The sequence below is a fragment of the Alosa sapidissima genome, chromosome 19 (assembly GCF_018492685.1).
Source record: "Alosa sapidissima isolate fAloSap1 chromosome 19, fAloSap1.pri, whole genome shotgun sequence".
NCBI lineage: Eukaryota > Metazoa > Chordata > Actinopteri > Clupeiformes > Clupeidae > Alosa > Alosa sapidissima.
This window is the reverse complement of record NC_055975.1, coordinates 5,868,738-5,921,112: the sequence shown is the minus strand read 5'-3', so window position 1 is coordinate 5,921,112 and position 52,375 is coordinate 5,868,738. Positions and strand designations below refer to the sequence as shown.

General features: G+C 41.2%; 3 protein-coding genes and 1 pseudogene across 3 annotated transcripts; all 4 read left to right on the top strand.

Moving 5' to 3' along the window:
- Positions 1–444: 444 nt before the first annotated feature.
- On the top strand, positions 445–23,404 carry LOC121693591 (perforin-1-like). Its single transcript, XM_042073134.1, has 4 exons — positions 445–477; positions 20,942–20,990; positions 21,688–22,252; positions 22,396–23,404. Exons 1-4 carry the CDS (start codon positions 460–462, stop codon positions 23,402–23,404), a joined length of 1,641 nt encoding a protein of 546 aa, XP_041929068.1. The 5' UTR covers positions 445–459.
- LOC121693027 (cytosolic 5'-nucleotidase 1A-like) lies at positions 3,627–6,522 on the top strand. The gene is made up of 5 exons (XM_042072168.1): positions 3,627–3,772; positions 4,175–4,304; positions 4,484–4,606; positions 4,692–4,873; positions 5,783–6,522. The coding sequence occupies exons 1-5, from the start codon at positions 3,650–3,652 to the stop codon at positions 6,101–6,103; spliced, it is 879 nt and encodes a 292-aa protein (XP_041928102.1). The 5' UTR covers positions 3,627–3,649; the 3' UTR covers positions 6,104–6,522.
- Positions 23,405–26,653: 3,249 nt separating the features above from the next.
- On the top strand, positions 26,654–31,914 carry LOC121693029 (annotated as a pseudogene).
- A 9,272-nt stretch (positions 31,915–41,186) lies between these two features.
- rdh14a (retinol dehydrogenase 14a) lies at positions 41,187–45,710 on the top strand. The gene is made up of 2 exons (XM_042072169.1): positions 41,187–41,538; positions 42,198–45,710. Exons 1-2 carry the CDS (start codon positions 41,293–41,295, stop codon positions 42,813–42,815), a joined length of 864 nt encoding a protein of 287 aa, XP_041928103.1. The 5' UTR covers positions 41,187–41,292; the 3' UTR covers positions 42,816–45,710.
- The last annotated feature ends 6,665 nt before the right edge of the window (positions 45,711–52,375 follow it).

The window sequence follows — 52,375 nt, the reverse complement described above, 5'->3', positions numbered from 1 at the left end:
AACTCTCTGTGCAATTGAAAACACTAGACAAAGGATAGACTTAAGCAATATAGCACGAGTGAGAGTGGGGTTGGTCATGGATATTCCCACGGGTGTTGTTCGGCCGTAGCCACGAGGCCGGAGGCCGAGAGAGTTCCTGTTCTTGTTTAAGTTTCTATTTGTAGGAAACCCTGTTGGCCAGTGCTCAGCTTCAGGTAAAATGAAACTGAAAGAAAATGTATAGAACGCCGGTCATTATTGGGAAAATAAGTCGTGGCTTTTGCTGAGAAACAAATAGTTCGCAATACACGCTGAACTTGAATCAAACATTCTTTAGAACACAGCTGATCAACCTTCTGCTTTCACTTTTGTATGAAGTTCCAATGCATGAAGTGGAATGGAATGGTACATATCCTGATATGGGTGGGACCTACTTCAATAACATTTACTCTATGTGTCAGAGTATGCTCTATATAAGTCATGCTGAACTCTGCATTAATTGCACACAAGTCAGGTACTGTATCATCACAGTTCTGAGGTAAGTGGCTGTCTTGGCTTACTGCTCTGATGTGTTAGTGGTCTCTTTTTAAATTACTTAATGTACTAATTCTAAAATACTTGAAAATATTTCACATTTCTTCACTGACTGACTTGAATGTATTTTGTAAATAAAAACAAATATAGAAATGTAAGGCCTACAACACTCTCAAAAAGTTTTAACAGAAGCAAGTTTACTATTGCTACTTAAGCTTTCCTTTCAATTATATTTTGTAATCATTTGGGAACTGGGGATATTAATTGTTGCAGTTTTACAAATGGCATTTGCACAATTCTGTCTTACATTGAATGTTGACAAGACTGTAACAATGCACTAACAGGCGCAAACTTAGATAGAGAGTGTCCTGACATCTTAGTAAATGGGCAAAAAACAAACATGTGGATCAATTAAAATACATGTGTCAGCCTTGATCCAACTCTTAGCTTTAAAAAACATTAAAGGTCTCATCTCATCGTTTTTTCATTAATTTTGCCATGGTCTCTAGTATTAATGAATGCCCTGTGAGCCGGTTTTGGTGAAAAAAATGCTCTCCTGCGTCTATTTCATGCTGTTCTAGTTTGGTGGGGAAGCTGGGAGGGGAGGAACAACAGGATTTGCCTCTTGCTCATGAATATTCATGACATGTTAATGACCTCGCCTCTGATTAGCTAACAGTACTGTGACGCTCCCTCCAGTGCGTCCTCATCCGATTCTGCCTGTGCTATGCTCCATATTCAACTCTACAGTGCTAAAACCTGGCTAAAACTCGAGTCAAAACTGTTACACAAAATGTCTTCGGAGATACAACTTCATGTGTTTGATCCTAGTATCCGAGTAGGAAGAAGAACCGCTTCCTGATCGTTTGTCGGTGAACGTTGGTTTAATAGAATGGTAACAATTGCATGTCAGCTTAAAATTTCTCCTAAAAGAGGTAAACGTTTGTGGCAATCGTCATCTTGCATTCAAGTAATAAACAGTTGGAAACGTTTTAAAATAAAGACCTATTTCTTTACACAGTCAAAAGTCTTTGCAATCTTCCTATAGATATTTTACTTCACAACACTGGTTATAAGCACCCTAAATGCAGTTCAGCCACTGACCTAGCCTGCTAAATGTATGCTATCGGAATAGATAGTTATGGTTTGAATTCCATGATACTATCATTGAAAGACCACTTGGTTATACTGTAGCTCAATATATATATAGATCTAAATGCAAACACACTTACCTACTCCTAGCTATATTTCGCTGGAATTGCACCAGAATTCCCACAGAAGCAGAGAATGTGTGCTGCAAGACTTCTCCTAAAGTAAATAAATGTGTATTACTGTCAAGTTACAAGATACTAATAGTACACAGGACATTCACTATCTCACACAAAACTGTACTGGCACAATGGAAACAAAAATATTTTAGTGACTGGTAAGGTGTATGATTTACTAAGTAGCACACCCACAAGAAGACATTCAGTAATATTAATTATATCTGTTATGCAATTCATGGGTTTCATCAGGTCCATTTACACAGGTGTATTAATCAAGCACCATGCAGTCTGCATTCATAATCGAGGTACTGATTTTATACACCTGTGGAAAGTGACCTGATGAAACCCATGAATTGACTTTCCCAAACATTGATGAGCACATAAGAACCTGTATTAGCCTACTAGAAAAAGTATTCTAGAAACTAACTAGCACAACAATAAAAGTTAGATCACAAACCTTTGCTTCTAACGTGATGACCTAATGTAGGCAAGAAAGCTGTGTAGCCCAACATGAGGATGTGCTCTGGAAGACATATAAAACACTAAGTAAACAGCAAGTAATCAAACAAAACATCATTGTATGTCAATGTAATAATGGCAAGAAGACATAAATTAGACTGAAGTGTAAATACCTGGGCTCTAGTGATAGCAACTTAGCCTAATAGTGCACGGGTATTGATGATTTTCCCTGTTTAGACTAGAACAATACCAGTCCTTAGTTGAGCATAAGATATTGTTGCCAATATTATTATTTGTGGTTTAACGCTTAGGTTAGAAGATTATAGGTTCAACAAGCTAAATCTCTGGGTAGTGTGGTCATACAGTTTCTTATGAGTGTAGCTACACCAGGCACGTAACTGAAGCATTCCGTTCGCGTTGCGTCTTCTGCAACAATTAGCTTCCAATAGGTCTAATCAATGGAAGTAGCTACACCTGGCGCGTGGCCAGTAGGCTGCGTTCAAAAAAATAGACCATTGCTCTAATGGATTTTACCAGAGCCCTTCCTATTAGACATTCTCTGATTTTACACGTCGCGAACATAACACTTCAGTTACGTGCCTGGTGTAGCTTCCTGTAATATAGGCTAGCCTAAGCCTAGCTTGTGCCCTTTTCATGCATGCTAACGAAGAATATGAACATGCTATTTTGTAACAGTCGTTAGGTGAAAAAGTTTGTTTGTACTTACAGCCTGTGAGCTGGTGGTCGATAGTCGTGACGTACAGGTCCAGGTTTTCAGAACATCGATGCAAAACCACTTTCTAACTGTAGGCAGGCACAGTGAGTGTGGTCAAAATTATTGGAACACAGAACTAATGTTGCACTATACTTCGGTGGTGGTGTTCCAACGATAAATTCCAACCATTTCTTCCTCAACTCTTCTTTCTAAGGCAAGACATGCAACATTGATGTGTTATTGCCACAAATAACACAGGCACGAATTTGCTCCGCCATGTTAACAACTTGCTGTTAGCTCCTACTAGCTGCAGAGAGACAATCTCCTAGCCAAAATCTTCCTGTCTTCCTGTGGGCGGTCACAAGCCAAGGTGGGCTAGGCCATGAATAATTGTTTTCCCTGCGGCGTCACAGGGAAGGGCTTTTTCTGATTCGCTTGTTTTTCCGTGTATTTTCTTTCATTGGCTAATGCGGGCAATGGAGGTAGAAGATCATTTTCACGTGCAGCATGCATATGCAACTTGGAGTGAGCTATAGTATTTCGAAAGGAACAAGTATTAAACGGTTTCTCGGTGAATGAGACCTTTAAAAAGCTGGGCAACACACTGAAATGTAACCTCTCAAAACATTTCAAAACATTGTGTTATACTGTTCTCTTTACAGAAGACGTCAAAGCAAAAACATCAAATAAGAAAATGGCAACACAAGAAAAGAGTTTGAATGATGCCATCACAATCGCTGTGTCTTCACAAACACTATTCAATATGAAAAAAAAGAGCCAACCTCTTTTACCCGGGGTGGCATTTCCCTTTGTGAAGGTAAAACATTATCTTCTCATTCCTCACATCATTCATGTCTTCTTTTTTATTTTTATAGTAACACCATTAACAACACCATTCTCTATCAATGACCTGTGGGGAGATGGCTTTGTGAGTCACCCCAGTCATTGGACTCGTGTACACTCCAACTCTGAGAGCTTAAGTTTAAGAGAACCCAGCATAGACAACATGCAGCCTATTTCCTGAGAAGTACAAACTTGCAGAAGTAGCCAACATTATTCTGATGTAACTTAACATCAAAGGAAAGACAAAGGAAAATAAAGATGAACTGCTGTAAAGTGATGACATGATTATGCTGATACTTGTAATCTATGCTAATTCCTTAAAATATGCAAAATATGAATAAGTGTTTGTACTACCAACGGTGTCTCTTTGGAATAGGCTCTCATAAATGTGAACATACGTTTACGAAAACTCTATCCAGACAGCAAAGAACTGTTTGACATTGTCCTAATGACAAACAACCAAGATTCCCAGGATGAACATCTCATCAACAGCATCCGTCATTATGGTAAGACCAAGATCTCAGAATCAGAGGGAGTATAACCTCATGATATGTTGTATGATATGGATGTCAGGTCATTGCCTGTAAGTTTATTCATTGCCTCTGACAAACACAGAGACAACAAGACAAACACACACTCATAAAACCCAATTGGATATTAATACAACCTCATTTATGTTGTGCAGGTTTAACTATTGAGAAGCTTTGCATGATTGGTTCAGATAGCATTGTGGGCCACCTGAAATTCTACAAGACTGACCTCTACCTGTCCGAGGATTCAGAGAAGGTTAAAGAGGCCATAGAGGAAGGTACTGAGATATTTGTTTTTGAACCTTAAACACTGTTGAAGCTATAATACATTTCAGAGGTATATTGATGTCTCTGTGATTCAAGGGATTGCTGCCGCTACTATGTCAGCCTGTGAAAATGAGTCGGAGCTGGACAATGAGCTACGTGTCGCCTTTGATGGAGATGGCGTTCTGTTCTCAGATGAATCCGAAATCATATTCCAGACAAAAGGGAAGGAGGCATTCATTGAAAATGAGAGGGCACTTGTAAATAGGCCCCTAGAACAGGTCTGTGACACTTATATATGTAGAAATGCTTTGGTCGTTTTATGTCTGACATAATATCTGGAGTAGAACAAGTTACACTGAGGAACTAACCTAACACTAGCTAAAGCCAGGCAACCTAGGCCTTGCAGTAACTAACATAACCAGTGTGCTTCTAGTTAGCCAAGGCCGATGTTGCTTGCACAGAAATCATGTCAGGGAAAAGAAACACATTTTAATGTGACATACTGACTATAACGTTTTTGCTCCCACTTGAAGCGTATTTTCTCTGCAACGTGCACGTACAAACACGCCGTGGTACAGTATGTACAAACAGGCCACACTTGGGTAAAACCGCAGACTGCCTGTGGTGGGAGCTGAGAATGGCAATTTGCACTTTTGTAAGCACATGTAAGCAAGGGGTGGGGCTGTTTTGTCCTAACTGTGACATCAGCGTTTTCAAAAAGTAGCATTGTAACTGTATACACGGCGATAGAGGTGGCGTTTCGAAACGTTTTCACTTTGGAACGTTGAAACGGTGTCATGTACAAAAACAATGGCCAAAACAGGCCAAAACAATAAGAACATTTTTTTTTTTTTTTGTGTGGACTTAATTACAAATACAATTTTTTTTTTTTTTAAAAACTCATACAAATTATTTATTTATTTATTTATTTATTTTTTACTTTTATGCCTTTAATTGACATGATAGTAGAGAATGACAGGAAGTGAGTGGGAGAGAGAGTCGGGGTGGGATCTGGAAAGGATCACAGGGCAGGAATCAAACCCGGGTCACTGACGTACGGTGCAGGTGCCCCAGCCAGTTGCGCCACGGCTGGGGCCAAATTAATATTTACAGCTTAGTTACAGCCTTAGTTACAGCCAAAGTTCATGTCTATGAAGGAGTGAAAAACAAAATGTCTGTATTCACAGGGGCCTCTGAAAGGATTTCTGCAGGCACTGGTGAAACTTCAGCAAAAATTCCATGCCAGGAAGGAGAAGTGTCCCATCCGCACATACCTTGTGACCTCTCGGGATAATGAAAGTGGAAAGGCTCGTGTCCTGACGACCTTCAGAAGCTGGAATCTGAAGGTGGATGAAGAAGTCTACTTGACAGGAACTCCAAAAGGACCCCCGCTGCAAAAAATCAGGCCTCATATCTTCTTTGATGATAAAATGTCCTACATTATAGAAGCCCAAAAATGGGGAACAATCGCTGCTCATGTACCCTATGGAATTGGACAGAAATCCTGAAAAAAATAACAAAAAGCTCTAGAGTCCATAACTCTATACCTTTTAGGCACCACTATACAGTAGGTAAGATTATGTTTTACAGTAAAGTAAAAATATGGAGCTTTGGTCTAAAACTAGCAAGCCAACAACCTATAAAGCATGCAGAAATCTTGAAAACACTTCCATGAGCCCAGTTGCCATTGACAAAAGCTTCCTAACATGCTAACTGGTGTCTTCTGGCAATATCCTACTGTTAAGGCTTTTCCTACATTTCCTGAGTGGTCCAGACCATACATACTCTATAGTTAGACGGTTACTGGGAATGACCCGTGTGTTTATCTGTCCTTCACATCATCATATATACCATAAAAATGAAATTGAAAAATGAAATTGATACCTATAGAAGTTGCTAATAAAAACATACCTGAAAAAGTCACAAACTGTTGTGTTGCTTACAGTAATTATACCCACTAAAATTTAACCTTATCATAATAAATATACTTATTACCACAATAGTGTGGGGGTTCCTTCAGAAGTGACATGAACCAATTCATAAAGGCAATTACTGGAATCCAATAACAATAAAAGCAGTTGTTTGTCACACGCTAGCTGGTCACTTCTGCAAATAAGTGTAAGATAATGAAACCACATTTTATTGATCCAGTCCTAGCGTGTAAATATTGGCAGTGCCGCTGCTCCCACTGCGCATTATGCACTGTGTAGGGCACCAAAGGACAGAGGGGGCACCCAAATTTAGCCAATAAATAGTAGCTTTACTGCAAACTGCGTTTCACTCTTCCTTGAGAACGTTTATGTCAAAATGGTATTACATGCAAGGATGATACTTTTTGGGTCCTCTCAATCTCCACCACGTAGCAGATCTAACTTTATTTACTCCACTTAATTCGCCTTATTCACCCGGCGGCCAGAACGAGGCTAAAGGGTACACTTGCCATTATACCGAAGTCCAGCAGATGGTGGTGGTGATGCACTCAGTTTGCAAACTGATAAAAAAACTCACTGAAGAAGAAGAACAGGCCAGTGAACCCTTCTTCTTTTTCGGTGAGCTTTTTTTTGGCCGCCGGGTGAATAAGGCGAATTGGGAACACATCTTGCACGTGCACAAGAAAGACAAAAAGAGTGGCAGATTCCAGCTGGCTTATAAGACATTTTGAAAAGGAAATCATGAAGGCAACAAAGACAAGGCTACAGGTGGTTGCGACTTGCAAGGTTATCTGGTTAAAAATGGTTGACCATTTTTATACTCAGATTGGTGAAAGGGCTCTTTTACATAGGCTGCAATTAATGTGATTTGGAACATGGACCAGAATATAAAGACTAGTCTACTACTTTGACTAGTCTACTACTTTGCCTTTGTAGAATGAATTGGTGACTCGTCAATAATTCGGTTTCCAAGCACATGATATGCCAAGCCGACTGAAACACATTCCATTCAGATAGCTAGGTGGCTACCAGACTCATAATTCACATTTAATTGCAAACAGAAATGTGAAGCAACATGCCATTACATACTTCCATTTCCAAAGCAATAAAGGCTGCTTATAACAACTTCATATTGTGCATATTATTGTTAAATGTCCCATATTATACTTCTTTTTCAACAAGTCAAAATAGACCCATGGGTTGCACAAAATATGTCTGAAGCTGTTCCACTCAGATTACACATTATCAGCAGCTCCATTCTTGCCAGTTTTAGTCCCTTTCAGAATAGGCTGTTTCTGGGGCCTGTTGCCTTAAATGCAAATGAGCTGTTGTTGGCCACGCCCCACTCCGGAACTGATTCCATGTTTATGCCAAAGGGCAGCAACGCCAACGTTACTGTCTATCACTGTGTCTCAAATGACGTACTTCTGAGTACACTTTCACGCAGAGCCCTGTGTGCACTGTGTGCTTACTGGCAGAGTGCGTGAATTTGAACAGAATGTCGTCCCATATCAAACACCAACTCCTTGCACTTAACGGAAATAACGATTGCAACATTTAAATATAACTTTATTGGTTTCCTCTATTAGACAGTGACATGGTCGTACTGTGTCAATACATGAACAGTTTATGTTATAACTTGATTGTACCTCTGTAAAGTGTGTTTTCCACTGCTGCTGCTTCAGCTTTCTCAACCACGATTACCACGAGTTTGAAAATGCCCGCTCCCCTTCCGCTATGTAGCCAAGATGGCGTCTGTTGAGGGTGAAAAGTGTCCAGCGTTCCACACTCAGCTTTTTGACCATCCGGGGACTAGCAGTGCACTTTGTGTCGTTGGAACTGTCAGTGTGAACACCCTCACGTACTCAAATTAGGTATTGTAAGTGCAGAACACACAGTGCATGACTATGGGGAATAGGAGTCGGTGTTGGTGACACGGTGATGGAGGATTCTCCACCAGAAAGCCTCCGACTGCTAGTGATAAAATGCAATTTGGTATGCAGGAATAATAAAGAATGTGTGACTAATGTCACTGACGGTTCTGTTTTTTTCATAGTAAAGTAGCCTAATATTAATATAAAGTTATTGGAGTTTAGCCGAAACGTCATTCAGACACTTACGGTGGCGCATTGCATTCACATCACAAAAAAAAATAATCAGGTTATCTCATAATTATGAGATAAGGATAGGATTCGTGCTGAGGATCTAAACAGCCTTTCAATAAAAGCAAGCACATATTTGGGGGCCAAGCAGCGAAGCTGCGAGGACCTCATTGTGTTTCTACGTTTTCCTATTATTATTGGGGGCCAAGCAGCGAAGCTGCGAGGACCTCATTGTGTTTCTACGTTTTCCTATTATTATTATTATATGCAATGGGAGTCTATGGCAGCCCATAGAACCGTATGGTAAAAAGTTGGGAAATTTGGCACACTGATTGGGGACGGTCCCATGATTCATGTCACCAAGTTTCATGTCGGCAACTCAAACCCTCTAGCGCCACCAACAGGCCAAAGTTGGACGTGCGTTCATGCACGTAACTTTTGACCTGTTGGTCCGATTTTCAAAAGTCAGTATTGTTGGAATCCTTGGACCAAGCCGAGTTCAACTATGACGTCATTTTCCGCCATTTTGGATTTCATCAAAAACACTTAAAATGTATCAGGGGTCACATACTTTCTCTGATTCCCACCAAATTTAACACAGATCATCTTCAGCCCAAGCCTCACAAAAGTTATAAAAGTCGGAAGTATTACCGTTCGCCCATAAAAGCCAATCAAAATTTGCGGCGAAGCCGCCAAACAGGAAGTGAGCTCATATCTCAGCAACCCTTGCATGTATCAAAACCAAACTTGGTACATTGACTCATGACCCCATCAGGAGGACCCTCAAGAAATTTGGTGACCTTTGACCTCTAGGGGGCGCTGTAATTCACAAACATGCCTTTTGGCCTGTAGCTGCTGCTGTGCTTAGAATTAAATTGTACTAGTGGTGTCTGGTAATACTGTGAAAGGTCCTTAGGTCAACTGAGGGCAACTTGTCACATCAATATAATTTATTCGGCCGCCATATTTGATTTGATCAAAAACACCAACAATTTCGCACAGGTCACAAATTTCATCTGATCTTCACCAAAATTGGCACAGACCATCTTCAGACCATGCCTTGTCACTTCATTTATTTCTGTAACAATTGATAGAAGCATTCGCCACTGCTTGGCCCCCTCATTGCTGCTTGCAGCTATATTTCCTACTGATTTCCTGCTTTGAATGACTTTCGTACTTTGAGAGATTAACATGTCTTTAAGTGGCATGAAAAATAAACCTGTCAAATCGCCAACAACCCCAAAGCAAAGAGTAAGCTTCTATAGGCTACTCTTTGCCCAAAGGCAATACAATGTTGCACGTTACAGTCCTAACCAGTAGGTGGAGGTACAACTACGCATAGAGCTACCTCCATCCACGTTGTCACACGCACACCTATTGTTTATTTTGTGCAGCTAGGCTACTTGTTCAAGTGGCATTGATGAATTAAACAGTCACATTTTTCCTACACGTATTACTGTATATTGAGAGAAAATAGTCAGTTGAGAGAAAATAGTCAGTTGTAAACAGGGGTGAAAGTAAGCCGGTACTGGCCGGTACGGAGTTCCACTAAAATATTTGGAGAGGGTACGCCGTACCGGAAAGAAAACTATACTGTCTCTGAAAAATATAGCACTTTCAGCATGACAACACAATTGCTAACGTCAAATCACTGACTACAAGCCTGCGCCACGGAGCTGTGAGAACAACACCTCTCTGCTAAATGACCTGAACAGTTTTTTCGCCCGTTTTGAAGCACAAAATGACACTCACCCACAGAAAACCCCACCTCCCCCCCACGACCAACCCCTGTACCTGTCCTCTGCCAGCGTGAAGAGGACACTAGCCACCATTAACCCACGCAAAGCAGCAGGCCCAGACAACATACCAGGACGAGTGTTGAAGGACTGTGCAGAAGAGCTGAAGGATGTTTTTACAGACATTTTCAACACCTCTCTGGAGCAAGCAGTCATCCCATCACTTTTCAAAACTGCCACCATCATACCCGTGCCAAAGAAATCATCACCATCATGCTTCAATGACTACCGTCCTGTAGCACTCACGCCCATAATCATGAAGTGCTTCGAACGGCTAGTCATGTCACACATCAAAGCCACCCTACCCCCCACCCTGGACCCCTTCCAGTTTGCATACCGAGCCAAACGATCCACGGAGGATGCAATCTGCTCTGCCCTCCATCCAGCCCTCACCCACTTAGACAATAAAGACTCATATGTGAGAATGCTGTTCATAGACTTCAGTTCAGCATTCAATACCATAATACCACAACAACTCATCAGCAAACTGGACAAGCTAGGATTCAGTACCTCCCTCTGCAACTGGCTGCTGGATTTCCTGTTGCAGAGACCACAAGCAGTACGTGTCGGGGACAACACCTCAAGCACTCTGACCCTGAGCACGGGGGCCCCTCAAGGGTGTGTGCTCAGCCCCCTGCTCTTCACACTGCTAACACATGACTGTACAACCACTCACAGCTCCAACCATCTGGTGAAGTTTGCGGACGACACAACACTGGCGGGCCTCATCACTAAGGGCGATGAGGCTCACTACAGAGAAGAAGTAGACCTGCTGGCTAAATGGTGCAAAGACAACAACCTCCTGCTAAATGTCAGCAAGACCAAGGAGATTGTTGTCAACTTTCAGAGAGGCCACAAACAACTGCCACCACTGTCCATCGACGGAGATGCTGTGGAGAGAGTGAGCAGCACAAAATTTCTGGGGGTGCACATCAGCGACGACCTCTCCTGGACCACCAACACAGCATCACTGGCGAAGAAAGCCCAGCAGCGCCTCTACTTCTTGCGCAAATTGAAGAAGGCAAGTGCCACGCCTCCTGTCATGACTACATTCTACAGAGGGACCATCGAGAGCATCGTCTCCAGCAGCATCACAGTGTGGGGCGGAAGCTGCACAGATCAGAACAGGAAGACCCTCCAGCGCACTGTTAACACAGCTAAGAGGATCATTGGAGCACCACTCCCCTCCCTGCAGGACATTTACACCACCCGCCTCACCCGCAAAGCACTAATGATTGTCAAGGATACAACCCACCCTGCACACGAACTGTTCAGCCTCCTGCCCTCTGGAAAGCGGTACAGGAGCCTCCGCTCCCGCACCACCAGACTGGCAAGTAGCTTCATCCACCAAGCAATCAGGATGCTGAACACTCTACCCACTCTCCCATCACTGACAGCCCCCCCCACCCACCAGCCAACCAGGAACCTAGGAAACTAGGATCCTGTCTACCAAACCCCCCCCCCCCCCCCCCCCCCCAACACCGCCATGTGGAACTGCACTGTGACTGCGCAGCCAAACGTGTTGCTGCTTCACATCAAGCCTGATATACTTGAATTACTGCATACTGCATATCAATGTAAATATACAGGTCACACAAGCACAAGTTTAAACTTCATGTAACTGTTAAGACTATAGAAATATACAACACAACTACCTCTATTTTTTTTTTATATATATGTCCTATATTTCTATTTTGATACATACATGTTCTATATTTCAGTCTTGCACTTTAATTTAATGTTTATTGTCTATGGCTATGTCCATAGTATGTCTATGTCTGTATTTAAAGCATGTCTATGTCTGCATGGGAAAGTAAGAAACGAAATTCCAATTCTTTGTATGACCAGTGCATGTAAAGAAATTGACAATAAAAGCCGACTTGACTTGGAAAAAAAAAAAAAAAAAAAAAAAGCAACACGTTTCCCCCAAAATATATTTCATATACATCGTTCTGAACTGTATCTGAATTGTGTCTAAAAATCCCGTGCAGCTGGACAGACAACGAGCAAGCTATAGCGCGCGTACAGTAGCCTACAGTAATTGCGCCAACGTGCACTGGTATCCAAAGTGTTTTAGCAGACGGACGTTTCTTGGAAAGTCTCCCAAATAAAAAAAACATACAGGCTAAAGAAAAATATGTTGATGTTTCAATAGCCTATTCTGGTTTTATGTGTGCAGTGTTTCGCTTGGAGAGACAGGAGACAGACAGTGCGTGTACGGCTTAACCAGATCTTGCGCAGCAATAATGAAAGTGTTTTAGCGGACAGAAGTATGTTGCAGTCTCCCAAATAAAAAGGCATGACTCAAAGAAACGTGTTTCATGATATACAGTAGCCTATATAAAAAAAAATTGATTGGAAGTGGGAGCGAGCAGAGTAACTAGATTAAATAAATAAATAAATAAATAAATAAATGTTGAAATTAAGTGTTTGCAATTTATTCATAATCAAAAACAGATGCAGGTGGGTTAAAGAGTGATACTAGAGTGATAAGAAGTCCTAGTGAATGCTTGATAAGTAGACTATAATACAGTAAATAAACAAATAAATAAATAATAAATAATTAGGCTAAGTGAAATTTTCGGCGCGCGCTCTGGGCGCGCATTATAACTCTATATCATAGTACCACCAAGAAATAAAAACTACTTTCACCCCTGGTTGTAAACAAAGAACTCTTCTTATGTAACCCTTTCGTAAATGGACTGAAGTTTGATCTACATATCTACTTTTATTGATTATGCTAACCGTTAGCATCTCTATGGGATTTCTCATATACATTAGCCATAAGCTAACGCATTAGTTTCTATTCTGTAACTTGAAATGCTAGTCTACATGATTGCTCTTAAACAAAACATCGAAGGAGATAGGCTAACTGAGATGTACTCTGTTGGTCTGCATAGTTTTACAGTGAATCCTAAGTAAAGGTTTGAAAGGAACTTCAGCTTCAGACTTTCTCTTGGGAAGCTGTTAGGTCTTCTCTAATAGACCATGTCATTGCCTCACACAAGTGCGGGCAGAATTGGAAATGTGTCATAGGCTAAATCATGATTATCTCGTAATTATCTCATGTTTTTTTTTGTGATGTGAATGCAATGCGCCACCGTAGACACTTGCATGTATGATGTAACATGTTAAATGACAATGGGTAAAACTTTATTTGGGTCGGTATATAAGCCCAGCTGTGTTTATTTTACCTAACTACATAGAAAACATTATGAATTGCATCCACACATATCAGTAGCCTTTTAATAATGTAGGCTAAAGATCTAGCTATGTGCTGAATGTCATTCCAATTTCACAATGATCATGGAGGATAGCCTGGTTAACACCAGACCACTTCTCAAATCTCAATTGCTAACAGGTTCGTCTGGGTTCTCCCCGACTACATTGAGGATGTTCTGTTGTCACCATCATTACCACAGCCAATTCAGCCAAGTTCAAATTGAACTATTGAAAAAACTTCAAGATGGTTTATCACATTATTGCATTTAAAGAATCAAATGTGGTTAAAAGTAACAAGTAGGCTACTTGGGTCCGTGTATCATTCGTTCATTTACAAGGATACAAGGAAGTTTATTGTCACATGCATATAGTTACTTATGTCTGGTGTCAGCCTATTTGTGCATTTATGGGGGGGGGGGGGTAAAAAGTGCAGTATAAGAGGGGTTTAGTAGATTAAGTGGCAAGGGCTGCATAAGAAAGGTGGGGGAGGATTGGGATGGGGGGGGGGGGGGGGCACCAACAAGGAGCACCCAAGAGCAACAGGGGCAAGGAAAAACTCCCTTACCAAGGAAGAAACCTTGGGCAGATCCACGGCTCAAGGGGCTAACCCAACTGCCAGGGGTCTTGGTGTGTGTGTTGGGGGGATGACAGGGGAGATGGGATAGTGTGCTGTGTATGAGGGGAGAGGGCAGTGTGCTATATGTGTGTTGGAGAAGCTTCCTCATGAGACAATATGCTGTGTATTGGCGGGGGGGGGGGGGTAATCAAAAACGAAAAAAACAGAAAATATTGTCTAACATCTATAGCGAGAAATTGGGCAACTTGCGCAACGATGGCAAACTCGGTTTCGTTGAATCAACAGAAAATCATCTCCCTTCTCATGCCTGTTTCGTTTATGAACATCGCGTTCGCCCAAAACGTTGCCCCATGATTATAGAAGTAATGACTGGCCTAGGCTATGTAGTATCAGCTCATGTTAGGGAAGTAGGCCTAGATGTTAGATCTATCAGCTCAGATCGTCATTTGTCGCCAACGTCATTGGAAGGCAGCCAGCTGCCGTAGCCTTCTGGTGAGATTACACCAAAGACAGTAACTATGACAGGGAAACTAGGGACACACATCGTTCAACAAGCACATTGATCAAAGGAAAGAGGGGCTAGAACTTCATTCACAAACAGAGCAAATAATTCAAATCGAGCCATAAGCGGGCCTAGGCCCGTCTACTTGTCAGTCTTGCCCGTCCAACTAGGCCTACGTTCACCATCTAAAAAAGACGCGCAAGTCAACACTGCTCTGAGAGCTCAAGAAACAGTCAAATTGCGAACAGGCGGCAGCTCCATTTAATTGTCAGGTGTGAAATGCGTTCATATTCCACTTTTTATGTCATAGACGTTGCATGCCTATGGAAGAAAAGGCTTTGCAGTAGGATTGTCCAAGCTGTTGCTTCAGTTTGTGTTTTAAGTTATGCGATGCACCGTTGCTGGGTTCATGCCGTTTTGCGCAAGTTTAAAATGTTTAGCCGACTGCGTAATTTGCCATTTTTGTTCAATAAGTTCTACTTTTCATGTCATGAATGTAACATGCATATGATAAGGCTTTGCAGTTGTAGGCCTACAATATGGTCAATCTATTGTCTGGTAGGCCTAGTCCGATTTAACACTGCAAAACAGAAGCAGCAGCTGGCAATGGAAGTCAATAAATAATTTCCGGGTCAGAGCAATCGGAAAAAATAAATATCAAAATCAGTTTTGGGCCTGAGGCCGTTTTTTAAACGTTCTACTTTTGATCTGATCATGAAATCAAAAGTCTGAAAAACAAAGCATTATTTGTTGGTTTGTATCACATTCATAAACAGATAATGAAAAAACAAGTCCTTTTTTCGTTTTTTCATTTTGGATTCTCAATTGAATATCAAATGAACGAATGATACACGGACCGGCCCTGATGCAGTTTTGTTCTCCTTTTGATCTGACCATGAAATCAAAAGTCTGAAAAACAAAGCGTTATTTGTTTGTTTGTATCACATTCGTAAACAAATAATGAAATAAGTCATTTTTTCATTTTTTGATTTTGGATTCTCTATTGAATATCAAATTAACGAATCATACACAGACTGTACTTCATGCTCATATTTTAAATGTAGTGGAGTCAATGGTACATTATTAGTCTTTCAAATGTAGTGAAGTAAAAGTCACAAGTTTCCAAAATTATTAATACTGAAGTAAAGTACAGATACTCAAAAATCATACTTGAGTACAGTAATCAAGTAAATGTACTTAGTTACTGTCCACCTCTGGCTACAATTATTTGTCAATCATTGTGTTACTTAGTTCACAATGACTGTCATTTTTGTTTGGGTTGCATTCTTGCATTTTGCATTCTTTACAACAAAAACAATTCTTGTCATTTTGGAAAATGAAATTTGCATCATTCCAGAGTCAAACAAATATTTTTTTACAATAAGCTTTATGCCAATATTCAGTGCCACTTCTGGCCATTTTAGTGCCCTAAGTGAGTAGCTTTGTGGTTAAGAGCATCGAGTATTTACGTATTCATAATGCCCTTTTGCCAGCTCTTGTTTACAAGCCTGGTTTGTTTGAGCCACATTGATAGCACGATATTAAAGGGGCCATATAATGCAAAATGCTTTTTCTGTGCTTTTGTACTTTTATTTGGGTCTCTGATGCTTCTACAAACACTCCAGGTTTTTATGGGTTAGTTGAGAGAGGTTGATGTCAGAAACTATGCGCTTCTGTGAGCTAGTCAGAAATCTCCCTTATTGAGACGTCACAATAAGGGAAATTTGAATGTTATTACTCCCAGAGCCATATAGGACGCTGACTACCCACCCCCATCTGAAAATTCCCACCCACTATTGGAACGTCCTGTCGAAGATCCTCCATTTTGGTCATAGCCTATTGTTTCCAAAAGTAGGCTAGGCTACACAAAATATCCAAACATCTTTTAGGCACCTGATATCATCCATATTTCAGTGTTTCCCACAGAATTGGATTCAATTTGTGGTGGTAGCTGGGGGGGTGGGGGTGGTGGTACACATTATGAAAATAGGTCAAATGTTTTAGCTGGGTGTAAGGAACTAAAAGTCTCTTCAAGTCCTATGACCGACCAAAGTATGTATACCCTATTAATGACCAAACAAACATTATTTCAATACATCAAAAAGATAAAAAACAACTTGTACTTCTGAATACTTAAGTATTTTTTAAAAGCAAGTACTTCTGTATTTTAACTTAAGTAAAAATCTGACTTAGCAACTTTCACTTAGTATAGGAGTAATATTTGACAAGGTGTATCTATACTTTCTCTTAAGTAAAGGAATTGTGTACTTCGTCCACCTCTGGTGGCACTCACTCAATGCACTCTCAGGCAATGCACACAGGTTGGTACAGAGACAAATACACATACAGTACACTGGCACACACACGCACACGCACACACACACACACACACACACACAGTTATACTATACACCACACACTCAAATTAGGTATTGTAATGGTGCATTCATGATACGTCGGATATTTGGGAATCCCGCTCTCCGACTCAAGAAAAATGGTTTGAACGCATCACATTTTATGCTCAGTGACTCGTTTAAAAAACTTGTACCTCGAGCTCCCCGACGTAACGCCAAAATCACACACACACACAAACACACACACATAATTGATCTTAGACTTAAGTAGGCTGATCTAGATCTTCAGTGAGGGAACCTTTTAAAAAGTTGTTTCCATAAAACATTGTGGATAGGCAGTTCAGCTGTTTCTGTAGATTAGAAATATGTCTGTCCTCAAGACACACACACACACACACACACACTGAGCATACAAAACAATAGATTTCCAATAGCACATTAAGTGGAAGGCATTTTGACATCTGGCAGGTGACTGAAGTACACACCCTTATACTTTTGTCTAAAAAGGAAAATGATGATTTCATGACACTCACACAGATTCAGGTAAAGCGAAAGGACATATCATTTAATTTCACCTGAAGCTGAGCACTGGCCAACAGTGTTTCCTACAAATAGAAACTTAAACAGTTACAGGAATTCTCTGTGCCACTGAGAACACTAGACAAAGGATAGACTATGCCAGTGGTCGCCAACACGGTGCTATGAGGCGCCCCCAGCGCACCTTCTAAAAAAAGCCAACAGGTCGCCTGCAGATCACGCTCTAAAAACATGCTCCATTGTGAAGTTTTCAATAGATATTTAAGTCTAGACCAGAACCATTTTAAGAATGTACTGTATGTAGCCATACATCTATAACATTAAATTGATATTGGGGATACCTTACAAATTGTAGCTGCATTAAATTTTAACCTTTGGCTCCAAATCCGTTTCCCATTCAATCTTTAAACAGAAGCGGAGCACATACTCTCTGCTTGCACGCATAGACAGTAAAGGGGAAAAGTTCTGTGGCCATTCCATGTTTGTCAAATAAGGTTCTTGCATGATTGTTCAAGGAACAAAAACAATTGCTTTAGCTCACAGGCCTTTTGTCCTCCGTAGGCTACTGCTAGCCTGGGTTTTCCCATGCTGCCTTATGCGCACTATTTTATTCACGCTGCTAGGCAGCCTGGATTCCATGGAGCAAATTTTCGCCTCAGTTACGGTTCCCACACACAGCTGCGTTCCGTCAACACATGCCAGTGGGTGTTCCCGACGGTAGCTATGCAAATGACTTGAAGTAAAATCGTAATGTGATTGGTTGGTGCCGTCCGTAGATTGGCTTGATTGGCCGGTGCCGTCTGTCGGTGCAGCAACAGCTGAACTCCTTCAGTTCGGCAATGGATCACGTGAGCCCAGCTATGTGTGGGAGCCATTAGGGGACCAATCACAGAACGGAGGGAGGGCAGCAAGACGATGACGACACATCGAAGCCGTTATGAGCTACATACAGACGCATCTGATAGACATTCGTAGCGCCCAATAAACGGCTCTGGGCATTCATAAACCACGTTTCAAATACGAGAAAATGAATGCCTAGTTCCCAGATCCCATCTCAATGAGATGAGGTCTGACATTAGCCAGTCTAGGCTACTGCCGTATAATAGCACTGAAAATTTTGTGGCCTGAGCAGGACTGTGCATTACCTTTTTTGTCAGATCATGGAGAGATTTCAGGTGTGCAATAACTTTAAAAGGCGTCTTCATATGTCAGGGTGGTGTGGGGGCGATTACTATTAAAATGTAAAACCGAATTGTCCACTGAAATCAGAACTTAAACAACCCCTGAATCCATAATGGTGGGTATACATGTAAATTGGGTACAAATTGTAACCCAAATTATTAATTGCACAAAAAGATTGTTTTTTTTTTTTGTTCAAAAAAATTTGATTAGATTCCCCATGCAAACTTTGAAATGAGCAAACTGAACAAAAATATGTTGTTGCATATTGATATTAAAGTATTGAAGAATCAGATGAAAATACAGTTATAAAGACTTATAGGCCTACAAAATATTGATAATTTAAAAGTAAAAATCACATACTGTAGGCCTATTATTTAGGAGGACTACCCTCGCAATAAAGGGGTGAGGGTCTGTTCGTTTCAAATGAGTAGCCCCATGATTTCGGGTCTTCAGGTAGCCCTAATTCCCAAAAAGGTTGGAGACCCCTGGACTATGCTATTCACATTATAATACTAAAAGATTTGAGGGCTCTGCTGATTAACCATAAAAAAAATAAAAAAAATAATACCATGATAATACTATAGATGCTTTAGCATATGCCATAGCATTGCCGCTGAAATCGTTTAGCTTAGGTGATTGAGTTTTCATTCTTAACATTTTTTCTGACGTTCAAAGTCTCTGTGTTAATTTTTTTGACGTGCCAACACCTAAAGCTTTTATTAGTACTAATCAATGACACATCATTTGATGAACTCAAATCTGAGGATGTCACCCAGCAGTCAGCTATGTGGGAGAGCAGGATGAACAACTACAGTATCACACTCAGAAACATTCAAAAAAGGCACAGAAATTAAAATGAAAGCATACAATTTTCACAATGGAAAAATGTAAACCTGCAGCCTAGTATGTGTTTGGATTTCATCCAAACTGTGCAGAAATTAGGGGTTTTGGCACCTAAAAGTCAAAGATGTCTTAATCCAAAGGTCAACTTAATTACAGCCTCTATAGGTAGAGAAGACTATCCACTGCAGACATTACCACTAAAATAAAATTACTTTATATCTAGTCTCTCTTTAATGACTACAAATAGCTGCTAGAAATAAATATCTCACTGTCGCCTATAGGATAACCATTGAATCAGCACCATCTTATCTGAGCACTATTCAGCTCAATTGCCCATCTCGACTACACTGGTGTGATGAAGAGCATCTGTTGTCTCTACCTTCCCTCAGGATGACGAGATCACAGAATAATCTTTTCCTTCATGATTCCTCGGTGCTGGAATTGCCTACCTAGTGCTGTTCTTGTGATATCCTTGGTATATTTCAGAAACATTTAACATATCATCTATCAAATCAGTTCGTTTAATTGAGCCTTACTGTAGTAAATTCTTATGTGATTTATGATGATTGATGATGATGATGATGATGACGGCGACAATGCTGATTGATGTTAATGATTAGCCAATTTCTAAACTTAAATGTTCTTGTTATAATTGATGTTCTTACAATATCTGTGTATTGTTTAGGCTTACTGGCTTACTACTAACTTATTGTGATGTAAGTCGCTAAATGGATAAACGTGTCTACTAAGTATTAGGCGGGTCTATATATGGGGAAAAAACCACCTAACCGCAACAACTTCCCGACCATGCTGCCAATTCAGTCTACTCAAAGCATAGAGAGTGATGGACATAATTTCATTCTGCTAGTTTTTAACCTATATTTTTTCCCCCACAACTTTTGTCTTGTACTGTCCAGGGAAAACAGATTAAACACCCTAAACTATATATTTTCTAAAAGCATTTAACCTATAGATGACTTATAATACCATTTAAGACATGTATTATCTTCTTCTGAGGTTGAACCCTATGTTGACCCGTCTATATCCATAACCATAGAAAAGAAAAGGAAAAGAAAGCTTCAAAATTCATCCATGCAAATTAATCTACAGTATCAGGGAAACACTTGCCAAGACATTATAAAAGAAATGCTTTGGTGAATGTATTCAAAACATGGAATGTTACATGTCCTGTTGCACAGTTTTGCAAAGAACATGGGTGGGACCTACTTCAATAACATTCACTTTGAAAAGATAATCGACCTTGACCTACGTGTCAGAGTATATAAGCGATGCTGAACTCACCTGCACACAAGTCAGATATCATACAGTGCTGCATAGAGCAAAGAAAGGTAAGTGATTGGGTAGTCACGGCTTACTGGTCTGATGTATTAGTGATCTCTTTTTGAAATGACTTGATATACTAATTCTAAAGTACTTAAAAACGAGTAACTGTGATGTCTTCATTCTCTTGAACCTTAATTTAACTGACTGGAAAATATTTCTACTTTTTTCACAGACTGACTTGAATGAAAAAAATGTTTACCAGAGGCAAGTTTACCATTGTTTGCATTTGCACTATCCAGTGATAAATCTGGATGGTCCATTTTCTCTGTTTTTCTCAAAAACAATCTGGGATATGGTCTTTTCTGCTAAATTTCTACTGGTTTGGTTTGGTTGGGGGGGGAAATACGGGCTGAGCTTGGAGACAAAGTACTCTGGTGGTGTTTCTGTATAGAATTAATATCTCCTTGCATAATTTCAGATTGCATTTATTTACGAATTGGCGAACTGTGTTAAGTTTCCAAAGCAATTAGTTAAATAATTATTCTTATATAATAATTCAAACTTTTCTTGAAATGGGGTTTGCACACTGAATTATAGTAGCGATAAACTTTTAGATCTGAGAACAAGACTGAGAGAAGCATAACTGAGAAGATCTTCTGAAAGAGGATTTTCTATTTTGCTAAATAAACTGTTACACATTATGTTTATTATGTTTGATTTGATGCAGAGTTTGATTTTGGATTTTGCCTCTCGAAACTTTAGGCTTTAAAATGGCTCCATATCGTCCGCTGTCTTCCCGTCCATACCTGATGCCCCTGGGCGCTCTTCTGGTACTGGCATACCTGAGCCCAGCCCTCTGCACCTGTAGGAAGGGCAGCCCCGATGAGTGCATGGATGCTCCTTTCATTCCAGGCCATGACCTGGTGGGTGAAGGCTTTGACATCGTGAAGATGCAGCGCAAGAGGGCCTACATCATCGACGTGAAGACATACCTGAATGCTGATAACACTTGCCAAGTGTGTGAGAACGACGAGATGGACCATGAGCTCCAGAAGCTTCCGTTGTCTGTTGTAGATTGGCGCTCAAACTCCAAGTGCAGTCTCTCCCTCAACAGTGCTATGTATGAGTCAGCCACAGAGCTTGTGCACAGCACTGCCTCACAGATCAAAAACGATTGGAAATTGGGGCTCGATTTGGAAAAATTTGGTGTGGGAGCAGGAGTGGAGGTGGGAATGGGAAGGTCCCATGTAGCCAGATTTGCCTTTTCAAAGGCCAAGATGGACCGCTTCACATTCTTCATCCATGAGTTCAACTGCACATATTACAGGTGAGTTCTTAACACATCTGCACACACATTTGTATATACATTACAATAGTGGCTGGATGAAATATGGTGATGGCAAAGTAGCATGGCATACCCTATTATGAAAATGACGTATTTTCCGTCCCATTCCTTCATTGCTCCCACAGCTTCCGAGTCTCTAACACTGCAAGTCTAAGCAGAGAGTTTTCTCAAGATATTAGCCGCCTGCCCAGGGACTACAATAGCAAAAAACAACAGTACAAACAGCTCCTTAACACCTACGGTACTCATTATCTATCACAGGTAGACCTGGGAGGGAGAGTGAGGACAGTAAGTGCTATTCGCACCTGCCTTACCATACTCAATGGCCAAACCACCGGGGAAATAAAAGACTGTTTGTCTGCTCAATTGTCTCTGACCTTTGGTCTGTCCATTATTGACCCTAAAGTAACCCCAAAAGCAGAGGTATGCTCCTCGATGTTGAACAGCAAAGACATGACAGTCACCAGCACCTACAGATACATTAACCAAATCACAGAAATAGTTCCTGGGGATGTGTGGATCGGGACCCTCAACAATGACACCACAGGGTTTGAATTCTGGTTTGACCAGCTGAAGGAAGATCCAGGTGTGGTGAGCTATTCCCTGAACCCGCTGTCCATGCTGATAACTGATGAGGTCATCAAAGACAATGTGAAGACTGCCATTAAGGAATACCTGAAGGACAATGCCAACCCCCCCAACTCTGACAGCCTTAGCTGCAAGTCAGGCAACTGCTGCCCGAAAGAGACCTATAGAGCCAAAAAACTGCAGATTAACCTGAGAGCCACAGGTCTGAGAGGTGACTGGTATGGTGTCACTGAGGCATTTGCCACTGTTCAGTATGGATCAGACATAAGGACAACCAATCAAGTCAACTCTGATGATCCTGACTGGGACGAGCTGGATTTTGGAAATGTGCAAACATTCAGTCCGTCTCTGATAATTAATGTGTATGATAAAGACTGGTGGGGAAATGAAAGGCTAGGATACTATAACTTCAATCTTAAAAAAGGATCAAACACAGAAATACGCTACTTTGGGTCCAGCACTGTCATACTCTCCTACACTCTAACTTGTGATGATCATCTGACTGGAGACCAGTGTGACCAGTACACACCTGATATCACACTATAGCATGGTCACCCTCAACCAACAGGTGACTAAACCAATCTGAAGAGTGTGCTCTGAATCAGTAAAAGGGCTTTTGATTTGATTTTTTTGATCATATTCTTCTCTTCCCCTGGAAACGTACAATTAGTGGTGACAGTTCTAGGAGACTTTCAGGAATCGCATTCATATACATAAATGCATACAACCCTAACTTGGCATACTGTAATACAAAGGCTATTTGAACTATATTTCTTTCTTGTCCTGTTTTCCTGATTCCTTTACTCTAGATTAAAATGATAATCACATACTTATATTGTAGTCTAATGCTAAGCAATGTGAAGGTGTCTTTGATTGCATTGTTAAATGTATTTACGCACACCAATAAAGACATGCAACTTTAAAACTGCTGGTTGTTATTATTCAATATGCACTACTTTATTAAGAGCACTAAGGGGAATAAGATTAACGTATACAGAGGTACAGATGCTGCTAAGAATTCATAATTAAATTAATCAGAAAATGACAGAAATGTTCACTACTCCTTACTGAGAAGTTGAGAGGATAAATTATGAAAACGTTTCATCAGGCCTACCTCATAGGTGGGTTCATTAATTTACGTAAGTCATCTCACTAACTCAAATACTGTCTGTGTATGTATATTATATCAATTGTTATTTAAATAGAAGCAAACAAGGCAATTCCTTCAAAATGGCTATTGTAGTGACAGTTCATTATCTTTACTGGCATACCTACTTCAACACTATTTTCAACAAAGACATGTTTAAATGATTCAGGTCTTTCTGAGTAACAATAGTATGATTATCTTTTTTGGAAATGGCAATGTACTTTTTATTTATTCTATGTATTTACTTTAATTCCTCAAGGTAAATACAGACTGTATGTATCATGATGTCTAACATGTCAAAGCAAACATTAATAATAGCAAATAAATTACAGCTGAAACTAAAACAATACAAAATAGATCCTAAATAGCCTACATGACTAGAGAGAATTTAAGGGAAATAAAACTTCTCACTCAACTCACGGTAAACTGCAATAGCCTAATCTTCTTTGAATTTCAAAACATCTTATTCTATTGTCCTCTTCACAGAGGCATCAAAGCAAAATATCAAATAAGGAAATGACAACACAAGAAAAGAGTTCCTTCTCAGTGACGTAGCCTAATCTACCATCATTGCAGAATTGTTGACATAAATAGCTTGATTCTCATACTGTCACAAAGTCTTTGCTGTAGCCTAGTTGGAGAGTGCAGGTATGAGCTAGCCTGGGTGTTCCCATGCTGCCTTGCGCACGATTTGATTCACGCTGCTAAGGCAGCCTGGAGACCATGGAGCAAATTTTCGCTTGAGATAGGGAACCAATCACAGAACAGGGGGGGAAAGCAAGACGATGATGAGCTATGCACAGACGCATTTGATAGACATCCGTGGCACCCAATAAACGGATCTGGGCATTTTTTTTCAAATACGAGAAAATGAACGTTTGGTTCCCAGACCACGTCTCATTGAGAAGTGGTGGCGCTAGCCAGGCTAGGTATGAGCAAGAACATAAGAGACATTCCGTCAAATGGCGAAAGTGCAAGGAGAATGATTGGATAGCACCAAAAGAACATTTTGATAACTTGTCTATAAACAAGAAACCTCGTCTAGTAAGTATGCAGCAAGTAATTTGATATCACTTGCATCATGTAAACATGTAGACAATGATGGTTAGAATATAAATGGAGACAACAGGGGTGAGGTCAATAGTAACATTTTGTGTTGAACTGACAGCCAAAACCAAATGATGCCATCACAATCGCTGTGTCTTCGCGAACATTATTCAATATGAAAAAAGAGAGACAAGTAAATGAAGACGAAGGGCTGGAGAAATATGTTCAGTATCAACTGGAGCATGAAGACCAACCTCTTTTACCCGGGGTGGCATTTCCATTTGTGAAGGTAAAACATTATTTTGTGAATGATTCTCATTCCTCATTAATGTCTTCTTTAACTGTATCACTAATTTGTATTTTTATGGCCAACAACACCGTGAACAACACCATTCTCTATAACTGACCTGTGGAGAGATGGCTTTGTGAGTCATCATTGGACTCGTATACATTCCAACTTTCTGAGCTTTATCTTAAGTTTAAGAACCCAGCATACTACACAACATGTAGCCTATTTCCTGAGAAGTTCAAACTTGCAGAAGTAGCCAACATGGTTTTGACTCTTGGGATGTAACTTAACTTCAAAGGAAAGACAAACAAGGAAAAGAAAGATGAACTTCTGTAGTGACAACATGATGGTGGTGTTTTTGAGGGGGATTTGAAACACAGTTTGTTTACTTCAGAACTTGCACTGGATAGAGAAAGTAATTTTATGAAGTTATCTAACAGAGAGAATGTACCCTTTACATTATCTATAGACTACCACATCCACTTGTCTTCATAAGTGAGGGCTGATAGAAATTATTAAACAAGACAGAACAGGAAAATATGCCATCACTCTATAGATTAATTTTAAATCAAACCGATGTACAATGCTATACATTTCCTCTCAGTTCTAAATCTTATGTGCAGGTCAGAAAAGATGGTGTCATAGTTACAGTACCTCTATGTGTTCACCACAAACAAAAGGAGCTGTAGTCTAGCTCTAATAGGGGCCGAAAAACATGCACGCTATGCTTCTGTTAACAAGTGTAATAATGACCAGCTCACCTTTTCATCAGAAAATATTTACCACACCTCTACAAACTTACTGACAAAGTCAGTAGATCAAAAGCTACTTTATACACTACACCAGATCCAGATCTACATGTTGATATTACTACACCAACTACAGAAAGCTTCTTGTTTACTGTTTACTGAACACATGACTCATTCTGCTCTTCCGCGTGTTACGGTCAAAGTCAGAAAGCAACCCTTTTCACTTCCTTAGGCACAAAGCAGATAAAGATCAAAGATCAAAAGATAAAGTCAAAATGGCCTAAAGAACACTGTATTATACAGTATTCAATAACATACATAATTTGTACTTGTGTTCTATGCTAGAATTCTTTGTGAGAAATACAAATGTGTGGACTAGCAACGGTGTCTCTTTGGAATAGGCTCTCATGAATGTGAACTCACGTTTACGAGAACTCTATCCAGACAGCGAGGAACTGTTTGACATTGTCCTAATGACAAACAACCAGGCCCAGGTTGGAGTACGTCTCATCAACAGCATCAATCATTATGGTAAGACCAAGCTCTTAGAACCAGAGGGAGTATCACCTCATGATATGTTGTATGATATGGATGTCAGCTCATTGCCTGTGAGTTTATTCATTGCCTCTGACTCATTGTAATGGAAAGACAAACACACATTGACTCTCTACTTGACCTCTACTTGTCCAAGGACTCAGAGAAGGTCAGAGAGGCCATAGAGGAAGGTATGTAAACACAGTAGTGGTGTTTCCTTTCAACTTTTTAATGCAGTTTGACCATTTGAATAAGATTTAATCCTGACTGGAAACACTTGAAATGTACAATCTTCTAAAGCACATAAAAATTTGATTCACTAGAGGGGGATGGATTAACTCTCAATTTGCTAATATAATGTGATTAAAGTTGATGGAAACAGCTTCCCAACATGTTTCTGTAAACATTGCCCTAACGACCTTACGTTTTGACCCCACATCTGTTCAGAACTCTTTTCACACATTCATAACACAGAGGATGAAAACGCATGCTGATGTGCATCTCTTTAAATGTTGTTGCAAACGGAAGTTCAAGAGGCACGTGACGAAAATTGCCACGCCTCCATTTCCCCCTAACCAGGTGACTTAGTCAAGGCTCACCTGCCGACGCACTGCTTCAGTTTGTTCTGCTCGCAAGTCGATCAAACAGCTCGCAATGGAACTAGACATCTACGCCTCAGCCAGCGATCTGGAGGATGATTCAGCCATTATTCCTCCCTCAGAGCCTTCGGTATCTCACCGTCGTGGTCACCCTAGCCAAGCCGCAGTCCCTTCGGAAGCGCATACTCCGGTCGCGCCGGAATTGTTCCCCAGCTCCTTCTCGGGGATCCGTACGATCAACAACCCCCAGCTGCCGCCGGTTTTCCACCAGGGGAGATAATCCATGGACAATTTCCCGCATCAGGAGTGAACTGAGTAAGCGTCACATTCGCTTCCCCCGCAACGCAAGAAAGGACGAGCTACTACGGCTGCTCCAGGCTTCCAGCAGCCAACCTCAAACTCCCACACCCGATTAAAGCGCTCATGCGCCCCCAAACCAAGGCCAGTACTCTCTGGAGCTTTTTCCCCTCCTTTTCCCCGACCCTTTCGAAGGGCAGAGCAACGAAGGGTTACGTCCTTCACCCCCCGGTTCTGGTCCTCCCCTTCCCACTCAACCAAGCACCAGTGACGCAGCGCAGCGCAGGGCTTGGCTTTCCCGCCGTTAACCGATACGGCACCAGCTAGGCGAATGGTAGTCCGCAGACTTCGAACCGCGTTCGAGCCAGTGCCCTTTCCCCCACCAATGGCTGCGCCATCGGTGTTCCCTTATTCCTCTTTCCCCGGAGCTGCGCCACCACGTAATCCTCTCTCCGCACCTCACACCCTCCCCCCCGCCTCGTATAGCTCACTCCCTAACGGTCCTTACCAACCACCTCCTACGGCTCACGTTTCAGCGTCAGGATCCGGTCTTCTGCACCACCTCGCTCCCCCCGACGGCCAAACTGGCGCAAGGTCTGCTGCTTGGTGCTTGCCCTCCTACACTCTAGCGTCAGCTGTTCAGCTACCCCCTCCGCCGCATGCTCCGATTAACGAGCCTCCACCTGACCTTCCCTCAGGAACCAAATCCTATCAGGTGCGGACTTTGACTTATCATCTCTCGTCCCCCTTTTCCGAACAATCCCAGCATCGTGACATCGATTGTGACTCCGTGGTTTTGTCCCTGAAATCATCCGGCCCGCTACTCGCATTCTGTCTTCTGTCTTTCCCTGAGTTCGTGCTAGCTTTCTCACGCTACCTGGAGGTAATTTGCTCCGTCTTCCCTAACAGGCGTAGAGAATTAAACAAATATTTTAACATCATAGCAGGGCTAGCCGTAACGTATGGGGGCACTCACTTCAATGCTTACCACCACCTCTTTTCGTCTAAATGTGCTGCCCGAGTAGGTCTTTGGAACCAATGCCCTTACTGGGGAGCTCTCGACGTAGAAATACATAACCGTATTTTCTTGGGCTGCCGCTCTATATCCTGTGCCTTATGCTGCAGTTCTGACCATGAGTCAACCAACTGCTTTTTCATTGAAGGGAATTCCAACCAGCGAAAAACTGCGGTGCCAAAATCCACCTCCTCCGTCCCTAATCTACCTCAATCGACCGGCACCGTTCCAGCCCAAGCTGCCTTTCCTACGCAGCAGGTTTGCTTCCGCTTCAACGCCTCCAAGTGCCGAATGTCTTCCTGCAAGTACCTCCATGCAGTTACTGTGCCAGGCTCATGCACGCATTGTTTGTCCTGTCCACCCTACAATAGAAAAGAATAACAAGTACTTGTCTACTCCAATCAATGTGTCAAGGCCAGAAGCAGAATTAGTTTCTCATACAGACAGAGCTTTCTCAGAGTATCTGATCTCAGGTCTCCAAAACGGTTTCCATCCTGGCATCACTGCTATCCCAACCACGTCCTTTATCTGTAAAAATCTGCTATCCGTAATGAGAGAACCAGTGGCCGTAGACCAGCTTTTGGCTAACGAAGTACAGTCTGGCTTCATGATAGGCCCTTTCAGTCTGGCTTCATGATCGGCCCTTTCTCCTCCCTATCCAAATTTTAGGATCAATCCTATCGGCGTCGCGACTCGGAAATATTCCGGCAAAAAGAGACTAATAGTCGATCTCTCCGCTCCCCATAACGGGTTAGTCCCCAGCATCAACAGCCTCGTGCCTCTCGAAGACTATTATATGTGCTACCAAAACGGTGGATAACGCTATCCAGCTGATTAAGATAGCGGGCGCCAATTGCTGGTTATTTAAAGCGGACATTACTGCAGCATTTAAAGTAATGCCCATAAACCCAGATTTTTGGCATTTGTTCGGTGTTCAGTGGCAAGGGAAATTCTACTTTGCCGTCAGATTAACGTTTGGCTGCCGCAGTAGCCCTAAAATTTTCGACACCCTGTCAGAAGCTTTGTGTTGGATTCTGCAAAACAACTACAAAGTACCGCTCTTAGTCCACTTGTTGGATGATTTTCTAACTGTCACACCTCAATCAGATCCCCCCGCGGCCGGGCGTGAATCTGTCTTGAGAGTTTTCAAGTCCCTGGGCGTGCCCATTTCAGAGGAGAAAACAAGCGGCCACGCTACTACTCTAGAATTTCGCGGCATCACCCTTGATACAGTTAACTCATCCTCGTCGCTCCCGAAAGAGAAAATCGACCGCATTTTAATAATCATAGATTGCTTCAATGCGGCCCCCAAAACTAAGCAAGAAGTCCTGTCACTTCTGGGCCATCTCAATTTTGCAATGAGGGTAATTCCCCAAGGCAGACCCTTCATATCCAACCTCCTCTCAGCCGCAAATTCAGTACCAGCTCTTCACGACTTAGTCGTTATAGACGAGCAATGCTTATTAGATCTAGACTTATGGCGATTATTTCTCACGCAATGGAACGGTCTGTCCATGTTCTACATGACCGCTGTTCTTCCCCCACGGATCTCCAGTTTTTCACTGATGCAGAGGCTTCTATCGGGTTCAGAGGTTACCTCAACAGTCGTTGGTTTGCCAGCTCCTGGCCTGCAAAGCTGGCAAACTTGCCTCCAGGAGAAGCCTCCTCAGCTGTATACGAGACGTACCCGGTCGTAATCGGCGCACACCTATGGGAAGTGTGGAGCTACTTTGAGCCTCGTAAATGGTGTAAAACAGTGATTTATTTGCATGGCTAGGCCGATGCCCGTGGTACCCCCATCGAAAACCTGTTGGTAGCATCGGCTAACTAGCACCAGATTTCAGAGTGCAGGGGACAAGCCGAGATGAGACAAAGGTTCACACTCGGTATCATGTTTCAACACACTTTAGGTCAATATCACACTGAACTTCTCCTTTTATTGGAAACCAAGCTAGTGACAATCTACCAAATATGTATCTGATTCTTTGGACTCCTCTATTAAGTAATGCTAAAAAGGTTGCTTTTTGAACCTGAACACTGTTGAAGCTATAATGCATTTCAGAGGTATATTGATGTCTTTGTGATTAAAGGGATTGCTGCCGCTACTATGTTTGCCTGTGACAATGAGAACGAGCTGAGTGACACACAGCCAAGGGTCGCCTTTGATGGAGATGCCGTTCTGTTCTCAGACGAATCAGGGATCATAGCGAAGACGCAAGGACTGGACACATTCTTTGAGCACGAGAAGACATTTGAAAACAAGCCCCTAGCACAGGTGGGACTGTGAAATGAATACAATATATTAATATGTAAAATATATTACATATATCACATATATGTAATATATTTTACATATTATATATTACATATATCATTACATATATTTTACAGCTTTACAAATTCTGTATAAGAAATAGTGAAAAACAAAATGTCTATATTCACAGGGGCCTCTGAAAGGATTTCTGGGGGCACTGGGGAAATTTCAGCAAAATTCTATGCCAAGGGGAAACGTTTGAGCTGTCCCATCCGCACATACCTTGTTACCGCTCGGAGTGCAGCCAGTGCAGGGGCTCGAGTCCTGAAGACCTTCAGAAGCTGGGGCCTGGAGGTGGACGAAGCACTGTTCTTGGCAGTAGCTCCAAAAGGACCCCTGCTGCGAAAGATCAGGCCTCATATCTTCTTTGATGATCAAATGTTCCACATTGAAGGAGCCCAAGAACTGGGAACAATTGCTGCTCATGTACCCTATGGAATTGGACAGAAATACTATACTGTAAAGGGAATCTCTTACAGGAAAGCAATTTAAGAAATTGACAAAAAAAAGCTTTAAAGTCCATAACTCTACCTTTACACCAAGTCCAAATTTTTGGACGAAATATTAACACAAAAACACTCAAGCACCGAGTACATAATTTGTTGAGATGAAGAGAAATACATTTCAGACTGAACAAATTGTATCCTTTGTGTGTAACATTCGGTCCAAGTGCCCCCCCCCCCCCCCATCTCTCTCTCTCTCCCACTCTCCTGTTTCCTGTCACTCTTCATTGTCCTATCTGAATAAAGGCAAAAAAATATTACTGTCCCACAAGTAGGATGACCAGACGTCCTGCTTTAGGGAGGACAGTCCTGATTTTCAATGCCCTGTCCAGCGTCCTGCACAACATCAAGCTGGACGCGTATTTGTCCTGCTTTTTGAGACAGGCTTGAAGAGCGGAGTTCTAGAATCTTTGCTGGGACGCAGCACAACATCCAATGCAGTAACATATCTAGTCTAACAAATGATTGGCTAAGAGCGGTGTCAGATAAATATCTGAGCAGATATCATTGGTTAAAAACGTCACCAAGGCTCTATGTGCTCCTACGTCATATGTATTCCGGCTTCATTGACAGAAAGTTAGCCTACTGGTTAGCGCTTCGGACTTTGAACCCCGACCAGTAGGAACGGCTGAAGTGCCCTTGAGTAAGGCCATCCTTAAAAATATTTTCGTTTGCCGTAACCCGACCGACCCTGTCAATTTAGAACCGACCCAAATATTTATTTTTTTCCCCCTTTTAGTCCGACCGACTTGCCGGTTGTAAACTTGCGTTAATACCGACCGATTGTTTTTTTTACAATAAACAACCAATACAAATGCAATAAAATAATATTTCTTTTAGTAGGCCCAAGTATTGTGAATATAAATTGCCTACATGCAAACGTGGCTCACTTAAAAAAAAAAAAACCTGTGGCGTCATCTCTACACCATTGGTTTTACGCATGTCACACTATGGCCTACGCTCATTCACACAAACTGATAACGCTTTTACTTGGCACGAAGTTCTGGAAGAACTGTGGCCAGATCTTTTCTCATCCCTTCTCCCCCTAGTCTAACGGTGACCGTGTCGGAGTATTGAAACTGGTTGTGGTCTATTCAGCATTTCTGAAAATATGGGTCCGCAACATGGAGACTGCTGGTCCGCGGAGTCGTGGAGTGAAATTAGGCCCGGTGCTTCATCTGATAATTTGCTGCGCAGTTGATCAAGAAACCGCGGATCGACGAAAAAAGAAAACAAACGTTTCTGCTATCGATGTCATTAAACATGGAGCCCTACAATTAAGTGGTGGTATGAGCATTCATTCAATGCGCGTCTGCGCGAGAGAAACTGAAACTAATCGATAACGTTGGTATCAAAGCTCCGCTTCAACCTGTTGGAAGGCTATTTATTTATTTAACGAAACTTAATAGAACGACGTTGTTTTTTGGAACTTCCTTAGAAACAGAGCAGAGACTGTATAATACACTGTATAGCATTGAGTATTGTATAGTCAAATTTCAATATAACGTGGCCAAGAGCTATTGTAGCCTTCTTTCTGGGTACATGTAGATGAGCCCTATGACCCAAAAGTCTGCCATGACCGGGCCTCAGGTCAAAGAAGTTTGAGAAAGGCTGGTCTATATAACCTGCATCAGAATGAGGTTTGCAATGGTGCGCCTGAAGGCACGGGTTGAAGACCCAGTCAGTTACGTCACGATATGCACATTTGTGTAAATTCATTCCTACGTAATCACCATGACCAAAATTGTACTTTTTTTTTTACTTTGAATCTTGAAAAAAAAAAATATTGACCTACCTACCGACCCATTTTTATTTTTTTTTGGCTGTTACTGCAAACAAAAATATTTTTAAGGATGGCCTAAGGCACCTAACCCCTCACTGCTCCCTGAGCGCCGCTGTAGCTGGCAGCTCACAGCGTCGGCATTAGTGTGTGCTTCACCTCTCTGTGTGTTCACTGTGTGCTGAGTGTGTTTCACTAATTCACGGATTGGGATAAATGCAGAGACTGAATTTCCCTCATGGGATCAAAAGAGTATATATACTTTATACACACACACACCACAAGGTACTGAATAAATACAAATATTGTGAACAAACACTTTTTGACTTTTCATTAATATTTTTTCCTATTCAGCTACACAAACATATCTTCTTTAAACTTTAACGGACACCCCCCCCCCCCACACACACACACACACCCCACACACACACCTCCCCCCAACATTCAAAATCAATTGTATGCACCATATTGCTATGTAGCATAGTAATATTATACACCATGTGAAAGCTTGGACTCTTGGGAATCCAAAAATGACCATTTTTTATGTAGTCTGTATAGTGCTTTACATTGTCAGATTGATCATAATATGTCTTAATTAAATTTAATCCCTGCTGCCCTCCTCCGTTTTTGGTGCTACCCTGACCTCTGGCTTCAGTGTAGCAGCAGCACAATAAGTAGATGCAACATATTGGGTACTGAAATATTCACAAGAATCCATAGAAATTGAATCTTCGTGTTGTTTTATCCAATATTAGTTGTGCAGATGTATAGTTTATTTTACACAACCATTGAACCAACAAAGTAAATGCAAAAATAGAGACTTTTGTGTAACTATTCCATATTTTGTGTAGTCATTTTATATCAGAACACCTGACATACAATCCAAATAGTCTACAAGAAACCTCAGAGTGCTACCTTTCATTTGAGACCAAGATTATGCTTCTGGAGAGGTTGCTACACAGTAAGGCTTTTATTGTCAGTATGCATTTTGGGTAACCAAAAGTCCTATGGGTAGTTTCCATAGGGCATTTTACAAAACGCATGAGCATAGCCTACCTTGGTAAATAATGGTCTAAATAGTCTTTTCATTCTACATTGATCTACTTTTGCACAAAGCTTCACAAGACCTGGTGCTAGGGCTCAGTTGTGTTTCTAAGTCCATTCAAGTGACCTAGAGGGCTGAATTGTGGTCAGTTCAGAAATGCTTGCAATCCGGCAGGAAGAAAAAAATATATTCTAGCCTCTGTAGCCCTGTGTCAGTACATCACACAGTTATATTCTGATGGTCTCTACTGAAACTACTGTGTCTCAGCTTTCCAAAGAGGTCAAGCATTTGATGGTGGGCCAAATTGGGTGAGGCTTCTAGAGTATAAGAACAGTGCGATTTCAGGGTAAAAGCCTAGAAATGGCCTGAGATGGATAATAGTTAAAGCACACAAAATTGTATTGTAAATGAGAGTATACCAGAGTCCTATGTACACCATAGTAATTTATTGATATGCCGCATAATGTCCTGCTTTTTGGTGTTATGGAAATGGTCACCCTACCCACAAGTGATGGATAATAGTTAAACCACACAAAATTGTATTGTAAATGAGAGTATATCAGAGTCCTATGTACACGATAGTAATTTATTGATATGCCGCATAATGTCATGCTTTTTGGTGTTATGGAAATGGTCACCCTACCCACAAGTGATGCCCTGTTGATTGAAACAAGACATAACATAGATAGACAGATAGACAGATAGATAGATAGATAGATAGATAGATAGATAGATGGATAGATAGATGGCACTTGGGAAAATGCATTGTGATTTCAAGTGATTTTGAATGCCGAGGATTTACTACTTTGTGTGTGGTCAATGAGAGAAGTTATATCCTAAAAGAATATTTGGATGGCAAGTTGTCAGTAGTGTGACATAGCAGGATAGGTAATTAGCAGTAGGCTACCCTAACAGTAGGCTAGGCCTTAAAGGAGAATTCCGGTGTGATATTGACCTAAAGTGTATTGAAACATGATACCGAGTGTGAACGTATGTCTCATAGCCCATCTCGGCTTGTCCCCTGCACTCCAAAATCTGGCGCTAGTTAGCCGATGCTACCAACAGCTTTTGGGTCATTCTACGAAACCGGTGCCTTTTCACTTTGACATTTTTTAAAAAAATCATGTAGGACAAGCCATATTTTAAGACATCCACATGATATAAGACATATATGACCTGCATAAAAAAAACATTTTCCCACCTCAGGCTTAAATCCCTATTAATATTTTCCTTTTTATTGTAGCCCAGGTGTCTTTTTTTTTACCACCCCGTAACGGACAAGATGCGCTCCATTTAGGCATAATGCATAAATTGAATTCAGAACATTTCATGTTTTCCTGTCATAAAAATGTCCTTAATTTGATATTAAAAGTTATAGGTTTGTTTTTTAATTGGAGATTTGCAGAATTTAGATTTTAATCTTCAAACTGTGAATTCCGCATGCCCATTGGTTGGTGTTTTGAACAATATTGGCTATTTTACTCCCTATTGTCAAATTAAGGTTACATGTGTAAATAGGCCCACTTCATCACACTATGATATTCACTCACTCTCTAGTATTTTTTTTTTTTAAAAACACATGTTATGGGGTGGTAAGTCATGTTACAGGGTGGTAAATCCTGTTACGGGGTGGTTAATTTTGTTTGTTTCCATAATTTAACAATAATTTGATTAGTTCTGGACATATGTGTGGACTGTTAATGTCGTAATAAGGCAAGATCCAAAGTATATATAAACATATTTATTGATATGAAGTTTAAAAATGCAAATTTATGTCATGAAATACTGGGTACATTCAACATGGATAGATTTCAGAAGATTGAGTACATTCATTTTTGAAATATGATCATAAAATTGGGTACATTGAAAAAGATAAAGTACTCTCAGGAGGGGTGTCAAAAGCCTTCATTCTAGCCTTCGCCTACCCTGGAAATCCAGAGTTCTCGCAAGAGCACTATGGAATTGTCTCTGCGAGACACTCTGGCAATGAGCAATGATGCACGTTACTTTTTCCCCTTGCATCCCGTGGAACCAATCAAATCGTATCTGACATAGGCGGGCCAGAGGCGCGCTAAACTGATGACGACAGCGCTGCAACGTTGGAAACATTGATCGTAGTGTTATCCAATTGCGTCTAAGTCCGGAATCATTCAGAGTAAACATTGGTCTGGTGTTATCCAATTGCGTGAAGTGAGATTTTCAAATGCATGCTTGGTGCCACCCCTCGAGTTGGGCCATTACATGATTGTTCGTGGCCAGACCCTTAATCTTTCTAGATTATCAGGGTGTGGATTTTCCAGGCTAGCCTTTGCCCGTTTTCTCCTTTCAGGGCTAGTCCACACGTACCAAACCGATCTTTTTTTCCTCCGTCTTCCCTGGAACGGTATCAAGAATATTTGCGTCCAAACGGATCCATCTCAACACGACTCAACACGTTACTTCATATCCCAGGCCTAGAGGTGGCACTGTTTCTGTTACAGAAATTGACCAAAGCTTGCGTGCTGTAGGCTATACAAACAGACAAAATAGGCTACGACGAAAATGGCTAGTGCAAGAAAACCAGAATTGTTTGTGTGGACTGATAGTGAACTGTCAACTGTAGTCAACTGTAAAACTAATAAACTTCATTTTTACGGTTTGTGAAGGGTGCAGTCCCGTCCTTTATTTGGCTAACGCAGGTACAAATAATCTGCTTTACTTTCTTTGGTTGTAGGATAGTCCGCGATTCACATTAGTTTTGGCTATCACCGCAAGTGCATAGGCTACTGAACGCTAGGCCTACCCAAGTTCTAGGCTATTCCGTCGCCACATTTATAATATTGCTATAATACCTTCGTTAGTAACATTTAACCTTACACCGCACTTCCCTAGTAAATGGACGGGGCCTCATTCTGTTCCTTCCACTTTTTCCTTAACTTAACAACTTCTTCCCTCTTTCGACATCTCGTCTCCATCTTTGCCGTTCCATCTCTAGATACTGCTGCCTCCTCTCTGGATCAGCATTGCGGCGAGCACAGAATAGTCACAGCATTACTCATTGGAGCCATGATTGTCTGCAAATTATGAAAATTATCATAATTATTTACACTGACTAGGGGTGTGTGCCAAGTTGAGAGAGACAGAGAGAGAGAGATAGTTCATGACTGGGTTGTCACTAGATACACAAAAAAGCTAAGTACTCTCACATTTTGAAATGCATTCATTTGCTGTGATGACCGCAGAAACCTCCGTTCTGCTTGTAGTTAGCCCTTCCCAACAAGTCCATCACAACTAGTTAATAATTATTTCTCACCACAATAGTCTCCAGTAGGCTAACATTGGCATACAATATAGTCATAAAATATTAACAGTGACCAATGCATACTGATGAACCAGCATTCAACAGATTAGCTGGTTGCTATGGACTCATTGCTAAGGGCTCACTGCAGAAAGAACAGAGGTTTCCCCCAGTCATCACAGTATGTAAAACTATATAAAAATATAATTTTTATGAATTGTGTAATCTAAATGGCAATGACAACCACTCTACATTCCCCTTATCACCCCCTCTACATTCCCCTTACCACCCCATAACGATACAAAGTGTTATGGGGTGGTATGTTACGGGGTGGTAAATTTCACCTCTGAATGACTGCAGCTAGCAATGTAATTGACTAGCTAAGATAGCAAATATACCATTCAGTTTAAAATTTCCTTCACTTTACATTACAGTTGAAAAAAAAACCCTAATTTAACAGTTTCCCTATCTATTATACGTTATGGGGTGGTAAGGTTAAGCTTAACAGACCCTATCTAACTACCAAAAAGAGCAAATAAATCATATCAAATTGTGTGGGAACTTGCCTGCTTGAGACCTTGGCTCCTGCAAGGGTTTGAGTGATGTCATCTGCTGTCTGTGATGTCACTTAAAGAAACAGTGTCTTTGTAATAGCCAGAACATGTAAGCGTTATGGGGTGGTATGTAAAACTATGGGACGGGCATAAATCATGATTTTTGTATGGGAAATCATACTTTTATTTTAAAAAAACATATAGTATAGTATCAAGAGCATATTTTTAATCATGACATTAATGAAAATTTGGTTAAAAAATGAAATGTTCTAATTAATATATTAGGTGCGAATTCCATATGTGACTTTCCGGACATGGGGAAATTGGCCATGTCCTTGGTAAAGATGACTAAAAAGTGTAGGATTTATATTTACAATGACATTGAAATATGCAGGGTCATTCCACGTCAATTCAACCAGGGCCCACGCACTTAGGTCTCAAAAAATTCTGAAAAAATTACCAGGTGTACCTATGTTACCCAGGAGACACACTGTAAAATTACTCTTATGTAAGATCAATACTTTCCAAGATACAGCCAGTTTTACAGGGGGAGGGGGTGTCGATTTTGTTCGGGCTCTTTTTTTTGTCAAAGTTCACAAGCCCACAGTGCAAGAACTAAACCATGTAGGAGGCTCAAATTTTGCATGCTGGTACAGTACATAAATAGGAATAGTATGTAGCAAAATCGTCACGTTTGGTCTGGATAATCCTGCATGGTCATAGCTGTCCCTCAAAGTTGATACAAATTTTATTTTTTAGAGTTTTTGGCTGGGCTCTGTTTAAGCCTTCAGAAGACATATTTGTACTCAACATAGGCTCTTGATTTATTTTCCTTACTAAGATAAGTAGAAACACTCTCACAAAAAACAATGAACAGAAAATAAATTCCTTCAGGGTCTGAACAGCAGACCTTAGAAGTCTAAAAAATCATTTTGGTTCTCATTTTCAGAGCTCCTAAACACCTTGTGGGAATATACAAAGATTTTTTAAATATTTTTTTCTTTATTCTCCATGATCTTTTCTTTTTAAAAACACAAATTTGACTCGTCTTATGCAAATCTTTCTTTTTCACTTTCCACCCTGAACATGGGCAAAATGCACCATTGACATCAATATGTTTTGTATAGAGCTACCACAGGTTACTCTATACAACCACAGGTGGCAGTGTGGTGACTCTATATAAAACATATTGATGTCAATGGGGCATTTTGCCCATGTTCAGGGTGGAAAATAAAAAAGAAAGATTTGCATAAGACAAGTCAAATTGGTGTTTTCAAAAAGAAGGGATCATGGAGAATAAGGAAAAACATATTTAAGAAATCTTCGTATATTCCCACAAGGTGTTTGGGTGCTCTGAAAATGATAACCAAAATGATTTTTCAGACTTGTGAGGTCTGCTGTTCAGACCCTGAAGGGATTTATTTTCTGTTCATTGCTTTTTGTGAGAGTGTTTCTACTTATCTCAGTAAGGAAAATAAATCAAGAGCCTATGTTGAGTACAAATATGTCTTCTGAAGGCTTAAACAGAGCCCAGCCAAAAACTCCAATACAATTTGTATCAACTTTGAGGGACAGCTATGACCATGCAGGATTATCCAGACCAAACGTGACGATTTTGCTACATACTATTCCTATTTATGTACCAGCATGCAAAATTTGAGCCTCCTACATGGTTTAGTTCTTGCACTGTGGGCTTGTGAACTTTGAAAAAAAAAAAGAGCCCGAACAAAATCGACACCCCCTCCCCCTGTAAAACTGGCTGTATCTTGGAAAGTATTGATCTTACATAAGAGTAATTTTACAGTGTGTCTCCTGGGCAACATAGGTACACCTGGTAATTCTTTCAGAATTTTTTGAGACCTAAGTGCGTGGGCCCTGGTTGAATTGACGTGGAATGACCCTGCATTATGTAATTCATAACACTTAAATTAACAGGTTTGATCCTTTGAAATACATTTTGACACATTTTTACATTGTTGAGAGCTCATGAAATGGACCGGACGCAAAAGGCACCGGTTTCGTAGAATGACCCTTTTTCAATAGTGGTGCTTCGGCATCTGGCTAGCCATACAAATAAATCACTGTTTTACACCCATTTACGAGGCTCAATGTATCTCCACACTTCATTGGTAGACTTCCGAGGGCCCTGACATTTAAAATGAGACATTGAGAACTTTGAAAAAGCACTGGTAGTTTACTTACAAGACGATTTATACAGACAGTATCTTCACGAAGTTTAGCGTTTGCAGCCATCTTGAATTTAGTCACGATAAGTCGAGCAACGAGTAAGAATGAACAGGTATGATAAGGGATCAGATTCCAAAAATAATTCAGTGGAAATGCATGGATTCCAGTTGCTGCTACTGGAAGACTGTCGTCTTGTAAGTAAACTACCACTGCTTTTTAAGTTCTCAATGTCTCGTTTTAAATGTCAGGGCCCTCGGAAGTCTACCAATTAAGTGTGGAGATACATTGAGCCTCGTAAATGGGTGTAAAACAGTGATTTATTTGCATGGCTAGCCCGATGCCGAAGCACCACTATTGAAAAAGCTGTTGGTAGCATCGGCTAACTAGCGCCAGATTTTGGAGTGCAGGGGACAAGCCGAGATGGGCTATGAGACATACGTTCACACTCGGTATCATGTTTCAATACACTTTAGGTCAATATCACACCGGAATTCTCCTTTAAGTTGGTCTGTGGACTGTTACAGGAGTTGACAGAGAGCTCACGTATTTGTAGGCCTACTGGTGTGCTTGCGTGCAGATGCTATGTTTTTATTATTTACTTGGAATGCATTTCTACTGTTTAATATATGGAAAGACGGTTGACTACAGATAACTCACCGTGGTAAAATGTGCTTGTGTGCAGAATTTAGCTTCGTTGCAGTAGGCCTATTCCATGTTCGTTTGGGTCATAACAGCACAACGCAAAAGTCTACCCTGTTACACTTGGTAATTTACTAAGAAACTATTTGCTGGTGGAAATGACACAAATTATCACTAAAACACATTAATGTAAAGCAGCTTTCCTGTGTGCATTTGTAGGAGGCCAACACGGCCCACTGATGTTGGCGCGCTATCCAGCAAATTAAGGCCTACTACGCTTAAAATAAATGATGCGCTGTGTCTTTAAGAAAGGAAATCCAAATGCTCACTGGGTAATGTATTTCAATGACATTAGTAAATAAACCGGTCTCGTGATCAAGAACAGGACTTTCATTATTCCACTAATTTCTCTGAACCGTCCAAAAACCTTTTATGGAAATTCTATCTCCTGCCTCAACATGATGCGAGGAAAAACTATAGTAGTAACTGGGGCCAACAGTGGCATAGGAAAAGCTACAACTGTTGAAATGCTAAAGCAGCAGGGACGTGTTATCATGGCTTGTCGCGACCAAGTTAAAGCTGAGGAGGCTGTTCGGGAAATCGTGAAGGAGGCCGGCGGTCAGGATAACGGTGAAGTGTTGATTAAACACCTGGATCTTGCTTCTCTTAAATCGGTGCATACGTTCTGTGAAGAGATCATTAAGGTATTTAGCCACTAGGCTACAACTACGTGAAAAGTGTCCATGCAGCAGCGAAGCAACCTCTTAAGCTAACGTTGCATAGAATGACTGCAGAAACTGCTCAGTCATTGGTCATAGACTAAACAGACATTCAGGGGCGTCCACCTTAGTTCTGCGACTCAGATATTCTGAAATAAACTGCAATCAGAAACAGTGTGCCTAAGCGTAAGTTGTTAACAAAATATGCCGTAGGCTATTAAGATTTAGGCTAACGTTACAATGTTGTGCTTGCTAATATTGACGACAAAATCATTCAGCATTAAAACATGAAATCAACATCAACATCTACACAGTTCTGCTCACAAGAATCAATTCTCAGAGTAGAGTTGAAACCTCAAACCGGTAGTCATGCTTTTGTCAAAAAGTGCACATTTAGCTCTCAAATGTGAGTAGGCCTACTGTAGAATCAATGTAGGGGACAGACGAAATGAGAAAAATTAACAAAATGACAATAATTTGTTTTTAGCAAATTGGATAGTAGCCTATTGTCTGCTATTGTAAACTTATTATGATGCTATAAACTAATTAATGAACAACAATATTGAATATGAACTATCAATGCATTAAACTAATATAGCCTGTTTTGTTTATTAAAATGTTGAATTATCGGTTTTGTGAACTAGGAAGAGCCAAGGATTGACGTGCTGATTAACAATGCTGGAATATACCAGTGTCCTTACACCAAGACAGAAGATGGCTTTGAGATGCAGTTTGGGGTGAATCACCTGGGACACTTTCTTCTCACCCACCTCCTGCTGGAACTGCTGAAGCAGTCTGCCCCAAGCCGTATCGTTGTGGTGTCCTCCAAACTCTACAAATATGGTGAGATAAATTTTGAAGATCTAAACAGCGAGCAGAGCTATGACAAGGCCTTTGCTTATGGGCGCAGCAAGCTAGCCAATCTTCTCTTCACTCATGAGCTTGCACACCGTCTAGCCGATACAGGGGTAACTGTCAATGCCCTCACCCCAGGGATTGTGAGGACAAACCTAGGGAGGCACATCCAAATTCCTCTGTTAGCCAAGCCACTCTTTAACCTGGCCTCAAGGGCCTTTTTCAAGAGTCCTCAGGAAGGAGCGCAAACATCAGTGTACCTGGCCTGCTCCCCTGATGTGGAAGGTGTCCAAGGGAAATGCTTTGCCAACTGTCAGCCACAGGAGCTGTTGCCAAAGGCTACAGATGAGGACATTGCCAAGAAACTGTGGGACATCAGTGAAGTTATGGTCAGAATAACAACATGAAATTCTCATAATGGTCTGCTCTTTATCTTTTATATGTGTGTGTGTGTGCGCGTGTGTGTGTATCTGCACATTTGACAATATAGGGGAAGCACATTGTGGTTTTACTCAGTGTCTGATTGGTACACTAATAGCCAGTTGGAGAGGGCCTATAGACAACCAAGAGAAGAATGCCTATGAAAACACCAAAGAGTGCCTCTCACTAACACTGCTGTAACAACACAATCAATTTCAAATATTTAATAACTTCCTATGCAAGTGTTGTTTTGGATTAGTTATCTTATAGATAATAAATCAAGATTGATGAAAAAACCTGACTGATAATATTTAACAATATCTCAATTAACTTTAACATTGATTTGAATTTGTATCTGAGTGTTTGTGACTGACCTCACATGTTGATGAAGGCAGGTTAATTGAATTAATATCCTGTGTATTGTGTTTATTTTATGATAATACTCATTCTTAATTAAACCAGTGAGTCCTAGTTAATATGGCAGAATGAAGAGTAATGAGGAAGACGCACTTCATGTGTGTTCTGCTTAGTCAGTGTTGATTTGTTCAGGTCACATACCTTGGATCTGAATATCATATCATAAATAAGCACAGTTAAAAATGAAGCTGCTTATTACTGGCCTCATTTGCTGACTGATTTTGGTAAAGCTGCTACAAACCAGTATATTTTCAAAGTTCACTTGGGCTCTAATTGACCATGCTGGTACTTGGTACTGTACCATGGTTATGCATTCTTTTGCACATACAGTGCATACAGCTATTAGTGGGGAATGTTTTCCCTTTACATTAACGGTAGATTAAGTGTCCCTGTCGAAATGGTAGCAACCTTCCCCAATGCATTTCTAATGCTTTTACCACCTGCAACTGTCATTAGTGCATTTACTGGATCATTTAGAGAGAGCACTGACTAGCCAGAAAACATTTAAGATCCAAGAAAGGCCGAATTAATCTGATCCAGCCTTGCCACAGAATAAGGGAGGTCTCGGTGCATTCACTGTGGAAGCCAAAGCCTGTTTGTTTTACAAATAAAGAAAATGACTGAAATTAGGAGAGTTAAGGCCTCTAATGATGCGTTCCGCAATGATGCCACATCAGCGGTGGTATTCTCTGCCAAAATGCTACGATTACTTATCGTGTGAGCTTTCAGGAAGGTAGACAACCACCATCAACAAACAGGGCCAGTCTGTTTCCATTTGAAACCGAGAAGCTCCTTTTTCATTCATTGCTTTTTCCTGTCGGCTTTTGTCACGAAGGTTCTTCAGGCTTTACACAGCTTTCATTCCAGCTTGAGATTGGTATTCTCCCAAAAATGTACCCCCTCTGTGTGGCGAAGCATATTTACAAGGCAAGTGGCAGCTAGATGTAGAGAGAGAGAGAGAGAGAGAGAGAGAGAGAGATTGGCACAGTTATAATGTGTCAACTCAGAAATAATAGCTGCAAACAAATAATAACTAGACAATTGTAATATAATGACTTCATCCAACATGTCTATCACTTTTATGGTCGCCATTACTCAGATGTGTGTAACTTTTTTTTTTTACTTTTTTACATTGATAAAAAAAAAAAAAACGTTTAATTTTGCCATTTTTTATATGCCACTAGGATTTTAATTCTGTATCCATTCAGGTTTTTCCCCTCAAAACACCCAATGTCATAATTCTTGTAAGGATCACCGATTTCATTCTCTGAATATTTAGTTTCCCCCTCTGCTAGACAGCATTATTTTTTCTAATTTGTGTGCTTATGCTGGTTGTGGCCTCCAAGTAAAGCAAAGAACTCCCATCAAGTTTATCGTCCAGTGAGTTTGTTTTACAGTACATGAGGAGAAGCATGTGGAAATTGGAGTGTCTGACGGATTGGAGAAAGCCTTACAGGAGATCGAGTTTTATTGACCTAAAGCAACTTGCAAGGTGCTGCCAACATGTCACCACTGTTAATTCATATGTGCTTCAGTGGACTGACTCTCAACAGATAGGTTTGTTTACTTGATTTTCTCTGCAGTCATGCAAGGAGGATCATTTTGACATATTTGATGTGTTGCGTCAGGGTGAAATGCTCTGGTCCAAATGCAAACAATGCCTGAGCCATGCACAGAGGTGGAAGGTCCAGGAATCGGCACAGAGAAATGAATATTAACAGTAAACAGCTCTCTGTTGTGCTGTATAGTGTGTTCATTCAATGGCAAAGATGCATTCTTCTGTATGTTATCAGGTATTCTGATTGAGAACACATTGCATTTTACAACATTTTGGCTAAGATGACTTTTGAGCAGAGGCCCTTTAACATCCTTCCAAGAGGTAGCGTGCTATATTTTGACATACTCTTCAAAACAAAACGGATTTTTCTCAGGGTTTAAAGAAATGTTTGGGTCCGTGGCAAGTATAAGAAAACATCCAGTCATTATTTTGGTCTATATTTTTTAGCGTCATTCAATTTTTATGTGGCATTCGCACATGGAAGTGATTTCTCTGAATGAGAGGCTGAATCATTTTCATGGGAAGTGTGCAGTTGCCAAGGTATGGGATTTGACTGGTCCCACAGTGTAACTGATAAGTCGTGATTTACGGGGCTGGTTTACACTAAAAGCGGCCTCTTACAGTTGCAGCGCTTGCAGTCACTGTTCATTTTGGCCTGAGCACCCAGTGGAATTAACACAGTTCACACAGTAGTATGTTTACAATCCTCAGAGGCTGACAATGTGTAAATTTTTCATAGGTTAAGCTCCTTTTTAAACAATGAAGTGGTTAAAGTTAGATATATTTTTGAACCTATTACAATTGATGTGACATGTTAACAACAGATTTTGGTCTTATTATTTGCCAACTGGTATTGTCTGGTGTCTGAAAGCCTTCAATAAATCAATTTAAATCAAATTTCCATCTATTCTGCGTACAGCGTACTTGGACTGAATGGCCGGGTGTGGTGGTGGGTAACATTGTGGTCTGTCGTAATTGTCACGGTTGCACGGGGAGAGCTTGACCCAAACACAGGGCAAAGTATGGCTAGGGAAGGGAATCTTTGAATTCCAAGAATCTTTATTCTAAACACAACCCACATAGACTAATAACCGACAAAGACTGAGAGGAGACAGAGGGTTTACATACATAGGGGTAACAGGGCACAGGTGGACAATGATCAAGGTAAAACAAGACAGGTGGAAACCATAATTAAACTAACAGACTAATTAACAGAAAGACAGAGGACTGGACGAGACCAACAAGACAATAACAGGGAACAGGTGTGGAAACAGAAACGGAGAGAAAACTAACAAGACAGGAAGCACAGACCAAATAAGGAGATGGGGCGGAGACAAAGACAGGTGACAGGCAGGTAAACACAAAGCACATGGGGAACAGGCAAAACTAAACACATGGCAAAACAAACAAAGGAGCACATGGCACCGGACCCTTACAGTAATAAAGTGGATTTTACTTATTCCAAACAAATTACATGAACAACTTATCATTATTATTGGAAAAACAAGATTGAGAAGAAAATCTATTAAAGAAAATGTTGAAATGCTAGATATTATGTGAGGTATTAGACCTCATTCTTCATCCTTTTAATTACAATAAATATGTCATTAGCACTTCAATTAGTAGTCCAAAGTCTTGAATCTGTATTTTTAGATATTAAGGCCTACCACCATCCATTCTTCTTGTCATTCTGATGAAGAACTAAATACCTAACAAATGACTCCTAAAGTTGTGTTAAATTCCTCTGTTGCATTAGAAAGAATTATAGTTGAATATTATGTGCTAACTATGATAGACCTAAAAAAAAGCAAACAACATTTTTACAAGAAACACTCATCACTAGCTCATTAGAAGCCTCCATGCTTCAATTGAATTGCAATAGTTCCCGAAGGGGGGGGGGTATTTTACAGTCATTTACTCATAGTAAGAGCCTTTCAGACTGGCTTATGAAAATCAGAGTAAACTTATCGCCAAAGCACCTATGGGAGTGTCTGCATTTCCTCTTATGACCAACACAACCACAGAATTCACCTCTGCATATAAGTATACGAGGTTGTGAAGAGTTCATTGTACAACAGTAATGCTCAAAATATGTTGTTTCCTCAAACAAGCACATGTGTTCTTATCACGCTGATTGTGAGGTGGCCTTCGTTTTGAATTTATGGTGTCATGGATTTCCTGTGGACTATATGCTTGGTCAGTGAGAGTATACTTTGACTTCTCACAGGGACTTCATGCATCACATAGCCTTTCATTACCTTCCACATCTTTCCTGTGTTGCAGTAATCAGTGTGACAGTTGGAGTCACCATGGCCAATGACATGCTACTCAAGGCATTCGGCCTGGCAATGATAAATGCCAAAGTGCGACCACTCTGTGAGCTATTGCAAGCTTGGACACAAAACAGGTCCCACATCAAAACGTGTGATGCTAAACATGATTTCTGTAGATCTGAGAATGGCATTCTCAGCAGACTTTGGTGATGATGAACACAGTGGAGATCTGCTCAGTACAAAACAATATGTACAATATAAGTGTAACAGTTACTGATGAACAAAGTTGACCCTGACAATTTGTCACATCAATCATTTATGAGGGTCATCTGTACAAACTTCAGTTCATCATTGTGTAACTTATCCAGGGAACGGCTTCAAGATGATGTATTGCTTTTTGCACATACTGGTTTTACCCATACATGTATTGAATACCATCAGAAAATAAATTTGTTAAGTTACATCCACGCCAGTGAAAACATGTAAAATGGTAATGGTCATAAATGGTCATAAAAATGGTAAAATGATTGGGAAACAAATTCACCATGATATTGAGTGTGCAAGCATCCTACGATCTTATAATAAGTTATAAGTAAATAAGTTGTAGTATTAGTGTTTTAAGAAACACCACTGTTTATGTCTTGTTAATTTATTTCAATCCAAAGTAATGACATGACAAAAAAGTCTGTGAATAACATGGGCGACAAGGGTTGGGAGTTTTTCTTATTCACTCTTACTCAAAGCCTACTGTTGCCAAAATTAAATAGTGACTTACTCTGAACCAGGGGATCTCCATCATTCTCTGAAATCACCCAATCATCCCTTGGACAGGGCATTCCTGCCTGTTGTTTAGCATTGGCTCCTCGCCCATGCTTCTGCCCATAGCCAGGTTCTGAGCATGTTTCATTTAACCTGTGAATCACTTCATGGGAACACAAGATGGTGGTTAGTACAATGTCTACAACTAAAATTGATTTCAAACTTGAGTAAACACAGTTATGGGAGAGAGGGAAATAATTTTGGATATACTGGAGGTAGAGATTGTTTCTGTATCTACGCCAGTAGTTGTAATGTTTTCTTCGAAGAACGTGTCAGGATGCCATATGAGAAACGTTCGCAATAATAACATTCATAAAACCAGGTTTAAAGAACACTGTAGTTTTAAAAAATGATGGCACAATCCTCCCCGCACTCTCATACACTTTGTCTAGGTGGAGGAGATCAAAAGCTGAGCTGTCGGGTTGGTTGCTGGGATGTTGAAGGCGCAACCTGCAGCTTCTCCTCCCTGTTCTCCATGATTAATGCGGCCATTATTTATCTCTGCCTTTCAGCATCTTTCTTAATACGGCCTGGCCGAGGGCCAAGCCTACCACGAGCAGAAGGAAAACAGCGGCCTTATTTTCCTTGGCTGCTCGCTCCGCGCACATCCCCGCAACCCGTCGGAGCGGCAGAGATCTCCCTTGAACTTTTCAACTTTTCTCTGTGTTCACGACAAATTATCCTCCGTCGTCATTTCTCATTGTGTTATTGCACTGCTGCAGTGGGCAGCCATTAATTTACAAAAAAAAAAGGCGGTTGAGAGCAGAGTCCTCGTCGAGTGATAAGGCCGTAAAACTCAGATCAGGAGGGATATAGAATAACACATCCTCTGGGCCTCTCCGTAAGCCAGCGAGCTGACTTCGGCTGGTGCGTATAACTGCATGTTTGTGGCTGTCAGTGTGCGGACGAGCTAAGCCTAGCCTAGGCTCTCTTCACGTTGCTGTTTTTGAGGATCAGATTGCCTCTGAGTGTGCCACCGTGCTAGCACAGTTTACACAGGGAGAGGAAATGCCGTCCTCAAAGGGGAGAGTGTTATTTACTTTTAGCTGTGGTTGAAGCTGCACCCCCTTATTATTGTTGTTAGGGTGGGTGAGCAGTTTCAGGGGGGGGGAGGTAAAAGACTACTGGGACTGAGATGGGTCTTGTGCATATAAAACTGGAGGATGTTAACAGATCACAGCCTCAAATGTTCAACAGTGGCTCCAACAAATGGCAATGCAAGGCTAAGACATATTTGTGTTTATGCTATACTCCACCAGCACAAACCACTGTTTGTTTACACTCCCACAGACCTCAGTCTGCTGCTTGACATCCCACATCACTGCAGTCTCGACATACTGGTGACACAGTGGCATGCACAGATGACCTCTCTGATGTTGCCCAATTGGACTACTGGCGGGGGTGGTTATTAGTGGTGAGATTGTCCATAAGGGCAATTTTCTGTTGCCGTGCAGTGGTTTGCCACATCTTCCTCTGTAGCTCTTGTGTCTTCGCCGCAGAGCAGCCCAGCGCGGCTCCACATGGGTGGCACGGTACTGGGCACAGCTGGGAGATCACTGGGGCTTGAGTGACATGCTGTATAGTCTGTGGAGAGTTACTGCCGGATACTGTTTGATACTGTTTACCGGCGGTACAGGCTCTGTTGTGCCGTGTGGTCTTTGTTGCAGCTGGTCGGGTGGTGGTCTAGCCTGCTCCTCTTATGGCTGAAAGAGAGAGAGAGAGAAAGAGAGGGAGAGAGAGCTGGGGTGAGTTGAAGCAGCAGCAGCAGCCATGGTGGTGGAAGCAAAGCCTGAGAGAGCTCCCATAAATCATCTGGAAGAGTTTACTGTGAAGTAGCCGGAGAGTTCAGAGCCGTGCTGGAGGGGCCTGCGAGCACCAGAGGTACCACTTGGCCGGAGGAGGATTTGTTTGGGCTTAACCAAAACACAGAGACAGCGGAAGAGAGAGCCAAGGCCCGCACTGGCCTGTCCACTCAGGGTTCCGTCAGGACGTAGACCTCTGCCTTTCTATTGCTCTCTCTCTCGCTTTCATCTCTCCATATCAGTATTTGTCTTTCTCTCTCTCTCATTCCTGCCCATGTACATTATATCCCATCTCTGTGTATTCTTCTCCACCTCTAGTCATGTGTCATAATTAATCTTAGAATATTATGTAGGAGGATATCTGAAGTAAGAGCACTTATGTCAGGACTCTCACTAACACCCCCCCCCCCCCCCCCCATCCTGCTTCAGAAGTCTATCAGTTTGTCTGGTCTCTCTCGCTCCCGACATAAAAAATCTCACCAAGTCATATCATAACATTCCAACGTCTTCCTCCTTTCTCATTCATATGAAGACCCTCACATCATCCTTGGTCAATTATTTAAAAATAGAGTGCATTTTTGAAAAGAACTACCTGTTTTATGGAGTATTTTACAGGAATTCATATCTCCGTTCATACCTCTGTCCCATAAAATAGGCGGTAAAAAACCTACTCTTAATATACACTCACAGGAATAAAATACATCATACTACAAAGGGAGAACATGAAGACATGAGCACATTGTTGTATTATGTTGTCTAATTCTGTGTGAAACTATTCTCAGCTCTCATTATTTCAACAATTAGAAAGCTGCTGATATTTCTATGGACTTACACATCATCACAGCAATTTGAGACAAAATATCGATAAAGTAGCAAAGTAAACATTCTTGTTAAATCTGTGGAAAAGTAGTGATTAGATGGAGATTATGTAGTTGATGTTCATCTATTGACTACTTCACCACAAGCATTGTCTCTATGATTAGCCTCAGTAGCCTCTGAAAGATGAAAGGCTCTGGATGGGGTCTTTGATCTTACCAATCAGTCCAAACTCAACCGAGAAGAAAGTTGTTGAAAGTTGAAGGTCACTGTGTGTGCATATAATGTGTGTGTGTGTTGGGGGAGGTGAAGGGTTGTCAATGGCTGGACCCCATTTTCTCAGCGGACTCTATGTAAACAGATCCTGTCATGCTGCGCTCCACCTGGGGACCGGCAGACAGCTGAGCAGCACAGCTCGCCTCTGCTCCGTCACAGACATTATTTATTGTTAATATCAGCAAGATGCGTCCTGTCATCACCGCCCCGCGTTCACCAAACGAGAGAAGAAGAAAAAAACGCACAGTCTGCACACTGTCACATTCTCCCAAAGCTGCTGCCAGAAAAAAGCCAGAGCACAATGCATCATGGGTGCCTGGTGAAAAAAAAGACAGAGAGCTCCGTTTTTTTCTCCTAAAAATGTTTTAGAGCGCCACAGAAAGTGACAAATGTCTGGTGTGTTTTATGTCTTACTCCACTGGTTCATCTGCACTCCTTTCAGAAGAGTTCACTTCAGCATGAGGGGTCACAGTGGTAAAAGAGGATCTGTTGAGAAAATAAAACCCTCTGCGCTAGACATGGGACTCTTCCATAAGATTTATGGCTTTAGGTGCACAAGTGTCAAACCCATGGGGTTATTTTTGGTCTCCAGATAAATGCCCGCTGATGAAACAGTGCGATTGGTGAGTTTGAAAAACCTCCTGTGGCCCAGTTCAACCCCAGGTGCTTAGGAAAGAAACCACCGCAACAAATTGCATTGTTAATTGCCGTATGCTCATTAATTTCAATCAGCTGTAATGCTCAATGTCTTTTTTCCCACACTGTGTATTCTATTTGTCATGCAAGAGAGGCATTTACTTTTTTTGTGTGTAGCACACACTACTTTGTCATGGACTCACTCTTCTGTCCCCAGTAAACATAACAGCACACTGTCAAATAATGAATAAACCAGGAAAAGCACACAATAAAAGATTTTTAAGATCCACTAAGAAACGATTTTAATCCTTTGTAGGTTAAGTGTGTAACCTCAGTGTGCATGAATAAAGAGATTTTCTGCTGTGTGATCCATCCAGAGAGAAACAGACTATTTCATCATACCTTTGGCACTGGCCACTACCTAGCTGACAAATGGCTATGCTAAATTAGAGCAGTAAGGCTAATCTGCAGAGATATCTCTCCAAAAATGAGCCCTCATCTTGTGTAGCCATTTTTTTCTGGGGGCCCCAGCAGCAATCAGCCTGTGGGCTTCACTAACTGATCTACTGGATAAGTCAGCGGTCTGTGAGCCACAACTCAGAGGGGTTATAAATATTTTAGATCATTGGTTTGCTGATGCTGTGAGATTTATGTACGTCGACTTGATTTTCTAACAAATGCGCTATTAATTTATACAGCTGGGTCTAATTTAGGCCACTCGGGTGTAGACGGAGGTTTCATCCCACCTGCAACTTGGCCCTTTGACATCCATCAAACAGCCAGCAACATCTGATGGCGTAACCTCTGTGTGACCATTGCCCTGCGTCACAGGTGATAAAGTTATTACGGACACTGAAGTGAAATCTGTGGCAACAGCTCCCGAGAGCCATAACACAAGGGGAAATCTGAGTCTCTGGCTCCCCCTACTGTCTAGAAAATGCCTCTTCAAA

Bases quoted from the DNA above. Each gene is read 5' to 3' on its own strand.
- LOC121693591 (XM_042073134.1), top strand. The intron at 20,991-21,687 runs GTAAGTGATTGG...TCGAAACTTTAG, and splicing joins GCTGCATAGAGCAAAGAAAG to GCTTTAAAATGGCTCCATAT. The intron at 22,253-22,395 runs GTGAGTTCTTAA...TTGCTCCCACAG, and splicing joins TTCAACTGCACATATTACAG to CTTCCGAGTCTCTAACACTG.
- LOC121693027 (XM_042072168.1), top strand. From the start codon at position 3,650: ATGGCAACACAAGAAAAGAGTTTGAATGATGCCATCACAATCGCTGTG. The intron at 3,773-4,174 runs GTAAAACATTAT...TCTTTGGAATAG, and splicing joins TGGCATTTCCCTTTGTGAAG to GCTCTCATAAATGTGAACAT. The intron at 4,305-4,483 runs GTAAGACCAAGA...TATGTTGTGCAG, and splicing joins CAACAGCATCCGTCATTATG to GTTTAACTATTGAGAAGCTT.
- rdh14a (XM_042072169.1), top strand. From the start codon at position 41,293: ATGATGCGAGGAAAAACTATAGTAGTAACTGGGGCCAACAGTGGCATA. The intron at 41,539-42,197 runs GTATTTAGCCAC...TTTGTGAACTAG, and splicing joins TCTGTGAAGAGATCATTAAG to GAAGAGCCAAGGATTGACGT.